Source organism: Xylocopa sonorina, unplaced genomic scaffold (genome assembly GCF_050948175.1).
Source record: "Xylocopa sonorina isolate GNS202 unplaced genomic scaffold, iyXylSono1_principal scaffold0014, whole genome shotgun sequence".
NCBI lineage: Eukaryota > Metazoa > Arthropoda > Insecta > Hymenoptera > Apidae > Xylocopa > Xylocopa sonorina.
In genome coordinates, this window is record NW_027490090.1 from 5,824,228 (window position 1) to 5,896,316 (window position 72,089).

At 41.5% G+C, this 72,089-nt stretch overlaps 1 protein-coding gene and 2 pseudogenes across 1 annotated transcript; 2 read left to right on the plus strand and 1 right to left on the minus strand.

The window, feature by feature from the left end:
• Positions 1-11,838: 11,838 nt before the first annotated feature.
• LOC143432029 (5S ribosomal RNA) lies at positions 11,839-11,959 on the minus strand (annotated as a pseudogene).
• Positions 11,960-30,985: 19,026 nt separating this feature from the next.
• LOC143431800 (uncharacterized) lies at positions 30,986-31,813 on the plus strand. The gene has a single exon (XM_076908739.1). The coding sequence runs from the start codon at positions 30,986-30,988 to the stop codon at positions 31,811-31,813; it is 828 nt and encodes a 275-aa protein (XP_076764854.1).
• A 5,297-nt stretch (positions 31,814-37,110) lies between these two features.
• On the plus strand, positions 37,111-38,246 carry LOC143431801 (uncharacterized; annotated as a pseudogene).
• The last annotated feature ends 33,843 nt before the right edge of the window (positions 38,247-72,089 follow it).

The following is a 72,089-nucleotide window of genomic DNA, read 5'->3' on the forward strand; positions in this document are numbered from 1 at the left end:
CCATGTGTTAGGTGGGGGTTCAGTACTGCCATGGTCGTCTTATCCTCTGGCTCGCGCTAATCTTCTTCCCTAGGAGTAGTCGACTATCCAACTCACTCTGTCAATATATGTGTTGTGGGGGTGACTCTTGTAGCGAAGTCTCCAGTTGTGATCCTCGTATACCGTCACATCTATTCGCATTACTGCCATATCGAGGGTGGAATCGTCCTCGCCCTGACCAAATTGTGCGTAGTAGCGGTTCGTCCAACTGGCCTGTATTGTATCACATACATGAGGCTCTGCCCCCGGTCTCCCACTGCCCTGGATGCAGACGGACCTCCATTTGGTATTTATGGACGTCTTCCAGAATGAACTAGGTATTCTTATTCCGGTAAGGGTGTCGCCGCTGCCCCCTGCGTGGGTGTTGATCGACCACGACCAGGTGACCTGTTTCGTAATAAACATTCCTGCGAACCACGTCGTCGATGTACCCTCACCGACCATACTGTCTACTATAAGACGGGCCCAGTATTTCAGGGCAACGGGATCTTCTTCTGGAAACGCTATGCGGTCCTGTTGCTTGGCCGGCCGTATCCAATCCTCGAAACCACGTCTTAAGTGGCGCCTACGCTCCAATCTGTTCAATCCGCTCGCTCGACATTGAGCCATTACTTGAGTGGGGTTTTCTACGTTGAAGGTGTCAAAATAGGCAAACCCTGTAGCCACGGCTAGCGACGCCAGATACTCCATTCTCCCACGCGTATTATGGTGTACCTGTGCGCCTTACTACGTTTTGCCACGCGTTGGTCAAGGCCGTTTACGGCTACGATGCCCCCATATGATGGGTAGCTGTTATCATTGATGCCAAGTCCTAGGGTAAGATTCATTTCTTCCAGAACGGACGCGGGAGCACCATAATACTCGATTGGACCCCCTCCTTCCGCCCACTTGCAAGTCTGCCCCCCCCCCCCCCAACCCTTCTCAATCCGTATTCCAATACGTCAGCTGTCACAAAAATGCCCGTATAGTGCCAGTCACCCGACATTCTTCTGGAGACTACACGTCTGCCTGGAAACTCCGGCTCCGTCTACGCGTAAGCAACGCCAGCAGGCTGAGTAATGGCTCAGCGTAGATCATCATACATGTCCACTTTCATCGCCATTCTCCTATAGTCGGCGCCACCGTCTGTTACTGCTCGCTCAATTACAGGCGCTAACAGTGTCCTTCCCTGTGTCTGTCACGCCGGAGCTTGTTCCCGCCGTTCAGTGAGTCACTGGGCCGGGATTGTTGATCCTGGCTCAAGCCCGCCCCGTTACTTAGCTTTTGGTGCAAGGTCCCAGCGTTTATATACGTTTGGTCGGACCTGTCAGGGCTCCGAGCCCAATACACGACGGAGTTGTGCAGCAAAGCGTGATGTGCTGCCCCCCGACGTATAGACACGACGTATGCAAACGCGTACGCTGCACGTTCTTCATCTTCAACCGACAATTCGGTCATCTTTACAGTGACTTTTTTTGTGCTAACAGGAACGGATCTTGGCTGCCATCCCGATTGTCTCCCTGCTCTATTCGCTCCTCAAAATCGTTTAATTCCTCTTCAGCCAAAGTGAAGGATTATTGTTGGCCTATAGATCGATGCAATTGCGGACTATGGGCGCTTCCTCTTTTGTGCTCAACCTATCTATCCCGTATGATTTGGTCTCCCAACCCCTCATGGTTTTCTCCCCTATCCTCAGCTTTTTGAGGGCTTGGGCCACAGCGGCCGCCCACTTCCTGTTAGACCTCCCATCTCTAGAACGTCCATCATCCCATCAGGGTCATCCTTGATTTGGGTTACGATTTGCGCAGCCCTGATACTCAAGCGCTTACCTTTCCTGAGGCTTTGTTTCTTCCCTCCTGCTTTTCCCTTCTCGTCAGTAAAGAATCCATTCACATGGAGGCCGTTGCCTTTGACCCCTTCCCGAACGTGTCCGAAAATGTCTCGTCTTCTTGCGTTGCCGCAAGCCGTACAGCCCGGTCCACCCAGATGGTAGACTGTCTTCGATTGCTGATTCTTGAGCGTACGGGGACAGCCGCGTTTATAGCCACCCAACTAACCAGTTTACCAAATTCTGTAGTTTGCTAATTAGTTTCTTCACAAGCATGCGTCAATAAGTTGTCCGCATAGGACGCTATATCTCCTGTGACGTATGACCCTTCCAGCTTTGGCTCCGGGCTGCTCTCTGTCCCTGTTGCAAGACGGCTCTGAGGAATTTGCTTTCCTCGTGCTCCCAGCTTCCCATTCTTCACGGCTGCTCGCCCCAGCTCGCAGGCTTTACCGTATTGTTCATCGGCTGTGGGTTTGGTGAGACCTGACGGCATGTGTCTAGGAAAAAGTTTCGGGTGACTGCCCCTACCCTCGGATGACATTCCTCCTCATCACTACTTGCTTCACTGCCGCCCCAGTTGGCATCAGCACGGAGTTATTCAAGCTGACGTTTAAGTACCGAGTCCATCAGAAACGATTCCTCAGGATCGCCGGGTACGAAAAAATCATTTAATCCTCACGGCTTCCTCTATTACGTTTTCAGTAAGATACTCGCAATAGATTAAAGAATGCTAGTTAATCTCACTCCTTAACTGAACGCCTGCTCTTCGGAGCGCTCTTCGACGCTAATACCTAGCTACTCAACAGTACTGTCCTTCTACTAGGCTCGCAGAAGTGAAGTACCAATGAAGGTGTCTAAATATGCGATGGACGCTAAACACCCGCTTGGAAAAATCCTTTGACGCTTTCTTCACAGAGTGGTGGAGTCTGATTACAGATCTCCACTGCCCCAACCTAACTTAACCTTTTTTTATCTATTTGAAAGGATTAAATCCTAATAACATCCAATCTAACTTAAAGGAGCGCTCGCGTAGTTTCCCTGGGGATGAGAAACCAGGGTGGGAGTGCTGACGTTATGGTAATTGCTGATTTCAGCCCCCCGTTGCGAGGACAGTGGAGGGTGAAAAAAAAGAATCTTATGCTTAGCGTCACTGCATACCACTTCTTCTTTTATGATTGCTTCAATTTATATATTTCTACATATATACATATTCTTTTTTTCGCTTTTAATATGTGTTTTGACTTTAAACACTTCCTAATTATGCTTTGCTTTAATTTAAACTTTGTGTGTATCTTATTATCTACATTATTTTGTATTTGCTTAATTATTTACATTATTTAATTATTTATATGCTCATCTATAGCCTTGTCCCCTATTTCTTGACAGGTACTTTTATGCGCTTCCAAATAACTAACTCTATATTTAGAAATAAAAAGAAAACAAAAGAACACTAATAAGAATGGAGAAAATTTTTATTTTTTGTTCCTATTTTAAGTTTATTAACAAATATTCCTAATTTAATTGATTTTACGTGATAATTTCCTGCATGTACCAAAGTATTAATTGGTGAACCGTCTATATTTTATATAGTTTATGTCTTGTGTTCTTATATCTGTTGTTTGCTATATATCTAGTCATAATTCATGTCTGACAAGATGGCGGCTACTGGTGGCACATGGTTGTACTATTACAAATTTTATCATAATATCACCGGAGTAAGAGCAATTTTCTCTCTTTTAGGTGTCTAAACAAAACAGGCGCGAAATGTGCGTTTTCACTAATCTCACGTTGCTCCGGCGTGTCTTCATCGTCCCGGTCATCAGAAACATGCGTCCTCAGGATTAAGCTGGCGGTTTCGCGGCAATCATACATGTCTTCGCTACCACGCCGGAGAGTACTAAGGTTTCTCTTAGAGTTTATTCGCCTGGAATTCATACGCCTGGAGGATAAACGAGACACCACGGCCCCGAGTTCCCGTCCGACGTTACAAACCGTTGCCAGCTTTCGAGTTTTGTACTCTTTACCTTTTTGTGATATTCCCGCAAAGAGGAGCGGTACTTTAACCATTTTTCTAGGCGAGCGGTTTCATCTCTTTTCATCTAAGCGGTACGTCGTTGATAGTGCACGGCCCTCTTTATCTTTGAAAGTTCTTTTGTCCACCACGGATTGGACATTCTAAGTTTCCTTGTATACGGCATCGACGGGGCACATGAATCAGTGTTGACTCCCGTGAACGTCTCTGCCATCCTATCTACATCCTCCACGGACTCCAACCTTGCGGCCTCGAGTCTCGATCTAGATTGATCGGCAAGAGTTTCAGTGAAAAGATCCCAATCGGCTCGATTGGTGTTGACCTGAGTGCTCGATCCTCCCTGCTCCGCCGTTTTGGTTTTCGGGACCCTCAGCCAGATGTCTATGGTTTTATGATCACTGATCACCCAGTCAGTCCTTACTCTACAGTTCCCGATGAATGGGAGCATGTTTGACGATGCCAGAGTAACGTCTATGTAATGATCAGCCTTTGGTTGATCAGTAGGTAGACGGCTGACCAATATCATTCACAACCGCCATTAATAACGCCCATATGAGCTCCTTGAATTGAGCTGCTTTATCGTCTATGCTCTGTGATCCCCAGAGCGAGGACCGATCGTTGGCATCCAACGAAACTAAAAGCTTCTTTATCCTTAGGGAACGAAACACCATTTCGAGGTGCCAGAGGTGTCCCTCGATATCGTCGCTGTAATGGAAGTAGCATGACACGACATATACCGAGAAGCCGGGCGTTAGTACCTCCGCACAAACACAGTGCATATTGCATATTCAGCTGTAAAATCCTAATTCCCGTGGATGTAATTACGGACGCGGACGTCGGTGTCGACATCGATACGGTTGCAATGGGGTTGGGTTGGATCTAGGCCACGTTTCGCGAAGCTAATATTTAACCTTTTACCCTCGAGGCCTTTTTCGCTCGGGCGAACCAGCAACTCGAAACGATTTCGGCTATATTATAGAAGCGTCTTACAGGCACTTTGAAATCATTTTATACTCAAACAAACGTATACAAATAATAAAATTTTGTCAATTTATTTATTTGGCATTGAATTCAACAAAATCTGATAAATATTACACTCTGTAATTAGTTTTTGGTAAATATGTGATATTTGGTAAAACAATCCCCAATATGCATCCTCGGTTTGTCAGGACACGTACCCCATTAATACGAGGTTTTTCGTCTACCGCCAGGCTTGTTATGGTCCGAGCAAACCTTGCAGTCCCTTTTTACTCCTTTTAAAACGGTATGGAGCTTTCCGTTTAGTCGGAGTTCATCGGTCGACGCCGACGTCGACGCTTGCTCACGGTGCTGGCGATAGGGTCCCACCTAAGCTCAATTGCCCTACAAGCGTTTCTAGGAAGGGCAAATGATTTTCTTTTTTCTAACTTATACACTATGCAGGAATTAATTAGGCAAATTTTCATGCCACAGAAAAAAAGTTTTCGCTACCATTTTACCGATTTTCCGAGTAAATATGGCGATGCATATTGGTCTGCCCGATCAACACCATCCATATATTTTATATAGTTCGATATAATGTTTGGTTTCTTGATCACCATTTCCACACCAACTCGTGTAATCCTTTTGACGGTCTCCATTCCTGTATCACCTCTAGTAGTTAAACAAATGACGGGCCTTTTATCCTTTCACGCTAAAAGTAAGGTGTTGTTTCGTCGGTAAGATACCGTGGATTTTTTTGCAAACTGGCTTTATTATTCCATTGGGCAATTATTTTCTGTTTGTTAAAATCGTTCCGGTAATATGGAATTTCAGTCTGGCTAGTTCTTGAGCCAAGACATAACTAATGTTGTAGTAGTCGGTGTACATATGGTGCCCCTGAGCACCAGGAATTTTGTCCAATAACATTTTAAATAGATGTATCGGAATTCTGGAGGAAACAGGTAAATCAGGTCTGACCAACACCTCGGTTGTGAGTGATCCACAATATGGTAGAATGCAACAAACATAGCCAGTATTTGAATCAGCTAGAGTATAAATTCTGATACCCCACTTTATCGGTTTTTTGAGATTATAAGTAATAAATGAAATTCGGCCCTTGTATTTCACAGTAGACTCGTCCACACATATTTGTTCGCCCGGTATAAAATAATCCAAGAATTTTGAATTTATATAGTCTAAAAAGCAACATAGTCGTTGCAGGCGTGTTCTCGGATTTGTATTGTTTGTTGGAATGGTCGTCAGATGAAGCATCCAGAATACTTGATTGATCGGCCATCATGATATTTTTCAAAAAAAGGGGTGTTAATGCTTTGTACTGGGAGAAAAGGTGGTGTCATCGATTTCAATCGGCGCGCATCGGACACCGCTCTGTCTCTTGGTACTTTCTTACGTTTCTGGGGGGTGGGGTCGCCGTTTCCCATCAGCGCGCACCGGCGCTGCCCTGCCCGTGCCGTGATCTCCAGTTACTAAAGCAAAGGGACGCACGCTAGAGCCGCTACTACTTTTGTTTTTCTATTTGTGTGCATGATGTATATCTTTTCTGCAGAGGGCGCTGCAGAGGATATAGGTGTGCAATATATTAGTGTATAGTAAGGTTCGCACGCCGACAATTTTCCAGTTCCAACGTCGAACTAAGGTATTCGTGGTCTACCTTCGGCGCCTTTTATGGCCTTCGGTAGGTAGCTGGAGCCCATGCTATGATTAGCTTTGGCCATTCACCTGAGTGTTTTCGTTTTACTTTAAATCTTTGGGACTCGTATATTTCTATTTTTGAAACTGTGTTTCTGTTTAGCAGAACTCACGCGAGAGCGTCGTCTGTGACTGCGATCCTTTGTGATCCTGCGGACGTTTTGTTTGGACATTCGCAGGAACTTCCTTTGAAAGCCGTAGACCAACACATAACAGGACTCACGCCAGGGCCTTTCCGAAGGAATCGCGATCCCTTTCCTGCCATGAGTCGAAGACTCGTGCAGAAGTTACCTCCAAAACGTCACGGTATGGTCATGCATAAGTCCGCGCCTCCGCGGAAAGCCGCGGTTTAGCCCATGTCAAGACGCTTGCAGAAGTCACCGATGGAGGCCGCGGTCCTGTATGAGGACACACGCACGAGCCTCTTTACATATATGTTTGCGTTCGTGTGCAAATGAGTGTTTCGTGTTCCTCGTTCCTACTGTGAACACAGCAGAGGGTACACGTGGTTGATTCCTCCTTCCGATAGTATTTCGGAACGAGTTATCGAAAGTTTTAAAAGCTGGTCGTCCATGGATGGAATTCGTATTGGAACACTCGGGTGTCCACTGGTCGTCCGTTAGAATATTGAAAATATTTATTGAAAATATTTAAAAATATTTGATCGGTCTTTTATAGCCCTTGCGGCGGTCAACTGCGAGGTTAACCGCTTGGAAGATTTATTTCACGGCCGTTTGGCTCGTTCGAAACCCCTTTATCGAAAACCTTAGAGAAGTACAAACCAGGTAATAAATGCGCATATACCTTGAAAAGCGAAAAGGCCGGCCGGCAACAGACCGCCGCTAGTTCCCCGACATCTAAGTCCGAGTCGGAATCTCGCGTGGCAGGTGTTAATGCCAGTAGCGTTTAGACCGTGGAAAATATTTCGGGAGCGGCCCCTAATAGTCCCATTACTTAAACAGGTCATAAAAATAACCGCTGATTCCTGGGTTTTTGCCCAGTACCAGCGGCATGCTGCCTTCGAGAAAGTCTTAGAAATAAGAATAGGAAAACAATCTCGACTTTCGACCTTTCAATTTTCGATTTTCGATCTTTGATCGATCGATTTTTCGATGTTCTATCCATATCGCTCGTAGGCTATCTAGTCGCCCGGGCCTCAGATGCCAGAGTTTTTTGTTTTTTTTTTTGTAATTCGCTGATGAATAGGTTGATGCCAGTTGAGGTTTCATTGAGAATGATTGGCGGGGTTTTTCCCTTGGACGCGAGCTCCGGCAGCGATGCCAGGGCGTCCGATAGCAGCGCAAAGGAGTTCGAAGTCCATGCCCATTTCAGATTCGGTTTCAGCTCTTGGCCGTTTTTTACGGCGTGCTTTGCGGGTTAGGGATGCTTGTATTACTTGTTTCATGATTTCTTGTGCTTAGTTCGGTGAAATGATGTGTATCTTGTTTTTGGTTGCGACAGTCGATTTCCTCATAGTTAGCAGCTCGCGGATCTGGGGTTCCAGATCTTGCGTTTGCGTTGCCTGTTTTGCCAGGTTTATGCGGCACTATCACTGGGAACACTTGTTTTATAGCTGATTTGACGCGAGTATTGTGGGTTCACGGGTTTCGCGGGCATTTATGGCGAGATTTCCCGTGCGGTCTTGCGGTGCTTAGTCGCAGATAATTTTCCGGTCGGTGACTAGGGATGTGTCTGTACCCTACGAGGGTTGGGACCGGCCTCGCGTGGTATGATCGTTGACAAAAGCGAAGCAACAAACTCTGTCTTCCTTATCTATGCGATCACATTCTGTTATTTTGTTTTGTCTATTTTGAGTGCAATAATTATGTGTTGTTGGTATTTGCATTGTTGGTGTCGTCAATGTAGTTTTAGTTTGTTGTGTTTTTTCTAGTTCTGAAAAATGTGCATGACTATTTACATCAAGTTTGTAAACATCCTCTTTCGTGGGTTTACTTTTACTAACTTGCATCGGCGGTTTGGATATGTCCAGTTATGTTATTCTATTTTGATATGCAGTACAAACTGTGACATTGGCCCGACGATCCTTATCGCAGTTTACACAGTTTGCTGATGTTGTTGGTGGTATTTTACACTCGCTTATATGGTGCTTTGTGGCACACTTTATGTATGCCGGTTCCGCATAACAGTTAGCAGCTAAATATCCCCATTCTTCACATGTGTGACACTGTGTGATTTTTCTTTTCACAATATAGTTATTCCATGTAACTTTTGTGTTGTAAATGTGAGGTATACTTGCTTGCAGTTATTTGATATGTATATTGGCTATAATGCTCATGTAGTATCCTTCATCTTGTTAATATTCTCCACGCCAATACCTTTTCCTTGTAATTTTATTTTAATTTCATTTATGTCTATGTTCTCATGTAGTCCATTCATGACATAGGCTTTCTTTTTCTCATCATTCTTCGTGTACGTATGGAAGTTTAGATTCCTTTTTCCCAAGTTATTTTTAGTTTTTCATAATCTTTGTTATCATGTAGATACACGCTAACTGTATCCTTCTAATATTTTATAAGGAATTTGTTATTCACCACATTCTCTATTAGTTCTATGAACTTTTTATGATTCTTTACTATGCCATGCATCACAAAGGGTGATAGTTTCCTTGCATTGTTTTTATAATTACCTTTTTTTCGTTTTGTTTGCTGTTTGTTGCATCATCTGTTTCCATATCCTCGCTTTCTGTCAGCACTGTGAACCTATTTGCTGTCTCTATTTTATATGTTAGTGGCCTTAACATTCTTGCTGCATCATTTCAGGTTCTCTTGATTACTTTCTTTTTAGAGAGTTTTCTAACACCTGTTTATACTCGTTTCTTATTACACTTGGCAACTGATCTTCTGCGGGATGACTGCTTGTTTGTGCAGCATCGTTATCGATTATCCTGAATAGGTTAGTCGACCGCGTGGCCCGCTCATTTTGTTATGCGAAAAGGTTATGTCTGGTTTAGTAAATCAGCTAAAGAGAATTCGACCGTTTTGTTTATGCTTTTGTTTGTTTTATTACGTAAAACAAAAACTGTATAGCAATTTCGCGTTCTCTCCTTATTTATTTAAGGCTGCGTTATATTTGTATACTTAGTTTTTCACACTTACTACTAATACGAACCGCACTCTTCCCACAACGCTATGAAACACCGCACAAGAACCGGTGAGTTACTCGTGGTATTATCGTTGACGAAAATCAAGCAGCAGATGTCACCTTTGCTGCTTAACCACTTGTGGTGCAAATAAATTCTCGGTTGCGTGTGTCAAAACAGTTGAATGCAAATCACTTCGGGCGTCCTCAAGCAGCGGTCGGGGTGTTCCACAAGAGAATATATAGACACATCCGACGCACCTCCGTTGTGGATTTTTTTGGGCGTTTGTAGGTGGTATATGTCTTGTGAAATGTTCCCATGCTTCGCTTGTATGCAATCCGGAGCGTTTCCAGCAGATATCCTTCCACATCTTTGGTAATCAGGAAGACATACTGTTTCTAAAATTTGTTCGGCTACATCGATTCGAAACTTCGAAAGAGAATACTCTTTACATTTTGGTGTTTCCATTTTTTTGCAATATAAAATATATGAATTGAGCAGTGCTATATCTACTATGTAAAAAAATATCTTTTTATAGCTTTTAACATATTTCTTCGTTAATTTAAAAGACGATAAATAACTGTCCTGCAGATCCACTCCACCTATACTCTCATTGAATTTCAAAACGATGTTGGGCTTTGTCATAGGGTTATTATTATCTTTCCACCCCTTTTTTTCCACTTCGACCATCTCAATTTTTATATGTTTCAAGGACATTACACATATGTCTTTCTTGTCTTTACATCTCGCAACCAAAATTCCATTACAGGAGCACGATATCACATCAGAACGTTTTAGTTTTGCAGCTTCTGGTTATTTAGGCATATTCTTCCTATTGCGTCTCACTGTTCCTATAACGTTAGTTTTTATAGACTGTAGCATTGTAACATTTTCAGAAACACTTACATTCGCATTTCTGTCTAAATCTTGATCAATGTAGATTACGAATTTAATAGCACATAACTTATAAAATTTATAAAATTTCACTGCAAAGCACGCTCTTTTGGACGGATTATACTATTTGTACGACATCTGACCCGTGTACTTCATTAGCGATTTATCTAAAGAAATGTATTCCGTGGGAGTGTAAATATTTTGAAATTTCTCATCGAAATAATCGATTATACTTCGCACTTTACATAAACGATCGTCGTTATCTTTTGCAACTTCGTTATCAGTAAAGTGTAAAATGCGTGAAGTTTGGGCAAATCTCCAATAGGGCATTGTTTTTCGAAATATTGGTGTTTCGATTATGCTTCTTTTTTACCAATATGACAGCATAATCGGTTTTTTGACTTGGGACATCAAAATGTACAATGCAAAATAGGCATGTACTTTCATCTATATTGGTGTGTGACCAAATGTCTTTAAACTTTAGTAATTTGCGCTTCTCATTTTGGAATATTTGATTGGCGTAACGATTGGTTTCTGTCACAATAATTTTCCAAACATCTTCCGCTAATACTACACTTTGCATTTGCAAATCTGTGACATTGGGTCCAACTAGAATAATTATTAACATTCCTTTCCCTATACCCATTCTAAACTTCTTCCTTGTCGTCAGATATAATTTAACGCCGATTCCGACGTAGAAAAACAATTTCTTCTAAATCACTGTCAGATTCTACATTGTCTTGCCTTCTGCTTTTGTTTATAGAAATAATATCACTGGCTTGACTATCCCTTTCCATTTTACAGTCTGAGGTCAATACTGATAACTTTACACGATGAAGTGCAAGCAGAAACTGTGCCTCGGTATAATAGAATTTCATTAGCAGTAGACGGACCACGCACGCCATTTTCCTTTCTACAATAATCGCTTGACGACGTGTGTAACACATTGCTGGCGTTCAGGTAACAAAAGCATCTCGATATGCGTGGCACGTCTTTCCACCGCAAGTGGTTAATGCTGCCAACGAGTTGTTTGTCGTGCATTGCCTCTTTTTCGCGCACTCTTGTAAGGTTCTCCTGGATTCGAGTAGGTCATAGCAGGATTACTTCCTTGTTCGTCGGGTACATGACGACGCAAAGAAATAAAATTGCTGAGCCCTCGTTGGCGTCCCGTTTTTTTGTGGACGCTGCTAAAGTTTCTAATCGCTTTCTGCCCTTCGATGGCGAAATCAGAGAGAAGCGGACGGAAAATGAAACGCAGAAGTAGCAAGAAGGATAGAAACGGCAAAAAAAGATGTAAGCCAACAACACACGACGTTCCCAAGCGGTCACCCATCTAAGTACTATCCACGCTCATCGCATCTTAACTTCGGTGATCGGACGAGAACCGGTGAGTTAGGCGTGGTATGATTTTGATGAAAATGAAGAAGCAGACTGTAGCGGCTAGCAGTACGGCACAATAGAAGGCCTTCCGCTAAAAACAACTATCATGGTTTACGGTATGCGTAGCAATCAAGCTATTTTTGCGGAACCGTTTTAAGCTTTTATCATTTTCCGGGTATGCGATAATTAACTTTCTTCAACTGCCTCGATGGCACATGCAGAAGTCATGAACCGGGCATTTCCGAAGGGAACACTGCCAGTGGCGAAGCTACCCTTGGTCACCGATGCAGGTATCAGGCCCAGCGGAAATCTAGCTACATGACCAAATATGGTAATGATAAAGTCAGCTCCCACCAGAGACAGCACCATCCTTCTCTGAGAAGGCAGTGGCCTAAGGGTAGAAAATGTTAGCGACTGGCACTTAGTAACCAATTGGACGGCGCGCGAAATATATCGCGCCGACAAGACAGCCTACTTCGAGAATCCCTCGATAAAGCATTAAATAAAAAAGCTCTAAAAACGACTTCGTATCTTTGCACCATGTCTCGATCATCCAGAATACGCAAAATAAACTCTTAGTCGACAGTACCTTTCATAGGCATTTGAAAATAGGCAAGTGAACTTGGAAAACGGCCCATATCAAAACGGGAGAAACTTTCCCAAGAGGACACGTTCGCTTTTCGCCGTGTCTTCTTAGGCAGTCAACCTTTAGTCTTGGAAGAAGTCACATTGGCGCATTTAAAAGAAATAAGCATTTAATACATCACCCTGAATATATATGCATATATTTAGACACTATACATTCCCCGTATTTACTGTTATGTATAAGTAGGAATAATTTAAATGTTATATTAAATATTTTATAAAAAGATAAACTATGTATTTATTGTAGGTTGAAAATACAAAACAAATTCATTTCCAAAAGTAACATTTTATGATATAATACTAAACACAAAAGGTTGTATCATTTTGATGTAATACTAAGATTCTGACACTTCTGTATATTCTACTACGTAGCAAATTAAAAAAATTAGTAAAAGAGTAAAATAGTTTTGTTTTTTATACAAGCTGCTGAAATATAAATTTACCTTAATTAAAATGGCCGTACCTGAAAGCAAAAAGGAGAAACGGGCAGAAAAAGCGAATAAAAAATCGCTAACGTCGACAAATAAGAAGGAAGCAGTGCGCCAGGAGAATAAAGCGCCCCAAAAGAGTTCCTTCATCCAAGAAAGGATGGAAAGAATTCAGGAAGAGCAGGTCGCCAAGGAAGCGATCAAAAGCGATAAAAAAATCCGCAACTACCGACATAGTTGCGGAAAAAACTGTGCAAGACGTGCCGTGAACGAATGTCCCAGCAGAAAGGCCAAGAAGTCCAATAACAACGAGAAGGAAGCGTCTAAAAAAGTGGAGGCGCCATCAAAAGGCGCCAAAACCACAGATAAGATGACAAACAAGGAGTTCAAGAAGAAGGAAGCGCCGAAAATCACAAGGAAGTGCCGCAATGTACGCGGACGTAATGGCGACAGCCAAAAAAAGGATCAAATTGTCCGAAATTGGCATCTCGGAAGAGAGGGCGAAGAAAGCCCTCACTGGAGCCCTTCTCCTTGAACTAACAGGAGAAGGACGAGATAAAAAAGCAGACGCACTGGCTGCAAAACTCAGGTCGATTTTCACCACAGAAGAGGTGAAAATCGCGAGACCACTGAAGAAGGTCAATATGAGAGTATATCGAATAGAAGACTCGCTATCCGCAAGTGACGTTACGGAAGCGATAGCGGCAGCCGGAGGCTGCCAAAAGGAAGACATCCGTGCTGGGCTGAAAAAAATCGGCTTCAATGGAATGGGGCACATGATTATTCAGTGCCACGTCGCCGCAGTAAAGAAGATCGTGACCGACAGAGAAGTTAAAATTGAATGGACGTCGGTCAAAGTAGAGGCGCTCGAAAAGCGCCAATTTATTTGTTACAAGTATTGGGAAATCGGGCACGTGCTCGCCAAGTGTAGGAAGCTCGACGATAGATGCAACGTATCGTTGCGGAGAAGTGGGACAGAAGGTAAGGCGGAGACAGCTATCTGCCCCGTGTGCAAGGCCGCGGGGCGCCAGGCCGACTACAAAGCGGCGTGCCAAGGAGAAAGGCGTGCCAACCGGCACCGCCCGCCAACAGGAAGAAGAAGTTGAGAATTCTCCCTGTAAGACCCGTCGTAGTGAAAAACAAAGCGACGACGAAGAAAGAAGAAAGAAAACCCGCCACGAATAAACCCGCGGAAGAAAAAAGAAACGAAGAAGCCACGCGTGAGGCTTCCGTGGCGAAAGAGAAAATCCGCGAGGAGACCATGGAAATTGCGTAACAATTCAACGCTACGCAAATTCTCCAAATTAATTTGAACCACGCCGCAAGAGCTCAAGATTTAATGATCGAGAACTTGCAAAGCGGCGTGGTCGAATTAGTGGTGGCATCAGAACCGACGCTTCGGATTCAATGCTTTGGAACTCCTCAAGAATGAATCAACGCGGCCACTCCACGGTGGACTGGACAGCTTCCATAAATTTGAAATTATTAAATCACGGTAACGCCAGTACGTGCGTGCGTCAACAGAGCGAAAGTAAGGTCGACCTCTCGTTCGCGAATGGCGCCGCCGCTCGTAGAGTTACAAAGTGAAAAGTGGAAACGGCTGAAACATTATCAGACCATCTATGTAAAGAAAGTAGACTTTCTTCATTTGAATTCGCCGCGCTTCACACACTACGCCCCCCCCCCTTTTAATTAACTCCCGCTAGATGGAACAATAGAGAGTATGACTAGCAGACTTTGAAGAATTGAAAATAATAAGAAATTACGTTAAGAGAATATACAGCGAGTCAGATAGACAGAATTTTTAAGAGTGTTAATAGTGCTAATTGTATGAATCAAAGAAGTCATAATAATAAACTATAATTGTTGTTTCCTTGTTTTACAGGGAAATTAAACTGTTTATTATTATTATTATTATTATTATTATTATTATAAAGGATTAACGCACCTATTATTTATATTATATATTTTATATTATATACATATAATTATATTGTGACGTGGTGATGTCACAAGGCTCGACTCCCCCTTTTTGTTAGCCTTAGCTCGCTGATCACCACCCGTGCGAAGAGCGCGACACGGACCCTTACGATAGCAGTATTTGCGAAAGGCGTAAAAAACGCGTTGTGAGGACCTTACTCCCCCCCCCAATTTTCTCTCTCTATTTCATAGGTTCGTCTGGCAAGCTCGAAGAAGGAACGACCATGAAAAATTTCATGAAAAACCGCGGGTTCATGAAAGAGCTGTGCGTTGAGGTAGCGTAAAGGGCTCGACGTGCGGGAGTCGAAAACTTGGTCAATTAAGGAGACACCCCAACCCGAGGAACATCAGAGTAGGCCCTGCAATGGTGTGACCGCTGCGTGTCGTCTTAACGATAGAGAAGGTGTCCTATAGAGAGTGAAAGGGATCTCAACCTCTCTTAGCCGCTACAGCGAAGTTAACAAGTCCAGCGGCCCTGCAGGTGAGCTATGGCAGCACGGTGCGCGAGGCGCACCGCAATTCAAATGATCAAGGGAATCCCTCTCAGAGACACCCGAGGGGGTGAGAAGCAGTGATCGCCGATATTCACCGATACCCCAAACAATACCGAAGCGTACAGACTCCTACCCCACTAAGGAGCCCCGGAGGAGGACCCAGGAAGCCCGAGGACCGAAGGCGAATCAATTAGTGAGCGACCGCTAGTTGACCGAGTGTAAAGATTAGTATCAAATCAGTAGCATTGCACGGAGATAGCGAAAGTGATTTTGCGGAAAGAAGCAGTACGAGAGATAGAGAGAGAGAGAGAGAGAGAGAGGGAGAGGGAGAGAGATGATTGTAATTCCGGACAGCCTGGAGAAGAAAGCGTAAGTTCATTTCTTTGGCTGCACATGATATATTGTATTTTGTATCGCGAAGCGGGTGGTGATCCCCAGCCATTCGTGTCTCCTTGTGTAATTTGCGCGGATCTTCGTCGTCCCGCCCGTGTCGAGGCAATACGAAAAGAAGCCGTGACTTCAGTATCCCGCGACACGAGTTTACACCATTTTTGACTAGCGATCGAAGGAGGAAGTATTCCGAAGTTTCGAGTGTTTCCAAGCCCCGTATTCTCCCCAGGTTGTATAATTTTTGTTAGTGCTACCGTTCGGGTAGCTGGCGCCTAAAGTATTCTTTGCGACTCTCAGCTTCGAGAAACCCTCACAGTAACAATTATTGTACTTACATGATTAATGAGATTGTACCATTCCGATACATTATTGCAAACACTGCATTGTCACGGGTCGGTGTCCTAGACCAAATGGCTCTTATGTGGCAAGCGTCCGATGGACGTCATAACCATTCCAGTTCCAAACTGAATAGTGGCCTGCCCTGTAGCCAGAAGGCAGTAAGTACAAAAGTACAAAAGTACAAAAACGGTAAGTAAGTGGTGATATTAAGATCTCCAAAAACAGAGATCCCAAGGAATTTAGGTCGAAAGAGACCTCAAAGGCTACATACATTAAGGCCGCTGGCGCTTGGTGCAAAGTGAACAATCAGCGGCCTTTTTCTATTAAATCCGAAAAGCAATCCGGTCAAATCGATTGGAGGACCATCTCTAATGCACCAACGGTCGACTGGAGGATCCTACAACTCAAAGTTTAACCCTACTCCGTCCATGGATGGCTTGAGAAACAAAGAGGAGACTCCCTAAGAGGTACAAGTGTAGCGAGCTCGATTTACGTGTACCCTTGACAGCGTTCGCTATCGGAAAGAGGTACACAACACACACGCAGCAGACACGAACACAAACACGAGTGCGAAAAGCTCTGGCGAGTGTCCTGTTCTGAACTGGACCGCAGTTTCAACCGGCAACTCTAGCGAGAGTCTTAAACTCATCAGGACCGCAGTCGCCAACGAGGCTCCTTCGCGAGTCCCGAATTAGGAGACCGCAGCCTCGACGAAACAATTAAAGTGTCTCATCCGAGCCTAGGTTCAACGATAAATCTAAAAGGCGTATAGCTTAAGGCTAGACGTCGTACGAGTCCTGACTACGATCAGGCACATTAAGCGTCCGAAGCCAGATCAGGAACATAATCCGAAGTAGAAATATGCAAATCGTGGAAGACTGATAATTAGCGGCGATCTAAATACAAAAAAGGCCTCGCTCTGTAATATCAGCAGAATGAGACCCTGACATGTATATCTCTACAGTGCTCACTGCAGAAATAGGATATATAACACCCACACAAACAAAACATTTCATAAACGGAAAAGGCTCTAGCGAGTGTATCCCTGCGTCTAGCAGCTGGAGACAGCGGCCCCGGCAGGGCAGCGTTCGATGCCCGCCGATGGGGAGTGACGATCCCACCTTTACTCCATGTATGAAGCATCACCCCCCCCCCCCCCCCCCCCTCCCAGAAACGCAATTTATTATGATAGCCACACCCGACTTTAAAGATTCCGAAGCGAGGCGATTTTGGCGTGCGATGGGTCGAGACGGGCGAAGAATGGAATTAGGCCCATAATCGAGAGGGGGAGCCGTCCGGTACTGCGGTCGATGACTGCTGTCCTCAAGCTGCGTCGATAACCCGAGGCCGGGCGAGCTACTGCCAGCGAAACTTTGGAAAGGTCTCTAGATTTCAGCCTTCGTGCTGTTGTAATCCGGTTAAGTAAATGCGACGAAAGACTCAGGCCAGATCCGGAATCTTTGGCTGAGTCAAATACAAATAGGGACAGAAATCAAATTAGAAATGTTAGCTACGCGAACCCCTCCGCGATCGCGATCCCACCATACCCCAGCGCGTCCACGTCCGTTACCGATGTAGCTCAGGCGTCGACGTCGACGTCCGCGATCGGTGCAGCGGTCACGGGAATTAGGATACTGCAACTGAATATGCAACGCTCAGCTGCAGTCACAGGACAGGTACTTTAGCTCACTGCACATAAGTGCCTACACGTTCTTCTATTGCAGGAACCATACGCCAGGACACTGGGCGTGAAGCATACTATTTGTGGATTAGGGATCGGTATGACAGTGGCGGCTGTTAGCTCGCAATATCCGTGCGCGGCAGTCGCCGTCAGCAACCTCCTTATCGAAATGATATTTGTCTCGCAACTTAGTACGGCGCACTGTGTTTGTGCGAAAGTGGCGGCATACGTTGCATCCTGTTACTTCCAGCTCTGCGACGATATCGAGATGCACCTCAGGTACCTCAAAATGGTGTTTCATACTCTGAGGGTGAAGAGACTCCTAGTGTCGGTAGATGCAAACGCCCGATCGTCACTCTGGAGGCCACAGAGTACAGACGAGGGAGGAGCTAAGTTCGAGGAGCTCATTCGGGAGTCTAGCATGGAAATTATTAATGACCATAACCAGCCGCCTACCTACTGATCGACCAGAGGATCATCGTATATCGAGGATACTCTGGCTTCGCCAACCATGCTCCCATTCATCGGAGGCTGGAAAGTAGTAAGGCTGGAGTATATGGAGGATATGAATAGGATGGCGGAGACGCTCACGGGAGCCATCACTGACTTTTGTACCGCGTCAATGCCACTAAAAAGGAAATTTAGAAAGTTGAACCCGTGGTGGACAACAGAGTTAACGAGAATGAAGAAAGCCATGTATCATCAACGTCTTGGTATCCAGTTCGGGTAGACAGTTCGCGTTCACACCTGGAAAGTAGACGAAAGATGCAATCGTGGAGCTGCGCCGCATGGTCGATGTCTCAGAACATCGATATGTTGTGGCGTTGCTCTTCGATATCTCTGGGCCCTTCGATAATATCTGGTGGCTCTTTGTCTTAAAATCGTTAAAAGAGCGAGGCTGCCCGCGGAACGTTTTCGAAGTGATGTTAAATTACTTCGACGGTCGACGGGTAAAATTCTCAATAGGTTCCGAACAGGTTTCGATGCAAACGACCAGAGGATGCCCACAAGGCTCCAAATACTTGGCCCTGCTTGCTGGAACCTCATGCTTGACAATCTCCTGCGGTCACTCCAGACCACAGTCGAGAATAGATGTGTCGCTTACGCCGACGATTTTATAGTTCCCGTAAGTGGAAGCAATAGAGGAGAACTAGAGAATAATGGCCAGCAGGTAGTTAACCAAATTCTCCATTAGTGTAGGCTGGCTAAAGTCGAGGTATCGGTCATAAAGACGGAGCGACCCCCTTTGGATCGTTGTTCGGGAGACTTAATAAGCTGGCGACGTGTACGTGGGGACTTCGCTTCGACTCCCTCGCCGGAATATACAGGGGTGTGGTCGTCGCCTCAGGGGCCACGACTCGGCATTTGTCGGGTCGTGGTATCGGGTTTGACGCACCCGGGGCACCCAGTCACACCGGGCCAAGCCTGGCCCGAGGCGTCGACGACGCCCGTGCGGGGTGGACCGTTTGGTCGTGCCCCACGTATTTGCACGGGCGTCGTCCGGGGGGCGCGGTCGGCACATTTGGGGGAATGTGCCGACCATTGCACGCGTTCCCCGGGACGGGAGCAGTGGCTGAGTGACCCAGCCATCGCTCATTCCTCGGATGAGGGAGTGTGTATCGTCGACCACACTCCCCTCCGGAAAGGGGGTCCTCCCAGTCACCATGGAGGGCCCCGGCGCGGGAGGGGACCGGACGCGTTCGTCCAGAGTTCCCGGTCCCCTCCCCGCAGCGCCGAGGACGGTCACCGTGGGGTCTTAGCCGGTAAGAGTCCGGCATACCCCCGGAGTTCCACAGCTCCGGGGGATCCATGAGGATTTCCCCACGTTAAAAAAAAAAGAAAAAAAGGGGTGTGGTCGTCTCATTGATGGACGGAGTAACTGAAGGACTCACCCGCGGGAAAGACGCCGCGGCATATCTGGATTTTCCATCGCCCGTTTTAGTGGCACGGTGTAACTAGGAGGTAGAAGACAAACGAATTGGCATATACCTATATGGGCGAGGTAGCATATCGAACACCGTCCTGGTGGGAGAATAACAATGAACCTTGAAGGGCTATGGTCCTCCGCCCTTTTTGACCTGATGAGGGAGGAAAGTAAGGATGAGATGAGGAAAGAATTCGCTGAGGAACTCAATTGTGGATGTGGTCAGCCGGGCTGGCATCTCGAATACGACAATTTCCTGTTGGAACTACGGAAACCCACAGTAGTACATCCCACATGTGCCGGGTGTTCTATGGGCATGTTTTAATTGAAGACCATGTCCACCTGATGTACTGTGCCGCCTTCGCTCGCGTTGGTGTGGCAATACTGAAAAGGATTAAGAAAATAAAGAACGAGGTGCCAACTGCTTGCCGCCAGGGCGTACAGGGATTGCTGAAGACGGAGACGGGATTATATAAGGGGGGAGGGGGGTAAACATTTGCCATTACTGGCGCGAATTCTGTTATTGAAAGCTCAGCTACGGTTCCTTCCATACGAAGAAATTGATGCGGCTACATGTCGTTACACGCCGAAGAGGTCCGTCGGTTATGTCCAACAAGTGGAAAATACCTAGGAAAATTAGGCACGAAGGAGATTCTTAGAGTAGAAATAGAGGAACGTAAGGCACAACGTGCCCGAGGGAAAGGGGTTGATGGATACTACACACAAGACGAACAGATAGAGCTAGAACTGAGAACACCCAGCCGTGAGGTCTTACATGTAATGCAAAAGAGTGAAGGAGGTAAGATAAGACCTGTAGTTAAAATCGGTAACGAGATCAAACGGAAAATGAATTTGTTATCAAGCTATCTGGAAGTCAGTTTGTACAGATCACCCTTAAGCACCCTTTTTGCGGCTGAGGACGGGAACGAGAAGATCGATTACGACCTCATAGATGCGGTCAGGAACAAGTCCCTACGCAAAGTACCCCTGGATCAAGCATGATTTGATCAACATCAGAGTAAGGAGTCGATTCGCGTTGTCTTGGTGGAAATGAGACGGTATATAAGTAAAGCCGTACAAAACACAAAGTTCGATGAGGTCTTCGAAGCGTTGTGAGTATGTCTGCTGTCTGATATTGGGGACAGACGATTCATCTGGCGAAACGGGCTACCTTCCGGCTGGCGGTGGACAGCAGTATTTGACACGATCCTTAACATATGTAGCTTCAGGGCTATTAAACGAGTTCCGGAGGCAATCCTAGGGAATAAAGTTACCGTTGAGCACTTCTACGCACAGGGGAATGATGTGTTTTGCTACTCAAAATTTGGACTTCATTCAGACACTCATCAACTGCTACCAGGGGGTGGGGTACGAAGTGCATCCTCTGAAGATGTGCATATCTAGAGGGAGAGTAGAATTGCAAGGAGAGTTATGAGGAAGGTGAGGTAACCGGGTACCTTCCCCGCAGTTTTGAAAACATCAGGTTTAGGAACCCGGTACAGGCATTCCCCCTCACTCCGGGAGAGCGTTTATATTTCAACTTAAGTCACCTGTTATGGCTGCGCACTGCATCACCAGACGGATGTGAGGGTCCAGACAGGAAGAGGGTCACCGCATACGCTGCAACACCCACCGCCCTAGGTGGGTGTGGAGTAGACGCCAAGAGTAGGCTCGGTGCGTGGATAGCGGAGGCTTCTGACGGGAGGTTAAACACCATGGAAGTAAAGAAGGAGATGAGGTCGGCTAAAGAGACCTAGGGGGATGGATGGATCGGTTTGATCGATTGGGATGGAAATTAAGTGAATCGCAACGTGAAAGGATTATTATCCAATTAGCCTCTACATAGGGTCTAGGAAAATCTAGCTTGGTAAAGGACACTCACTCTGACTTCGTGGAAGTGGCTCCGGTGCTACCTGCGCTGCCAATAAGTCCAGTTACGATTCCAGACCCAGCTAGTCTGTAGGACTTGAAGCACCCTTCGGATGATCAGTAACTACAAGAAGAAATTAGTGAGCGAAGGTAGAGAGGAGGAAGGATGTAGAGCAGGATGTGGACCGATCCTAAGAATACTGCGCAAAAGAATGAGTCTCCGCGTGTATACCGGATGTATGTGCGGGGAATGGGAACACCGCACACCGACGGAAAGAGTGGAGCCCAGGTATGGGAGGGGGAGATATTAAGAAATGGGCAACACGCATGGTTTGTAGAGCTCTTAGATCCCGACGTATAAGGCTGAGTCGTTTAAGTAAGCACCTGTTATGGATAGAGGGTAGGATGAAGAATATGCTAAGAGAGCTAAGCGGATGGGTCTTACTTGCACAATAAAGGGGCGAAAGAAGAAGGACTGGAAGCTAGGAGAGGAAGGATGAAAGCTTAGGCCGACCACCGTCAATTAGGGCGGTACCACGGGCAGTACGACTTTGTATTTGGTGAGTAATACCACCATCCATACAGCTGTCGCCAGACGGCACATCGGGAAACCCACTGACAGAAAACAAGAAAAAGCGGCAAGGCCTTACTGGGGGACTCTGCAGAGGCGCTGCAAAGAAGGTAAAGGGGAGTTTCATTTGGAATGCAGTGATTGTGCGACGTGGTTTTTTTGGGAATAGGGTTAAAACTCTGGTTTAAGAGATAAGTGCAGGAGTTCCTTAATCCAGGCACGAGGCGGAAGGCTGTAAGTGTTCGAAATAGTTCCCGGCTTTCTGCTGTCAAGTGCGAGGATGACCATAGCAGGGTTTTAGTCGGTAAGAGTCCGACATAACCAGTCGCGTATGCCCTTCTGATCCCTTCCGGCACCGAGTTCTGAATAGTCCGACATAACCACGAATTTCCAAAAAAATCCATGGTAGCCATGAGGATTTCCCAGCGTGAAAATAAAGGTTAGGTTGGGCTAGGTTAGGTTAGGTAACCCGCCCCCAGGACAAGGACGGTGTGCAGATAGATAAATAACGCTGCCCACCACTCCTGTGAGCGGAAAGTTGCCCCGCGTCCCTAGTAGGCGCTCGTGTGTGCGATGCCACGAACACGGGGCAACACAATACTCAAGGATGAGAAAGGAAGAAAAAGGAAAGCAAATCTAAAAATAGGATAGAATAACCTTTGCGCAATGCTATACAAAAAACATTTTGAATTTTACCATAGCAATAGCTAGGCTGTTTAATTACGGATAAACAATTTTTTATCTAACTAACCGTTTGAAATCATATAGAATAACCTTAGTCGTACACAACACAAATAACATTTTAGAACATATTCCAACAGTCTTAACACGTTGAACGCCCAGCGCAAATCGGTGGAGTTTCTCCTGGGGCCCAAATCCGAGAGTGTAAACAGCGCGATAAGGAAGAGCGATACAATGCAATTCGTCGTATAAATATAACCACAGTTTATTTTTTTGAAAGAGTATTAGAAGATAACTTTGTGGAAAGTGCTTACAAAGTATAAAGGGCCTCGAAGTGGGGAATGAGATCAGCGTTCCGGACAAAATTCACTATGACAGATCTCATGGCATTTACACTAGAACTTTCAGTCTCCTCAGAACCTTTAGTTGTCTCAGAACTTTCAGTTTCTTCAAATCAGTCAGTCAAACAGTATTTTTTGCATATTTTTGACATTTTTATTTACTTCTTGATCCCTAAAATGTTCGTTAGACAGCGCAAAAGTGTAGATGAAAGTGAGCCGAATAGTGAAGAATAAGTATTCAGGTTTCCAAGAAAAGTTAGAAATATTGTTGTGTCAAGTTCAAGCTCGGAAAATGAGGATTTGTATGAGAGTGAAGATTTTGAAGAACTATTAGCAAACCTGGCTGTAGAAGAAGAGGATGAACAGATTGATACTGTCGGTTCATCTGACAATATCCAGTGGAAGGAGTTCACCGGAAAACAAAAATCATTCGAATTCACCGGGAAAAGTGGACTTCTTGTGGAACTACCTTTCAATATTACAGCGGGTGAAGCCCTTTCTCTCTTCCTGAATGAACAAGTGATAGACCCACAACGGGGGAGTACATCGGCCTAGCCGAGGCCAAAAGAGCCGTTAGGCTTGAAATCGAGAAAGAGGCAGAGATAGCTCTGGAGAGAGAGTTTCTCTATGGCGAGTGCGTCCCGCCGCCCTTTGGAAGATCGACAAACCCTATTCCTCCACAGGAGGAATACGATGAAGAGGCGAGAAGAATGCCCACCCCGGATTTAGCGGCTGGCGCGTTAAAAGCCGCGAACCAGGTGGAGACGGCGGCCGCGAAATCGTCCCAGTACTACGACGCATACTACGCATATACGTCGTATACTACGCGCAGCGACGACTGAAGTGGTGCAACGTGCAAAGCGTCCATCACGAAGCGATGACACGGAGTCGAATGTATATCGGATTCGTCTCCAGGAAATAGAGGAGGAGAATACGCGGCTGAGAGAGCGCCTCGCCGCGTTGGAAGAACGGTTGGCGAGAAGATCCTCCTCGCCGATCGCAGCAAGGAAGTCACCGCGAAAGGACGCAGACTTGAGCGTCCTTATGGAGAAAATCGGTGAGCTGGTGAGCGACCGGCTGAACGATTTCTGGGCGCGAGCGGAAGCTCGATTCGCGCCCAAAGAGACGACTCTCCCGCCAACGGAGTCAACGGACATCTCCAGCGGGGAAAGCTCCGCATCTCAAGGGGCCGCACGGGAGAAGAAAGCTGGAAAAACGGCGGAAAAGTCGAAGAAAACGTCCGCGCCAGCAAACAAGAGCGACGAGGCGGCGGCAAGAAAACAAACCGCGCGCCAAGAAACTTCCTCCATCCAGAAGAGGATGGAGAAGATTCAAGAAGACCAGGTCGCCAGGGAGGGGGCCCAAAGCGCTGAAAAATCCGCAACTAGTATCAATGTTGCGGATAAAACCGCTAAAGAAACGCCGTGGAATCAAGTCCTCGGCAGAAAGGCCAAAAAGGCCGATAATACGAAGAAAGACGCGCCGAAGAAAGTGGAGGCGCCTGTACAAGGCGCCAAAAACACGCAAAAGGCACAGGAAGTCAAACATCAAAAGAAGGAAGTAAAAATGCCGAAGAATCCTTCGACGGCCGCCGTGACGCTTGCCCTTCCGCAAGGGAGCGCCGGCACATACGCGGACGTTATGGCGACGGCCAAAAGGCTGATTAGCCTGAAGGACATCGGAATCGACGAAGTAAGGGCGAGGAAAGCCCTCACAGGAGCCCTCATTCTGGAAGTGACGGGAAAGGGCCGAGACGGAAAAGTGGACGCGCTGGCCGCCAAATTACGCTCGATTTTCACCCCCGAGGAGGTGAAAATCACACGACCGCTGAAGCGAGTCGGCATGCGAGTGTATCGCATCGAAGACTCGCTGACGACAAACGAAGTCGTGGAGGCAATTGCCGCAGCAGGAGGCTGCCAAAAAGAAGACATCCGCGCCGGGCCGAAGAAAATCGGCTACATAGGTCTGGGACACCTTATAATGGAATGTCCCATGGCCGCGGCAAAGAAAATTACCGACGAAAAGCTCAAGATTGGCTGGACGTCGGTGAAAGTGGAGGCGTTGGAAAAACGCCAATTAATTTGTTTTAAATGCTGGGAGGTAGGGCACGTACTTGCTAATTGTTTATCTCGCCTCAGGACGGGGTCCGATGTGCCACCTCACCCATACGGGTATATGCTCAGTAGACAGCCCTCTACCAACTAGGTTGTCACCACACCACGAAAGGGGCGATGGAAAAATCCAGATGTGCCGGGGCGCCTTTCCCACCGGACGAGTCCTTCAGCTACTCCGTCGGAGAGGACGAATCCTAACCGCCGGAGTACCCACGGGGAACCTCGGGGAGGCGGACTCGCTACGTGTACGCGAACACGCTCACTGACCCTTTTTGAATTATTGTGCATCAGTTTGGCCAAATTTATAGATGCACCAGACTGCCTGCTCAGTCTATTCAATTTTACTGTACGAATGGATTCGGACTATTTTGGGCAGTCGATAATGCACCAAACCTCCGAGTCCGGGTATAATTCGATAGCCCCAGAGCCCCGTTAGCCGCCGGGAAGGTCCCCGACGCCCAGGTTCCACCACGAGGAGGTGGGGATGGGTACTTCCTGGACACCCAGGTTCTGGAACCCACACGTACTTGCTAAATGTACGAAAGCCGAAGACAGGTGTGACGCCTGCTACAGGTGCGGAGAGAAGGGACACCGCTCCGCGGAGTGCAAGGCGAAGACCGCCACCTGCCCCGTGTGCAAAGCCGCGGGGCGTCAGGCCGATCATCGCGCGGGAGGCAAGGCTTGCCAACGGGCACCGCCCGCGAAGAAGAGGGAGAATCTGAGGATTCTCCCTGCAAGACCCGTCGTCGCCGACAACAAAGCGACGACGAAGAAACAAACGAAGAAAACCGCGACGAAAAATCCCGCGGTGGAAAATAAGAAGAAGAGGCCACGCGCGAGGCTTCCACGGCGACGGAGAAGAGCCGCGAGGAGGCCATGGAGATCGCGTAAAATTCATAATTACGCAAATTCTCCAAATTAACTTGAATCACGCCGCAAGAGCTCAAGATTTAATGATCGAGAGCTTACAAAGCGGCGTGGTCGAGTTAGTGGTGGCATCCGAACCGTATTTTATCCACGACAAGCCGTCGTGGATAAGCGATACGGAAGGAAAGGTCGCGATCATCCAGGCGACGCCGACACGCATCCGGCCGATCACGCTCATCGCGCAAGGGCGAGGATTTGCCGCCGTCTCGTGGTCGGATTGTGTCGTAATCGGATTATACGCGCTGCTGAGCTGGTCGCTGCAAAATTTCAACCAGCTTTTGGATGAAGTGGGAGGGGTGGTAAGACGCCACGCCCACCTACCATCATTCGTCTTGGGAGATTTCAACGCACATTCAACGCTATGGAACTCCTCGAGAACGAATCAACGTGGCCACTCCACGATGGACTGGGAAGCTTCTGCAAATTTACAGTTATTAAATCACAGAAACGCCAGTACATGCGTGCGTCAGCAGGGCGAGAGTAAGGTCGACCTCTCGTTCGCGAATGGCGCCGCAGCTCGTAGAGTCACGAAGTGGATCGTAGATACGACTGAGACCTTATCGGATCACCTTTACATAAGGATCAGCGTATCGAAGATTCAAGAAAGAAGATCAGCGACCAAAAATCAAAATAAATGGTCGCTGAAACGCATGGACGACGATGCTTTTATGGCAGTGACCCTCGCGACTACCTGGCCGGATGAAACGACCGAAGAGGCCACAGTCGAGAGCGAGGCGGAATGGTTTACGAGGACGTTGACCTCGGCATGCAACGCAAGCATGCCGAAATTAAAATCAAATCCTCCTCGTAATCCCGTCTATTGGTGGAGCGACGAAATCTCGAGACTCCGTGCGGACACGACGATCGCACGGAGAAATTACACGAGATACCGGAGACGGCGAAATACCATTCCGGAAAGAAGACAGCAGCTCTATGACATCTACAAAGGAAAGAAAATAAAGCTGCAAGCTGCGATTAAAACATCGAAAGCACGAGCCTGGGACGGGCTTCTTCAAACGCTGCGCGAGGACCCGTGGGGGCGCCCTTACAAGATCGTAATGAATAAATTACGGCCTTGGACGCCCCCGATGACGGAAACTATGGAAACTTCGTTACTGGAAAGGGTCGTCGACACGCTCTTCCCGTCGGAAGATCCAACGTCGGCGGCCAGAACGCATAATTCTACGATAAATACATCGATGGAAGACCCGAACATCTGGTCACAGGAATACGAAGTTTCGGAAGAGGAAATGTTCCGCGCAATAAAGCGTATGACAAAGAAGAACACCGCGCCCGGTCCAGACGGAATTCCAGGCCGTGCGTGGTCCGCGGTGTGCAGTATCCTCGGTACAAGACTTCGGAAACTCTTCTCGACGTGCTTGAAGACCGGGATGCTACCCACAAGTTGGAAAACCGGCAGATTGGTCTTTCTCAGGAAGCCGGGAAAACCAGAAGACTCTCCGTCCGCGTACAGGCCGATAGTTCTGCTCGACGAGGTCGGGAAACTATTCGAAGGAATAATCCACGATCGACTCGTGGAGCACCTGTCGCGCGTCGGAGCGGATCTGGAAGATAATCAGTATGGTTTTCGAGAAGGAAGATCGACGATCGACGCGATTAAAAGGGTGAAAACTCTTGCAAAGAACGCGATCAAAGAGAGAGGCGTCGCGGTCGCGATTTCTTTAGACATAAAGAACGCGTTCAGCTCCCTGGAGTGGAAAGCGATCCGAAGAGCGCTCGAGCAACACGGTTTCCCACGATACCTGCGAAGGGTCGTGGAAAATTACTTGAGCGATCGAGCAATTATCTTCGAGAGTCGCGACGGCGTGAAGAAAGAAATCAACCGCGGAGTTCCACAGGGCTCGGTCCTCGGACCTCTCCTGTGGAATATCGGATACAACGCGGTATTAAAATTGCCAATGCCACTGGGAACTCATCTTACGTGTTACGCGGATGATACCCTGCTATTGGCGATCGAGACGAGCCGTCAACGCGCGATCTGCCGGGCGGAAATCGCTGTAGCCACCGTGGCCAGAAAGCTTGAAGAACTGGGGCTTCAAATGGCGCTGGAGAAGACGGAGATCCTTTGCTTCGAGGGAAGAAGAAGGGACCCGCGAGGAGGAAACGAAGTGGTTTCCATCGGTCCAGCAAAAGTCAAGGTCGGGAGTGAACTGAGTTATCTCGGCGTACTCCTCGACGACAAGTGGACCTTTGATCGCTACTTCGCTCGCCAGGCCGTTCGTCTGGATTCTGTGACGAATTATTTAAGCCGCATCATGCCAAATATAAACGGACCCGACGAGAATGTTAGAAGACTTTACGCCGGCGTCGTTAAAAGCATCGCTCTTTACGGAGCCCCGGTGTGGAGCGATGCACTTTGCAGGGGGAGAAGAAGTCTGCAACTCCTGCGAAGTGCGTGGAGAAGAATCGCGATCCGCGTCGTGAGAGGATATCGCACGATATCTTAAGACGCGGCAACGCTGTTGGCGGGCCTTGTGCTCCTCGAATACCTGGCGCAAGAAGATAAGACGGTTTATGAAAGCCTTCGTGCCGCGCGCCAGGTAGAAGAAGAAGGACGAACCGCTCCAACGAGAGAAGAATTGAGAAAGGAAGCGAGACGCTTCACTTTCTTAAAATGGAAAGAAAAACTCGTCCCAGCGTCCGCTCACAGGACCGTGGGGGCGATAATACCCATTTTAGAAAAGTGGGTTGAAGAAAGGAAAGGCCAGCTGACCTTTAGAGCGACGCAAGTATTGACGGGGCACGGATGTTTCGCTCAATACCTGCAGAAGATCGGAAAAGAAGCCACAGCTACGTGTTTCCATTGTGAGGAACGAGAAGACACGGTGCAACAAACATTGGAATTTTCTCCAGCGTGGGAAACGTTCCGCCATGTCCTTGTGGCTGAGATTGGTGCGGATCTCTTGCTGAATAGCATTCTTCGAAAAATGCTGGAAAGTGAGAGATGCTGGCGGGCCGTAATTCTGTTTTGCGACAGAGTTATGGCCGCGAAGGAAGCCGCCGAACGTGAAAGGAAGTGTGCGCTCCCTACTCGACGAGTCTTACGTGGCCGACGTCGTGGACGTTTGCTACGTTTCGCTTCAAGGTAGGGGACTTTCACTTCTTCGAGGTGAAAGTCGCTCCAAAGTACCCACCGGGAAGCGGAACTTCGCTGCCGCCTTGCCACAGGCGAGAAGATACAAACGGAGGACCGAAGTAAGAAAAGTAGAAAACGCACGAGAATTCAACACAATTACGAATAACTAAATTTCCTAATTGGAATTCGCCTGTGGAAGAATTTAAAAATACTTAAAGAAGAGGACAACCCTTGGCGACCCTCCGTCTAGACGTTTTACGACGGGGAGCTATAAACAAGGGACCGTCTTGCGACCGAGGCACGCACGAGATTTGGGTCAAGCACGTGCCACTTACCGCTTGCTTTAGACGAGGGCGTCGACCGTGGTGGTCGCGGCAGGTGCCTTTTAAAAGAACGAGCTCGAAAAAGAGCGAATTTAAGATTGAAGATCTATGATCTGGGCACAGGTGGATAGCTGGAAGTGTTCGTCCAGAGTTCCCGGTCCCCTCCCAGCAGCGCCGAGGACGGTCACCGTGGGATTTTAGCCAGTAAGAGTCCGGCATACCCCCGGAGTTCCCCAGCTCCGGGAGATCCATGAGGATTTCCCCACGTAACAACAAAAAAGGTTAGGTTGACCCGAGTCTCGTTCGAGCCGCCGTAGTAGACGGACGTGTTTCGGTGCGCTCCGTATACCGTGTTGGCGAAAACGCGACTTTTTGGCGAAAAAGGTTGAAACTTCGGTTTCAATCTCGTGTGGTGATCTCGTGAAAGCTCCTAGAGTTAAATCTGGGAGCAAGTAACGAGAATTAAGTGGAAAAAAGGGGAAATACGCGAAAGCGTCTCCCCTGCCAAGTGGCGCGGCGAGAGGCATCGCGAAAGTGAAGTTTGTGCCGGGAATAAGTGCCGGAAAGTGACCTCCATTGCTTCCTAGGACACTGAAAGGACGTTTAGACACGCAAGTGAGTGTGTTTAGTGCCGAAATAAGTGAAAATTCTATGAAAAAGAGCCGAGGGAAGCAAGGGCGTTGTCCGCCGCCATCTTGAATCGCGGGCGTGGCACGTACGCCACGTCGCCGCGTTTTCGCGTCGATAAGGCTTCCCTCGCCCCTTTTGGGCGGGTTCATCACTCTCGGGAGTGCCGTAGGACACTACTACTGACTAGAAGACGCTGATAAACATTCCTAAAGGATTACAACAACGCAAAAAGAGGAAAAAACGCTCGTACAACGTTGTGGCAACCAGCAAACAAAAGTCACATAGGGTGACATCTAGACTAAGTTAGAATAAGTAAACTAGAGTAGAATAGCTTAAGAGAAGTTTTTAAGATAGTATAGAATTAGAATAAGGAAAACTCTAGTCCTTAGCTAATAACTCTAGAATAAGATAGTTGGTAGCACTTAGTCTAAGAACTATGTAAGAAAAAATATGAAAAGCAACGGCTTATTCCCTTTGGGACCTCAGGGGTGTGCAGACGCAACATAAGACAAATAAAATGTAGTTCTCGTGAAATACACGTGGTTTCCTTGTTGTACAAGCTCTCCCACATTCAACGAACCGCCACATTTTTGGTGCCGAAACCCGTGTTGTAAAGAAAAAGAAGAAATATGGCCAAGAAAGTAGCAGAAACAACGCAAGAGATTCAGGCTAGTGAATTTAGAAACGTAAAGCTACCCACATTTTGGAAAGAAGAACCGCGACTATGGTTTACCATGTTAGAGCGGGAATTTGCCGCATACAATATAAAAGCGGACGCCGTAAAGAGTTCAGTGGTAGTGAGAAACCTAGATCAAGCTACAATGAAAATTATATTAGACGTGATAGAAGCACCCCCGGAAAAATCAACGTACGAGGACATCAAGCAGGCTCTGATAGAGCGGATGGCCAAGTCAGAAGAAGCTAATCTACGGAAACTAATCTCTGGCATAGAGCTAGGAAATAGGAAGCCATCGGAGCTGTTACGGGAAATGAAACAGCTAGCCGGGAAAAGCGTAACAGAGAGTGCAACGCGGACCATGTGGATCCAGCGATTACCCACAAGGACCCAAGAAATTCTAGCTTTGTTAGAAGAGACTCCGATGGAAAAGATAGCGAAAATCGCAAATAAATCGAGAGAATGGTCGGAGCCACCACAAATGGCAGCCATTTCCGACGCCACGCAACCCCGAAAGGAAGCTACCCCCAGCGCGCAAAATGGCGACCTCGCCGCCATTACAAAACGTTTGGCGCGGATCGAGACTCAATTAGCGAGACGACACCGCAGCCCACAGCGATACGAGCACGCACGGCGATGGTACAGGCAACGAAGCAACTCCAAGTCACAGGAGAGAAAGAATGGTTTCTGTTATTACCACAACAGATTCAAAGGGAATAGCAACAGATGCCGACCGCCCTGCACATGGACCGCGCCGGACAAAAGGACTCCGGAAAACTAAGAGCCGCGTCACGAGCAGAGGCAATCGAGGACGCGCCCCGGAAGCATCGCCTCAATATCATGGACATGCGAACAGGCATAGAATACTTAATAAATACGGGCGCAGATGTTTCCGTGGTGCCACGGTCTCTGGAAGGTAAAAACCTGGAGGTCGGCGCACCGAAATTATATACCGCGAACGGGCAACAAATTAATACTTACGGCACAAAATTAATCGGGCTTAATCTAGGCTTACGTCGCGAATTCTCCTGGCGGTTTATCATAGCGGACGTATCTAGACCGATAATAGGTGCAGATTTTCTCCACTTTTTCAATTTAATCGTAGATTTAAGACATAAAAGACTATTGGACGGAAATACGTTAATATATAAAAGCACGACAGTAAGTAAAGACATAGACATGCCGACAGTCACGACAGTAGACATAAACAGTGAATTCAAGGACTTACTAAGAGAGTTCAAAGACGTGACAAATGCAACCGCCAGATAGAACATCCAATATTCGATCGAACATCAAATCCAGACCACAGACCCTTCAATAGCAGAGAGGGCACGCCGCCTACCTCCAGAAAAGCTAAAGTTGGCTCGGGCAGAATTTGAACAGATGATAAGAGAAAACATTTGTCGCCCATCAAAGAGCCAATGGGCCAGTCCTCTCCACATGGTACCCAAGAAAAAGGGTGGTTGGAGACCATATGGAGATTATCGCAGGCTGAATGGTGTGACCAAACCGGATAAGTATCCAGTGCCACACATTCATGATGTGGCACATCAATTTGATGGATGTCGGGTATTCTCAGTTTTAGATCTGCACAGAGCTTATCATCAAATCCCTATGGCGGAGCCCGACATCCCTAAAACAGCTGTAATAACCCCATTTGGGTTATTCGAGTTTCTGGTTATGCCATTCGGTCTGCCTTACGCAGCCCAAACATTCCAGAGGCTCATGGATTCCATATCGAGGGGACTAGACTTTTGCTACTGCTACGTAGACGACATCATTATAGCATCCCCCGATATGGAGTCACACCAGAAGCACTTGCGCACCGTCCTAAAGAAACTATCAGAAAACGGAATAGAAATCAATACAGAAAAATGCGTTTTTGCGAAACAAAAAGTACAATATTTAGGTTATCTAGTTACAGAGACAGGTATTTCACCAATCAAAGAGAGGATAACCGCCTTACAAGAAACTCAAGGAACGCCGAAAACATACATTAATAAGAAGACAGTTAGATTCGCGAGCTTGTAAACAAGCTCACTCGGAGGGGACTGATGTGGCAACCAGCAGACGGAAGTCACATAGGCTGACATCTAGACAAAGTTAGAATAAGTAAACTAGAGTAGAATAGCTTAAGGGTAGTTTTTAAGATAGTATAGAATTAGAATAAGAAAAACTCTATTCCTTAGCTAATAACTCTAGAATAAGATAGTTGGTAGCACTTAGTCTAAGAACTATGTAAGAAAAAATATGAAAAGCAGCGGCCTATTCCTTTTGGGACCTCAGGGGTGTGCAGACGCAACATAAGACAAATAAAAAGTAGTTCTCGTGAAATACACGTGGTTTCCTTGTTGTACAAGCTCTCCCACATTCAACGAACCGCCACAACGTGGTCGACGGTGGCGCCATCTGTTGACGAGCGGAGGGACTGCTGCACGGTGAGAACATTTCGAACCACTAAAGAGTGAGAGAGAGAGAGTGCAAACCGTGCGAGAGAGAGAGAGAGAGAGAGAGTGAGCCGGTCCGGTACGTGACGGACAGAGACAGCGATACACGACCGACCGTGCGAAGTAAAGAACGTTAAATCGAACTGTTTTTAACGTGCGAGCGAATAAACAGTATCGAAATAGTGCGAAAAACTGTGGACAGTGCGGTTGTCCACACGGTAAAGAGTGAGAGTGCGCGAAGTGAATATTTTCTCCCGGGAGAAAATAATCGAGTGCGCGGCTGAATCGCAAAAAATTAAAACGCGCGACGCTTTGCTTGGCGTGCCAAGCATGGCCTCGCGCGATTACGCGACCGCGGCGAGTGGGGAAAGGGGGGGGGGGCAGGCCCCAGTGGCCTTGTTACAGGCAGAATTCGCGAGCCGTCGATGTCGGATGCTGACGACTTCGCGGACGCGAAATACGAGAGGACGTCGCTCCCGAGGAGGTCCAAAATGAAGAGGAGGATTATAGAGGACTCCGATAACGAGTCAGAAGACTCTACAACATCCATATTGACGATCTCGTCTGAAATATCGACGAGATCGTCATCGAGGAAAGGAAGGCCACCCACAACGGGCGAGTACGTCGGCTTGGCCGAAGCGAAGAGAGCTGTGAGGGAAGAGCTCGAAAAAGAAACCGAGCTCGCCCTCGAAAGGGAGCTAATTTATGGGGAATGTATTCCTCCACCGGCGGGAAAATCTACAAACCCGATCCCACCGCAAGAGGAAAGAAGATGAGGAGGCGCGGCGTATGCCGACGCCAGATTTAGCGGCCGGAGCATTGAAGGCCGCTAATCAAGTGGAAACGGCGGCCGCGAAATCGTCGCAGCTCAACGACACTATCAAGCGCCAAATGAGAATCGCGGCGCGTATCCTCCATGCGGCGACGATCGAGGCAATTCAAAGGGCCAAACGATCGCAGACACAAGAAGAGATGGAAGTATCCGTCGTAAGAAGCAGGCTCCAGGAAATGGAGCAGGAAAACGCGCGGTTGAGGCCGCGCTCGAGGTAAAAGCGAGGAATGGACCATCCTCGCCGAGTACTTCAAGGGGAAACGGCGGAAATTTCGGAAGATATCGCCGACTAGAAGACGAATCCACGGATACGCCAAAAAAGGACGCCGATTTCGGCGTCCTGATGAACAAATATAGGCGATCTTGTGAGAGATCGCCTCGATGAGTTCTGGTCGCGAGCGGAAGCTCGCTTCGCGACGAAAAACAGCGTATCAGCTGCAGAAACTACATACGAATCTGCAGCTGAAAATCATGATTTCCCACCGATCGAGGTGGGGAAAGAGAACAAGAAGAAAGGGGAGAAGGGAGGAAAGAAAACTCCCCCCCCCCCACCCCCCAGACGAAAAAACCGGCCAAAGAGGTGCCGGAAAAAAACGGTTAGATTCCGCGGAGCGGGTTCTAAAGTTGTTGCAGTTTGCGACAACATGTGCCATCCCCACCTCCTCGTGGTGGGTGGTCCCCCTCTGGTAACATTGGAATTTTCCAGTGGCTAACGGGGCTCTGGCTTTTCGGGGATCGAAGATACTCAGTAGCCTCGGTGATGCTCTGAGGTAATGCCGGTGGGATCTTCGGATCCTGGCAGGGCCTCCCTTGCCGGTAAAGCCCAAAGTTGAAGGAGTGAAATCGGTTGAAGCGGTCCCCCTCCCAGGGGCCACGGCCAGTTCTGGTCCGGGATCCCATAGTTCGACAGGGGTGGTGTTGCCCCCATCGTAATACTGTAAACCGGTGGTCATATTTCGCCGGAGCGAGGGGCTTGCCTTCATTGGCCAGCCCACGAGGGGATAAACCTCCATAAAAAGTCCCTAGCTTCAAGCTACGGCACGCGGCGATGGGGCACGCCTAGTCCTCGCGGTTGGGCGGGGCCCGTGGGTGCACTGGTCTCTAACGACCACTCCGGGGATACTGTTCCCCCCGGGGTATTAAGCCTTCCCCCGGTATGGCGACTGTACCGGGTGCGACATTTTTTCCGACCCCAATCGTGGAACGAATCATGGAACCTTTAATATAATCTAGGGGAGGGGGAAGAAAGAGAAGGGGAATGATGAGGACGGAGCCCCGCGGGCGCTTTCGGAAGTAGTGCGGAGAGAGGCGTTTCTATACCGCAGCTCCGGCTTGTCTCCGAGAGACGCAAGCGATTAGAGGCTCTGTTCCGGAGTGGAGCGTCTTGCTATTGTTAGTAGCATACGCCCCTCGTCTCGGGCAGAGGAAAATAGCGCCTTTGGACGCTGGAGAGGAGGACACTGACAAGCTCAGCCCATCTCGGGCCTCGTCAGTATCCGTTAGATGACCGTTAGATCAGTATTGTCGGGACAGTAGGGAAAAGATAGTGACTCCGCGGAGACCTATCTCCCCCCCCCCCCCCCCCCCCCCCCACCCTGCTGACACACTCTGCTATACTCCTCAAGCAATTGGGGGAGCATTGAGTGAGGAGGGGTCGCCCCCCTATTACGGGGAACTACATAGTCCTATGTCAAGCAAAGGAGCATCTCCTCCGGGTCGAAGAGGTGAGGCTCAGACTCAAGCAAGAGTCTGAGTTCTTCAGTCTCGACCCGGTGGAGCCTGGCCCCGCTCCGGGTAAGTCGGCCAACCCCATCCTCGAGGTGGCCAATTATGTCCGGAGGTTTAAGGAGGAGGATATGACAGCTCTTGGCCTAAGGGCCTATATAGTCGCCAATGACATTGAGTGGATCGCGGCGAAGTCCACTAATGTCAAAGGCAGCTTCATTCGACGGTAGATGGCTCGCCCTCCTTCAAGAGGTGCAGCAGCGGCGAGAATCCTCCCCGTTTATGGGAGAGGAAAAGACCGAAATGTAAGGCCTTTACGCGCGTATCTTCGCCTTAGAGGCGGAGAATAACGCGCTAAGAGCGCGCATCACGGAGTTGGAGCACATTCCAACTCCGCTACAGCGGATGCCCTCGCCATGACTCTCCAGCACCCGGGCCTCACTCCCGCCACATTCCCCGATTGGTGAGATGCGGGGGGACCCGGGAGCCCTAAAAATTGTTTTTTGGGGTCTCGAAATGTGTGCTGTAAATGCATGTATAATGTACAAATCTATACATACAAAAAACAATCGAGAGCCAATTTCACATCTGAAGATTGTACGACACTTCGTCGATCAACTCTTTAGCGATGTTTGTGATGGATCTCAAAGGAATACGGATCCGTCTACCATTAATGAGTCAAAAAGTCTAAATAATGGCTTATACATCATTCGTCATGACGATAATGGAAAAAGCAGGGACTGCATTGTGTGCTCAAATCGAAAATAAAAGGAGGAAGGAAACAAACACGTTTCTACTGTGACACATGTCCGAAAAAACCATTTATGTGTATAGGCAACTGTTTTCAGAAATATCATACTCTAGAAGATTTTAAAAAATAAAATTGAAATTATCAAAAAAAGTCTAACAGACATGTAAATCATTTAGCAACCATTTGTTTATATGGAATGAACTATATAATTGTTGCAAACGCAATTTCATTCGTATACTAGTGTCGCACGAAATACTCCCCTACCCGTCCAGGCGAACACTTGCACATCGGAGTGTCCTGTCCGCAATGTGTTAAAATCGCCAATGTCGCTTCCACATGGATTGACCTTAACGTACGCGCTATAGTCGATGCGATGCAAAAGCAAAACAAAAAACACAACTTATAAATGGCCGATATGAAAGGCAATTAGAACAGGTTAAGGGAGGAAACGAGAAAAGAACGACCAAAATCGCAGAATATAGCCAGTCTACGGACAGCTGTATCAACCATTGGTACGGAATATTACTCAATAATCACAGACGACATGTCAAGTCGACAAAGCATAAGGACAGCAGTCCAAAAGCAGCCGCTCGACCAACCGACAGCTGCAAGACAACAGCCTACTCCAGTATTCGAACTACCGCCACCCACGTCAGAGGACGAAGAGGACGAATTACCAGCATCAGTCACTATGCTAAGAGCAAAAGACGCAGTGCGATACATTCCAACTCTTAACGGAGAAGATGATGGTGGAGTTGAAGACTTTATCGAATAGGTTCGTGGCATAAGAAACAGATGCAACGAAAAAGATCCCTTACTGAAAGCAATCAAAGTAGAGAAGATAATAGGAAAAGCAGCACAAGGTATACGCAACATTCCAATTTCTATTTACGATGATTGTATATGACGCTCTACGGACAAACGTCGCCACTTACGTCACCTCGGATGAATACCAGGATCAGCTGCGCGATTCAAAACAAGGTAGGGACGAGAGTCTGCAGTCATTTAACATCAGATTCAGACGCATATACAACTGACATATGCGATCGGTAACGATATCCGCAACCATTAACAAGACGTATAATGCTTGAAACATTGAACCGCAAAGTTCCAAGAATCTACATCCGTAATTGGCAGAATAATACTGTCAACTAAGCCAACTACATTGTTGGAAGCCGAAAAAGAGGCGATAGACATAGAACGCTATCTTCGAGAAGAAGGGAATGACAACGCCTTTCCGACCGAGTACCTATACCGAGACAACCAGTGAAAACCAGTTTTCAAGGCAACGCTTCGCGACCAGTTACAACAAACAGTTACAACTAACAACCCACCGAAGCCGTTTCATCAAGCAGAAAAGGCACCATTAGCACAAAGAGCTCAATTAATAATATCAAACGTGCACAGTATCAGCCTGCAGTGCATATTGGGGTTTACTTCAAACGTTATCGTACTTTAGAAAATTCTAAAAAATAGACAAAATGGCGCTGAGTAGCTAGTATTCGGAGTGCAAAGGGTTAATCATAGTTCCTAAATTCCAATCCTTCTATCTTGTATCCGCTTACTAATCCTGTCCTCTGTCCCTTACTTGTTCGCTGATCTTTGTACCTTGACTCAGTCACCCTCAACCATATACTAGCTAGTTTTCGCCATAGCTCAGATATTCTGTAGTTATTACTTGTATCTAAATATACTTCTGAAGCCTCCCGATAACTGTTGTATTCTATTCCTCAGGAACTATCCAAACTAGAGTCCTTCAATTGGGTTCCTCCGACTAATTTCTCCTTATATTGTAATAATAAAGTAAAGTTCTTCAAACAAAAAGTAGTTAAAATAGCAGAAATTATGAGAAGTTGTTAAAGTAAACAGTTACCAATGGTAGATATAACCTTAATCGCTAGCATGCGCAGCTCATATTAAATATATCATCGCATGATAATAATGATTTAGTATTAAACTTTGATATACAGAGTATCCCATGATATTATTATAATTCTTCATGAGAATGCCTCTGTAAGAGAAAAATCTTTACGTTCAATATTTTAAGGTTATACTCATATTTCTTAAATGCAATATTTCCATTTTTGTATTAGCAAGTTTAATATACGTACTTGAAATGATAAAAAATCGCAAGAACGGAAAAAGCTTTAAAACAGATTACGATCGATTTGTTCATCAATCGTGTAATTTCAAACCATTCATTTTCAGTTCCGAAGTATCGTTCTAGATTATTGTAAAACGAACGGTTGAACGCAAGCGCAATTGTTTCTGTTCTTATATATATTGACCTGTGCATCAACTGCTTTTATTAATATATTTGTTCATGATACTTTAAACAAAAGGTTATGTCGCATTTCGAACTCGATAGGAAGATTACTACGCATGCGTGTTGCTTCTTCCCCTCTCACACCCTCAGCAATGCTTCTACTTGATAGGAAGGTAACTACGAATGCGCTTTTCTTCTTTCTTACTCCCATCTCGAGTAGTCCTTATCTCTGTCCTGCTCTCTCACCTCCAGCAGTCCTTTTACTCGATAGAAAGGTGACTATGCATGTATTCCCCTTCTTTTCTGTTCTCACCTTCAACAGTTCTTACAGTCGATAGACAGGCTACTACGCGTGCGCTCCTCTTCTTTCTCTCTTTCACCTCCAGCACTTCGTAGCTCTGTCCTCCTTCAATCGAAGTCGGACGAAGTTGGTCGAAGCCAAACGAAGCCAGTCGAATTACAAGCTGCCCACGAAATAATGACGCGAATTTTCAAAACTGTATTGCATTACAATTTCTTTTCTCCTTTTCATTCATAATAAAATTATAGCAATTCTGATTTACACAATTCTCTCTTTCATGTACTTTAGAGGGTATCATTGGTCCACGTCCAATCAATCGAACTGAAAATATTGTTTATATTAGGTTGTCCTGAAAGTTCTTTCCGTTTGTTTGATGGGCGGTAAGTATAAAATATATTTCCTTCTATGTACCTTTCTTATGTGATATATGATCCCTTCTGTTGTACCACCTTTTACCATCTCTCTGGGAGCATCATAATACCATTTTTCCAAAATTCTTTTGGTTTACTATTAAAATATTCTTCGAGGTTATTTTTCACTTCGTTTATTTAAATTTTTAGTTACAAAGAAAATTCTTTAGGAAAAGGAATAGATAGTAGTCTGGTGGTGCAATGGCTGGGGAGTATGGGGGATGTGGTAACACATCCCAATCAAACTCTAGAAGTTTAGTTCGCACCGCGAAAGGAACGTGCGGCCTTGTGTTGTCGTGATGGAACACAACGCCACGTCTGTTCACCAGTTCAGGCCGTTTCGTTCTAATGGCATCCTTAAGTTTTTCTAATTGTGTGCTATATTTTTCACTGTTAATTGTCTGTCCTTCCGGAAGTAACTCGTAATAGAAAATACCCTTCCAGTCCCACCAAATTGAAAACAGGACTTTCTTCGGGTGAAGTCCAGGTCTTGCTATGATTGGAGGACACTTATCTCGAGTCGACCAAGATCGTTTGCGCGCAGTGTTGTCGTAGAGAATCCAACTTTCATCACCAGTAATTAACTTTTTCAAAAATGGTTCTCTTTCATTGCGTTGGATTAGCAAATCGCATGTCGAGATCGGATTCAGAAGATTGCTCTCTGTTCGTTGATGTGGTACCCAGACTTCGTAGCGATTAACGTACCGAAGCTATCTTAAATGTTCATAAATTGTTGTTCGCCGAATATTTATAGCATCTGCTACCTCACGAACACTAGATCTTGGGTTTTCATCGACGTAGGCCTTGATGAGATCAGTATCGGTGGTGGATGGACGTCCACTAAAATTCGTGGAATAAAACGTCAGACTAGACTAAAATTTTCGGCTCTAAACTTCCTAAACCAATTCCGGACTGTTTGAACAGTTATAGAACGCTCACCATAAACGGCACAAAACTCCTTTCCAGTGTCTTTAGACGTATTGCTTATTTTAAAGCAGTGAAGCATAACCTGACGAAAATGCACCTTCTCGTCTTCCATATTTCACCATGCAAAAAACACTCCATACACTTTTTACTAACGTCGAGAACTATTCTCTTGGCTTACCAGAGGATAACTAAAGACCATACGATTGATGGTAGAGTGAATGTGTTAATAAAATAATGAGTATATTTACAATAGGATAAAACTGTGGCGGCTACGATTCGTAAATTCCGTAGAGTTGTAAATTTTCGGTTTAAATCACAATGCGTTCCCAAGACTCAGCGCAGATCTGGTCACTGTGCAAGCAATTGTTTTCCTCAAGAATTCATCGCGACTGAGCATTGCCCAGTCGTGTACAGCAGACCCTTGACTTTCGTTTATTTATGACCAATTTCCGTTCCTTGCATTTTCGTGGAAGCAGTCACTTTTCTCGTCCGCGCATCCATCCTTCTCGTTCTTGGTTTTTCCATTCTTTGCTATACGCGTTTTTAAGGGGTGACATTTTCACTCTCGCGGCAGTTCGTTTAGAACACTCAGTTCATTCAGAGCAGTTCGTTCATTCGTTTAGAATCGTGAATTCGTTCAGAGTTTGGAGTTCGTCGAGAGCTCTGTTTTCGTTTAGAGCTTCCAATACAGTCGCATAGTGACGCGAAAGAGTTGTAGCCACAGCACCACTCCTGCGATAAGAAATATTTTATCCTATTATCACTATTGCTATTGTTGAGTTATATATTAAAATTGAGAGCGAGAAGTCGAGCATTGTTCCTCCTTCCGTACGCCTCAAACCACCATTAAGTTCTAACCATTCATTCTAAAAATGGCTTAAATTAACGTTTTTCAAAATATGGCACCTTATTCTGCACAAAGACCTTGAATATAACTCGAAGAAATACGGATCAATAATTTGATCGTTAAGAATTCCAAATAGTAAGTATTAAGACTTCAAACTACTTTATTCATCCACTATTCTCATCCAATGAGAATTATTCTGTATTGTGTATGTGGATTATTCAGTAGCTCTTCGTTGGAGAACAAAAACTTTTTAAAAAACAACAGATCATTAATAACCTTCTCCTTTGTCCAAATATAATATCGTATTCCTGTTGTCTTTTTTCTTTTCCTCTTTACTTTACACTTCACTTTATTCTTCTTCTTTACTTTACTTCTTTACTTCAGACTTGACTTTCTTCTTCTTCTTCTTTCATCACTTTCTTCTTCTTTACTTCTTTATTTCCATAAACTATGCAATGATTTGCACGGTAGCAATGAAAATGTGATTGCAAGATTCTGTATTTTTCAGTGAACTCTTGCTGCTAATGCAGTTCATCTTATATCAATTTGGGGACTATTATTACTTCTAACACAGCTTCAATAATCCATAGAAGAGGAAGCATTTCTTCCTACCGGAAGTTCTAGTTTTACGTGCTCTTGACACAATTCCTTTAATTATTCTTGCTGAGGGTGCATGCTTCAGAGTACAGTTTCATTACTGCATTACATGTTCCAGAATTAGAATCGTATCGACGCCTTTCTTTATACTAATAGTCACCATTTAATAACAGCAATCGAGCAATTACGGACAAATAGAAAAATAACCATATTTCTAGGTTATTTTTGGGTAAAACGATTTTCCTTATTTGCAAACAATTGTTTTTCCGATCAAGCGTTCATTTTATAATCGTTAGATCAGAGTTTCTTAAACCGTGGGTCGCGAGCCCAATTAGAGTAGCTAAAAATGATTTTTATTGAAAATTTTCACCTAGTCTTACGGCTACAATTGCAAAAAATATTTGCCAGCAATGTTTATGAGGTCCCACAACAAATGTTCGTGAATATTATGGTCTCCTCATATTAAAAATTTTAAGAAATCCTGACCTTAGACAATCGCGATACTTAGCACACCAATATGTAACATGTGAAACACCAATTGTCGTTCCTGGAATTTTGTTAAGTTATTTCCATCGCAAGTCCATATTTGCGCGGAATTTTTTGAGGTATTTCTCTAAGTAAAGGCAAAAAGTTTCGATAAAAATGAAGAGTTTCGATTGTAAAGGTAATAGAGACGTAATTAGGTCAACAAGAACGTAGACGTATTATTGCGATATTAAATTTTGGCAATCTGAGTTAGTTTTCCACTTTTTTCAATAAAGCATCAGTTAAATAATATAAGTCAAGCATCAGTTAAAAATATAAGAATTTGTTTAAAAAAAAAAAACATGAGATAAACCTAATTTTTTGGAGCACTTGTCAGAGTTAACTCTTTGGAGCACAGTGGGATTTAAAATGTCCCAGCTTTTGATGTATGGTAGGACATTTTTAGAGCTCGAAATTTAATAACAAGTACATTTTTCAAGTCATGTGGCATAATGGGATTATTTCAGTCTCTACAAATCTTATAACAATTAAAATATTGCTATTTTATATATAATAGCAATAATTTAGCAGTAGTTTCTATAGTCTAATTTTAGCTACAGCTTCTATTTTCTAATTTTGTATTTTCTAATTTTCTATTATTTAAACATGCTAGTTGAGCCACAGTTTCTATTGCCAACGTCTCCCAGTAACGGAAAATTAGAAAATAGAAGCTAGTACTAAAATATTACTATTTTAACAATAGTTTATATTGTTAAGATCCGAATGGGAGCCGAGTGCAAAGCATTACTTTAATGATTGCATCTAATTGATGCACATATCATGGCACATCCTGTATATCTTAAAATCAATTTCAATTTCTAAAAAAACATCCAGTTCAAACAGAAAATGTACTACTACTTAAAGGATTACAGAAAACTTTCAAATATAATTCCCAAGATTGAATTCATATCACTCATGTTTATGTTCATATCAATTAGGAAAACTACAGCCTTGATCTAAATTAACCCTTTAGCACCGAGCGAATGGAGCGTACCTAGGCGAAGAATACCGGGCCAAATCGACGAATTTGTAGAGCGTGAAATTTACAAAATTCAAAAAGCAGCATACTGCGAAATGAATGGAGAATAAATCGATACCAATGGTGTTTCGATATTTGTTGAAAATCATAAGAATAACATAAATATAAGACATCATAAAAATCGTACAAAGTAATTTCTCATTTTCAAAACATAATTGCACATATAAAAAATCATCGTTTGGTCATCGCTTTATATATATCAGGTAGTATGGTGTATAGACATTGCATTTTGCAATCATTTGCAATAAAATAGCAGAAGTCGGATAACAAAACGAAAGGATAACGCTATGATGCACGGCAAGCGTCAGGCAGATCTTACTCCACAAATGGATCGTGCAGCTGGTAATACGTCAGTAAAAAAAAAGGGTTATTATAAATATTTATAGTTAGTTTCTGGCCACTAAAAATATGTAATATTTCCTTATTTTTACTTACACAAGCAATTTATTAGCATTGATGCTGACTAATGCATACACCATGCAACCTTTTATTGCACTTATTACAAATTGTGCGCGATCTTCGCACAGGCCCACCTTCCACCCTACTGCAAACTACGCAAACCTTTTTCCTCCTTTCAGGAAGTTTGCGGATACCTGGGACTGTTGAATCCCTCGATGTGTGACCCAATGAAATTTCTAGATTCATATTTTTTCCGCCATCCATTCTGTTGTGATTGACTGAATGATACTGGTTATAAATTCGAATCGAGTCATAACCTTTTCTTCTGTGTTGTTTTGGTATAATATGTATGCATTCAAGACCATGCGAGCAAAAATGGAAAATACCACTTTCTTCCAGTATTTCACTGTTCTCCTCTCATCCAAATATGAGTACATCATCATATCTGAGATATCAATGCCTCCCATATATTTGTTGTAGTGGTGGATGAGTGCTGGTTTTTGAACTTCCCTTTCCTGATTCCGTCTTCGAGTAACAGTCGTTTTATTTGCGGCTATTCCATGCGTTGATAACAGTAGTACATTTTTTTTCTGTGACTTCTTTTCTCTGTACGTTAATAGAAGTATTTCCCGATTTCTTTGGTACTTATATTCGCCCACTTCCAATTTTGTTTTGAGCTACGATGGAATGTTTTCCGTTACTGCGTATTGTTCCGGATAAATATGTATTCTTCTCAAACAGAGATCTTGCTAAGAGAATGCTGGTAAAAAAATTGTCAACAGTTATATGGTAACCTTTCACAAAGTAGTTACCCATACTGAGTAATTTATCTATCACTACTTGAGCGAGGCCTTTTTCTTTTATTTCTTTCCTGTGACGTTGGTCCTTGGCTCCCCGATAACAGAAGAATGACAGACAATAGTGGGAGACCGCATCGACTAGCATCCAAAATTTTATGCCCTATTTGTGGTACTTTTTATTTGGCAAATACTGGGTGAATGCTGATCTGCTTTTTGTCCTTACTAATGATTCGTCCATGCTCAAGTGCTGGTGTGGCGAATAATGAAATTTGAATTTTTGATTTGCATGAGCAACGACAGGTTCAAACTTTGCTGGTGGGTCGTATTCATTATTATCGCATACTGGTAATGTGCTATTGTCCACGGTATGAAAAAATTTATAAATTAACTGGAATCTATTCCGGCTAAACGTTTGGCCAAACCATGGGATGTATCGATGATTTCGTGACCAGTAACGAAAAAATGTTGGCCTACGGGTTATTCCCATTTCAAGTAAAACGGCTATAAATGCTCTCAACTCTTCGATTGTCGTTTTCTTCCAGGTCAGTGTTGCGGATGTATTTGCTGATCTAGCATTCTCGAAAAACTGTTGTGCGTACTGATTTGTTTCAGTTCTCAACATGTCCAGAAATTCCAGCGTAAAAAGTAAATTGAAATACTTTATTACGATATATCGTTGTTCGGTGCTAAAAGGGTTAAGGACGGACGCGACTATCGGACAGCACAACAGAAGAAGACAAAACTGAACACTTCAACGAGATTCACCTTGACCTAACTTTGATATCAGAGCTCTGCCTGACATTGCAGATCCAGGTCCTTATAGAGAAACACTGAAAGTTAAACACCATTCCACATGACAGTATTTAACTTAGATTCAGACAACTGAACATTGAAGGGAATTCGCCTCTTAATGCTAACATCTTTCCTAGCCCTAATTCTATACCAAAACGCGACAAGAAGTAAGATTCAAAACAAAGTACAAATGAGAACGACTTGAGATGATACTCTTGAAGAGGTCTGCAACGACCTGGATATGATCAAGGAAAAATCCTTGAAAAGAGAGGAAGCAAGCAGGACGCACCATTCTTTCTACAGGAAGACCTCCAGGAGATAAGCACGGTAGAAGCACTGCACAACGACAAGGAAGCTTTGAAAGAGAAACACCAGAAGCTCGGATGATTGATGACCCACAGAGACCAATCAACACAATCCCAATGACTTTAGCAACGTCAAGACTAGCCCACAGAATGCAGAAGGACAGTCCTTGACGAAGGCTGACCTAACGAAGAGATCCTTTAGGTGGCCAGTGAAAATGTGGCGTAGAAAGCAACAATCGTATCTTTCAGTAAGATTTAAGTGTCGTCAGTCCCCTCATGAGAGATTTAGCTACTGCCCAATATCGAAACGCACAGTCCAGCCAATTAAGAACACCCAGAAGATCTTGGAAAAAGAGGACCCGACATCCAAACACTTCCACAATACGAGTGCGAACAATAAGACGAATATTGAACCGAGCCAATAAACCAAAAAGAACTAGCATGAATGCTTAATCCCTAAAGCGTCCAATTTTTATTGTTCCATCTTTAGAGCAACAATATTGTAAATTGTATATTAAGATTTTGCGCAACGCACGGCAATTCTTGTCCGAAGAGATACAATTTTATTGCTGTTGTAGTCCTCTGTCCCATGAAATTGTTGAGTAACTTCCACGTGGAGGTCATAATTAATAACAAATTGTTTCGCGCTTTTGAATTAAAAATAAAAACGTTGCCACTTGCAAAGCATCACTGCTTATTATGTGCAGACGAAATGAGTTTCAAGGCTCATTTATTTTATAATGTATCACACGATGAAATAATTGGCTTCCGAAATTGTAGAGGTTACCAGATATCCAAAACTGCAAAGGGTGCTTTAGTTATAATGGCACGTAGTATTGCAAGTAATTGGAAAATGCCAATTTACTTTTGTTTCGTGGAATCTGCATGCCCTAATAACATATTAAAGAATCTTATATATGATATAATAATTGAATTGAACAGTTACGGTAATTATGGTGCACAATGGCGCTTCTAAGTGTCTACATGTCAAAGTAATTGGGTTCTAAAGTTGTATACAACGCGTTGGCGCTTCTCAGTTCAATGTTTCAAAGAAAATACATTGTAAATTTCAATACACCGAAATACTGCTCATCAGCTTTTATACTACACCAACATCGGTTTTATAAAGCTATTAATAATTCGTACGTTTATGCAAATAAATATAAGTACCAACCCATATGGTGATTATTGCATCATTTTCGTTAATATTATTTATATGGCGAGAAATTGCTGAAGTTTGCTTTTTAATTTTGTCTCGTGTAAAGAGATAAGTGTCGCATGAAAGACGCGATTAACTGTCAGGCAATAACAACTGTCAAAACTATATATAACAGTTAAAATGTCAATGACAACTACTCATACGACATATTTAAAACATTGAAAGAAAGAGGGAATGAAGAATAACATACAGAAAAAGAAGAATAGTCTAAGTAACATTAAAGTAAAATGTAGTGATTTCGGAATATACAGATCATTAAAAAGTATTTTCAAAAACAAATTCTTCCTAGTACTATAATAATTCCAGTCTCCGATGATGATAATTTTAGTAATAAGTCATAGTATGTTAAGAAAAGCATTTGTTTTGCTCGAATTTTGCATCCACTGCTTGCGCATCGCCACGCATATTATGTTATAACTTTTAAACAAAAAGTTTCAAACTGACAAACTGACAAAAAAAAGTTTCAAAGTGACAAACTGTTCATTATTTTTATCAACCATTTCCATTAGAAATCTTTAGAAATATAATTTCATTCTTTCTAATCACTCAACCGATTTATCATGGTAATATACACAAATTTTAATACTTCGTTTTAAGAAAATTATAGGTAACAATATATATTATAACAGAAAAAGACTCCATCTTATTCTAAATTATAAACAGTTTTAATAATTGTAACCATCACTTTAAAAGTGTAATTACTAGGACATTACTTTATTCCTTTTGTAGTTTATTTTCTTTAACGCATTCTTATTTTCAAATAACTTTTTGTTTCAGTTATTTCTTAACTTAAATAATAAAATAAGTATAAATAATATACCAAGTGCAAATATGGTTACCAAGTATAAATCTGGTTAATATATATATTCAAGCACTACACATTCCCTGTATTTAATGTTATGTATAAGTAGAAACAGTTTAATTACTATATTGTTTATTTTATAAGAATATAAACCATTTATTGTAGATTGAAAATACAAAATAAATTTATTTTTATTTCTAACAGTAACATTTTATGATACAATACCAAAAACAAAATTATTATCTTTCATTTTTATGTAATTTTAATGTAACACTAATATTCTAACACTTTTATACATTCTATGATTTATTCATTCTAAACGATTACTTTAAGAGCAAAATAACTTTGTCCTATCTATAAACTACTGAAGTATAAATTTACCTTAGTAGAAAGTTGTATTTCAGAGTCTTAACATCCAAAATTTAATACAAAAAAGAGAGAATTGTTTTGACAAAATACAATTTGCAATTTATCATAAAGGTAGTAATGAAAGAGATAACAATTATAAACAAAGATCAGAAATACATCATGAAAATGAGGAAAAAACAGGGCTTAAAACAGTGCACAGAGTAATAAGAAAAATGGATTTAATGAATTTAATGATGCAAGATCAAATGACAAAAAGAAAGTTATAAATAAACGAAATAAATAGAAGAAAAGGGTCGTTCTTTGCCAAAAAGTTTGTTAAAAAATTTCAATATTGATGGAAAGATATTATTTTGCTAACAAGAGAGAGATTTTTGGTTCATAAAGAAAAAGTATAATAGTATGGAAGCAAATAAATGAAGATCTATAGTTAACAAATGCAAAATCTACTTTAAGATACAAAGGAGGTTGTGCAATTGTATGGGTATCCGTTTAGCCTATCAAAATTGGGAAATTTGTATTTATCAAAGAGAGATTTGAGAACAAACTAGGTATCTCAGCCTTCTAGAAAACAATTGTTGGAAATGTTTAATTTATTATGCCATGGGGTTATATGTAGTCATGTCCTCTACTGAGTCATAATTCCATTCAAGAACTGTATATACATCTCTGCCAAGTATGTGTCTTTGTACTTCTCAAAATAAATTTTGTTCTGTTTCCAAGCACAAGTGAAGTAATTTCTTTATTTATCCTAATGTTAATTATCAGAAATTACAGTGAAAACACTCAAAATAACCAATAGTAATATGCCAAAAATTGCATAGAAATAAATGCGAATAACATAAGAATCCAAAATACATCCAAATTTTATCAACATAATGATCATAAACAAGAAACAAGAATTATGTAGAAATATTTGTACTACGATTGTTTGGAAGTCGTACATCCATTTCCAAACTTAAATCCTATAGAAAACACATAGGTCAAATTAGAAAAATGGAAATAAATTCCAAAATTGAATTGCAAATAAAGCTGAAAGAAGACTGCAGCTCTATTTCTTCAAAATATAAAAAAAAAATTATTCTTAAGGTGCTTAAATGACGTAATATTATTAATCCATTCACATTATATGACTACGTATAATTGCACATGTTCTATATAAATTATATGATGAGTTCAGCTTTACATTCAAATGAATGTGAAGTGGCTGCGCTGCTTCGGTTTGCTGTGCTGTAAAGATAGAGGAAGAAAATAGGAAGGAAAAGAGAGGGGAAGAACGTTTCGTCCTGGACCTGCCAGTGGACTCATCAGTAAGGCTACCTAGCAGGCCCTGCCTTAGACGCTGGGATATTAGGGACAGTTCAGAACTTCTATATATTGGAAACGATGGGTCATCGGGTACTTTCAGGAAAGTGTAAATGGTGCTGTCCCTCTAGTGGCAAGTGCCGCCACAAATGTAATTTCTTTCATAGCTCATAAATAACTCATAAATGTATTCTATATCAATGTACAGATGTAAAGCCTTCTCAAAACTATCTTTTCTCTGCATCTCACATGGTTTGCTTTATGGAAAAATGATTTCATTTTCTTCATATCTTAAAAAGCAGCCGCAAGGAAATCTTCCTTTTGTCATATAATACAATCATATTATAACATTTCTGGTAAAGAGCTGCTTCTAGTACTACACATTCAAAGTTTCAGACAAAAATATTTATTAGTTGCTTTATATGACATTTTAGATATAGCTATGCTACTAGCTTTCTTGCTAAGACATTTCTATCAAACTTCACAGGATACTACAAGGTATTTAAATGCATTACCATTGGGTTAAATTAAGGAAATTTGCAATAAAATTTTAAAATCATATATTTACCTTTAACCACAAAATATTTACCTTTCAAAAAAAGACTATATATTATCCTATTAGTGCCAGTTGTCCCAATATAAGTGTTTATATAAATTTTTTGTGAATCCTTCCTGTTATCGCTTAGTCTACATATACAAACGAAGTGGTATGTTACTTCAATTTGTATTAGTTGAAGTATTTTAGTGTTTTATACATGTATGTTAAATATGTATTTTGTGTTTAGTTACACAATTTTCATTTGTCAGCTTCTCTGTCTGCATTAGTGGGTTATTGAGACAACTTTTTGTCTAAAATGTATTTTACCCCTAAATGTTATTGTTAGAAATATTTTTTCTGAATTTCAAACTACTACTTTTTTATCAGATAAGTAACTTAGTAATTAAATTATTCTTACTTACATATAGCAATAAATACAGGCGATGTATAGTGTCTATAATTAGTGTGAGTGACTGTAGGTACATATGTATGTACAGAAAGATTTACCATTTTCTAAATCACTTTTCGTGCAACGTATAACACTACAATTCTTCATAAACTCTTTCACTAACCTTAAAACAATCGGCATATCTTCATGTGTGTCCCCAGCAGCAGTAATACAGCAATCAACTTACGTTAAACGTCTTGAAACGACTACGGCAGTTCCCAATTCAAATGCTTCGATGTAATAATCATAAACGCAACAGGTTTTGTACTAGATAGCTCTCAGCTCTAGATAGCTCTGTAACAGATACTTCGATATAGAAAAATACAAGAGGAAGAAGTACCTTGAAAAAAATGTTCTCATAAATCTTCGTTCTAATACCGACAAAAATTTTTCGCGGTAAATGTGAGAATCTTTTGTTCCTGCCGGTTTTATTAACACCACCTTAAATTACACTTAACCTAGAGTGTAACCTACTTTACAGGATTAGTTGTTTACTTTACAGGGATTTACCCTAGTGATTTTGGTGCTGTAGTTTGGTACTGTTGTATGGAAACACTATCGCTACAATACCGTCACGGTTCAACATGAGTTTTATGCTTATTAATTTCTACTGGTTTTCTGTCGTTCTGTTTTTCTCCTTGCATGCGTATTCACTACTTTTTTTTGCACACTCATTCATTACTTCCTTTTTACATTCTATTATACAATTTTTCTATGAAAACTCTATAATACTCCTTTTTTTAATGTTATGTTTTAATGTATATGCTATATGTGGTGTGAGTGTCAGTACAAATATTAGTATTGGATGTAAGTAGTACGTGTATTTTGTTTAGTGGTACGCACAGCTGTTCTTTATGTCGCAAACATGGATGCATCCTCTTCACCCGTGGAGTAAGGATAAATTTGAAGCAATTTACTTCGTAAGCATGCCATAGGCGATGTCAATAAAAATTTGAGTTTGAGTTTCAGTTTTTTATTTTCCTCTCATTATACACTATTTGAACCTTTTTTTTAAGTGGTATATGTCCATTTTATACTATATGGAGATATTTAAGGGCTTGTATTTGAATGGTTTGAAATATATTGGTATGTTTTTTAAACATTAAAATGATTTTAGTTTACAATGTAATCGTTTTTAAAGTATTAGTTAAAAGAAATTCACACTTTTTATGATCTCGAATAGACTTACGTCATTTTCAAAGTCAACAAAATATGAAAATCATACATTTATGAAATATTAAAAATGGGATTTCAGTTGAAGCGAACCAATCTTTTATTTATGAAATTGTTACTAAATATGTAAAAAAAAAAAAATGAAATAGAAAGCCCTTGTTTCAATATTTCTTCAGATAATGCCATCTAAATTGCTTTAAGTACAACTTTATATTAATATGTGCCACTTTTTATTTTTGTCATTATGAGAAAGTTTTTGGAAATAGTCATGATGTATTGGAAAATTGTTTATAAATCTATGTTCATACCCGATTGTATTCATTGTTACATTAACTAACTTTTATCAAAAATAGACTTACACCACATTCAAAGAACCCAGCACCTAAAGCACCCTCCCTGATCTGTAAAACTTAGGATCTAATAGGTTTAAAAAATTTGAAAGATCTTTAGAACAGGCAACATACACAAAAAAAAAAAAAAAAAAAAAAATAGAGAATCTAACATATTTTACATCTTTGTATCACAGTAAACATAAAACATATCAGCCTTGCTTTAGTATATAGTAGACAATCGCGTTATATGAGACGTACATTGTAGATGTACACTTTGTGTAGCTGGTGCCCAAGAGTCTGAGATTTCGCAGCTTCGAATTCCTCCATTTGAACGGGCAAAGTTTACATTCACGAGCACGCGAAAAGTTGTACGTAAACGTGTAGCTTGTAGCGAGAGAACGATTTGTATTAAAGTTCGTTCTACCCGTTAACATGTTCCCTTAATTGATCCGACGTCACAGTTTATATATGAAATGGATAATATACGATACATACAATATATATCATACATACAAAAAGATTGTGTGTTATAGACTAATTTCAACTTGTGTAACTGTACACTTTTATATGATTAAAATTGCCAAAGCAAGCGGTGCTTTCTACTATACTGTAGAAACTTTATTACATATGACTCCTTTCAAGTAATATGTAATCTTTGAGTTTTTTCATTTCCCAGTTTATATAATTAGAAAATTAATTACCAGTGTAAAACTTCAAGATTTTGTATACACTCATGTTCAAGATTAGTCTTGAACTTGACTCTCTTCAATGGTACGATTACAGAGAAAAGCATGTCCATGAATTAATAGTACACAGCACCAGTGCATAACTCCTCGATCTTGGTAAATGATGAATACAGGCAATCGTGCCGGCTCAGATTTTTAGTGGTCACATTTGTTGCATAGACTTGACAGACATTTTTGTAATCCCTCACCTTAACTAATAATATCTAAAACATAACAACTCGCAGATTAAAGAATACAGTTGCAAATGCATCATGCGTTAGCGAAACACAAATATCTTATTTAAGATATATATTATATGTAGAACACATTGTACTGATTAAAAATGGTCCATTATATCCAATCCATCTTTGACCGAACAACGTGTTTAAATACTCACTCTCACATTACGTATAATAAAATTAGGCTGACTCTTGATGAAATCTACCGTTGGCACTTAAATGTGGTACATTCAAAATACTGTTTATGAACACTGAAATAAACATCGCATACGATGAAAGCAAGTAAGTTGATTATAACGCTAAATAAAAAAACGTTTATATCTCAGAAAGTGTTAACCCTTTCAACTATGTTTGCTATGTTCTTTTTACCAGGTACAGTCTGTTCTATATACCATGTAAATGTTGAATGATTTTTTTCTAACACTCTGTACAGAAATGATGGGTTGAAAAGTTAATAGGCAACGTGATTCGATAATAATAAAAATTGATCGATTAATTGGAAAAGGATAATTAAAATCCGTGAAATACAATTTTAGTATTTAGAGAGATTTTAAAGGAATAACATTCCATTCACTTTTTTGGCTCGAAACATTGGCCGTCGACATATTCGGAGATCTTTCTCTGGCGTGCTAGGATGTTCAATGCACACATATTTTTGCAGTACTTCATACGACAAGATATAGAAACGAGTTTTATTAGACAATTGGAATTTTTTCTATCGTTAATCACGACAAGCCATCGTGGATAACAAATCAAGGGAAAACGATCGCGGTAATCCAGGTGACGCCAACAAGCATCCGACCGATCACGCTCATCGCGCGAGGCCGTAAGTCGCAGTATACAATTCTCGCAACTCTCCTGATTTTGTCTTACCAAAAATTTAATGCGTGTACTCATTAAGATTTCGATAGCAAAGCCATCTGAACTTTTGCCTCACTTGCTCTCTATTTTCTTTTCTCTTTATTTATTAGCAGTTTTTTTTGTGTAATATGTTATGTATTAACGTATGCTGTAACATAGATGCGCTTTGAATGCATGGGTGTGCGTTTATACGAAATATTTAATTTTGAATTATGTCCAACTGTATTTATTATTTATTTGTCTCCTTTTTAAAGCTTCTAGAGTAACAAATGCCTAAATGAAGTTGAAATGGAGCTTTCTTCTTTTACATTTCTTCATGTTCTATATTATTACATAAAATTGGTTTTTTACACTTTCATTGACTTCCTTTTCCGTCATTTGTATCGAGTTGGATCGAGTAGTTGAAATATGAAACAAGAAAGGAATTAGAAGAAGTGAAAAATAGGATGTAATATGTAATTGTATACGTACCTCTATTCTAATAAAAAGTATATTTTCATTAAAAATATGATATCTTCGGTTTTTTCATTAACGAAACCTTTACTTTTAAAATATTAATGTATTTCTATATATGCAACGTATATATTCAACATATATATATATATATATATATATCTTTGAAAGAATAGTTCACGATCGTGTGAGGACCAAAATTCTAGGGATAAATATGTTTATGCGACGAATAATGTGACAACCAAACATGCTTACTACACCGGACAATGTCTATACGACCCGGACGGTTTCGATCACTGACACCGCTTAGTCATAAAGGACATCAACTTGTATAAATAAAAACTCCTAAAGCCGCCTAAGTCAGTCTTTTTAAACTTATTCTGTGCTAAATAAAGGTATCTGAGCTTACGATCCTAGAACCCAAGCTTTTCCTTGCCTTCTCACCCAAAATTAGATGATAATCGACTCATCAAGCATCTATCGTAGACGGCACCGATTTTAGCAAAAAATCAACTCGGTTTCAGAGAAGTAAGATCAATGGTCGATGCGATGAGGAAATTCAAAAGCCTCGCAGAGAATCTGATCGCCAACGGGACCGTCGCAATTGCAATATCAATAAATATTAAGAACGCGTTCAACTCCCTCGTGTGGAGTACAATTCGTAAAGCGCTCGAAACGCACGAATACCTACGTAGGAAAGACTACCTGCACGATCATCTGATGATACTCTACGAAAGTCGTGACGGAACGAAGAAGAAGGAAATAGATCGCGGCGTCCCTGAGGAATTTAGGGTACGACGCGGTCTTAAAATCGTCAAAGCCAACAGAAGTGAATGTAACTTGCTATGCAGATGACACTCTAATATTGGCGATGGACACGGACTACCAAAGAGCAATCTGCCTGGCGGAAATCACAATCGTGGTCATGGCAAACGCCATCGAGAAGATGGGCCTCATGGCCATGGAGTGTGGTGAAACACACTCCCCCGTCCGAGAAACGAGCGATGGCTGGGTCACTCAGCCACCGCTCCCGTCCCGGGGGACGCGTGCAATGATCGGTACGATCCCCCAATCGTACCGACCGCGCCCCCCGGACGACGCCCGTGCAAAGACATGGGGCACGACCTAAGTGGTCCACCCCGCACGGGCGTCGTCGACGCCTCAGGCCTGACTGGGTGCCCCGGGTGCGTCAGACCCGATACAACGACTCGACAAATGCCGAGTCGTGGCCCCTGAGGCGTACAGTTAGAATACCTGTATTATAGAAGAAGTAAGCGCCCCTCCTCCATCCAACGAGAAGGAAAGCGAGGAGATTTACCTTTTGAAAACGGAAGGACAGGCTGCTTCTGTCAATACATGTACAAGATCAGAAAAGAAGCTACAGCTGAATATCATCATTGCAGTGATGGAGAAGGCTTTAGCACACGCTGGAATTCTGTCCAGCATGGGAAACGCTGTATCACGCTCTCTCTCAATAGCACTCTACCAAAGATGCTGAAAGTTCTTTTCAGAGCGAGAGTCGTTTCAAAGTACACACAGGGTAAGTATTCCCAAATCATCTGTCCATAGACATGTAGCAGCGTGCGTATCTTTGCTTGCACGCAATGATAAAGATCCGCTTTTAAAACATTTAGTGACTTCTAATGAAAAGTGGATTTTGTACGACGATCTCCAAAGAAAACGAACGTGAGTCAGAAGAGGAGACCCAGTACAATGAGTTGCGAAACCAATTCTGCACACTTGCAAAGTTCTCCTCTCTGTATGATAGAATTATCAAGGAATTTTGTACTTTGAGCGTCTTCCAGTCAACTAGACGCTTAACCCAGACACTTACTGTGCTTAGTTGGATAAATTGAAAGAAGCGATAAGAGTAAAACGACCAAAACCAGCAAATCGAAAAAGTATATTTTTTCATCACGATAATGCAATGTCACATGTCGCACAGAACGTACATAAAAAATACGTGAATTCAGTTGGCAAATTTTATTACACCCCCCCCCCCCCCATATTCTTTGGATATCGCTTCATCTGATTACCACCTATTTTGGCCAATGCAATATTTTTTAGCAGAAAAAAATTTGATAATGTCAAGTCCGTAGAAAGCAACGTAGAAGAGTATTTTAAAGAAAAATTACGGAAGTTTTATAGTGCAAGTACAATATCTTTGCCAAAAGAAGGGAAGAGGTTCTGGAACGAGAGGGTGATTACATTTCTTCATAAGCTTTGAGGAAATTTTTCAGAAGAAGTTTTGAAGGTATTTTTCGCATTAAGCAAGCATGATGTGTTTAAATTACTACCCATCAACCCTGAGAGCGGAAAGTTAGCCCACGTCCCCGGTTTAACACCCCATCTATCCGTGGTTATTCGGAAATTGCCGGATACGCGGACGATTTGGTGGATGATACCGGGAACGAGGGATAATACTCATGGAATAGCACCAGAACTGATCTGCATTTTCGTTTTATTTTTGTCTCCTTTTTAATTTTGAAGCGTACTATAAGAGTTATTTATTAAAATCATAGAAAACAATTAAATCTATATCTAGACGACTGGATTTAGATTCAGACATAGTAAAGACTGGAAATATAATTGAATTTATATTTAATAGTTGATTTTGAAGCGTATTATACACTATAAGAGTTACTTATCGAAATCATAGGAAATAATTCTATCTCTAAACATTCTTATCTTTTTGAAATCTTTAGATAAGAAGTAGAACTGCTAAATTTTTTTCTTTTTCTTTTGGAACGCTCGCAATTTTTATATCGTGGGGATGAGTGCCCAGAACGGGAGTGCTGACGTCATGACAATTTCTGGTTCCAGCACTCCTGATGCGAGGTTGGTGGCGGGTAAACCTTTGGAGAAGTGTCCAACGGCACACGCCAAACGAAATATTATGTCTGATGAAGCCAAATCAGCATTTTCGGTGATAATGTAGGATTTTTATTTAGTTTAAGAAATGGCAGGATTAGGCGATCCCTCACCCACAGAGTACGCGGCTCTCGGGTATCTATGGCGGACTTATCCGCTGTGCATCGGGGGCCCATTGTTGACGATTTTGGCGCGAATACTGACAACCAGTATGATCAGTACATGGACTCCTCTTGATTGGCAGATTATGTGAGGCCAAGGATCAAGATTTTAGATTTCAACATGGGTCCAAATGTAAGAAGCTCATAGGACAACAACCTCTCTGAGCGACAATAAAATGATGATGCGTCATGTGCCATAATGAGGTTGAAAGGCTCCGTGGGTGTCGGTGTCATCTGCCAAAGTGTAAAGGACGCTTAGGACATTAGAGCAGTTTGAGGGTAAAGTGCGACTCCTGTTGCGGAACTTCTGCCTGCAACGCGGGTTGTTTATATATGAACGTTTCACATATTCCGCAGTAAGAAGTGAAAAGAGAACAATGACTAGTAGCAGGCAAAATAGGATCAGGCAAGGCAATAGAGCCTAGTCCTTGTTTTAGAAAGAGGTGGACATCCTGATAGAATTAAGTGAACGATTTGAATCTATATAAGACAGTTCCTACCAAATAAGACGGCAAAACAAATACGATGAAAGGAAGCACCTGCCAGTCAGGAGAGAGGAAGTGGTAGCAGGACCAGAGATCTCCAGTGACAAGGAATCCTCTAATAGTTCGGTGTTTGAGGCGGTGACAGAAGAAGTTTATGACGACGTCCAAGTAGAGCATGAAAGTATACGTTGGAAAAGTCGTTATTCGTCACGAGCATACTAGTCAGCCAGCTCAACGAGAAGAATAGATTTAAAAATGTGATGAATAATGGAGCTGGTTGAAAACTCTGTCGCAGATGAAGCAAAAGTGAATGTCTTATGGCAGGAGTTTGTAGAAAAGTTAAAAGTAGGCGTTCCAGAAAGCGAGGGCAAAAAAAAAATGAAAAGGAAAATAACGAAAGTAAAGAAAAAAAGACCAGAAAAAGGATGATAGTTGTGAAGTGCCACACATATCAGGTGATCAGCAAAAAATGAAGTAACTGAGCACAATGAATCTTTGAAAAAACCTTCAATACGCCTCAATGAAAGAAATAATGATGCAATGAAACGTGTAAAACAGATAAGGCTTAAACCTCAGCAAAAAATGAATTTAATTAGAACATATCTCTTAGCCAGACATATACACAAACTAGTGGCTAACCAGCCACCTCTATACGTCCTAGACCAAACTGTCCATGGCGTTAAGCAGGTAATAAAAGAGACGTACCACTTTCATTCGTCGACGGCGGATAGAATAATTTCTACTAGCAAAAGTCAGGGCGATCTAAGTGTCCAAAGAGTGGCAAATATAGTCAAATTCACAAAACTGAGAAACGCTCTACAGATGAGCTGTTCCGACGAAGCAGTACGCTCAGCGTACATAGGGTAGAAGGTAACAGTAAAAAAATATGCTGAGTCTGTAGGGCTTCAATAGCCGCCGCGATTAGAAGACATCGAAGAGGCGAGGAAGGCCCTTCGGAAGTAGGATACGAAGAAATGGTGACAACTCGTCTCTCATGGTCAGCGAATACTAGAATTCTTTGGTAGTAAGATTGGCAATAAGTGGCTGTATAATCCTGAATTACTGAGGCCGTCCGGATAACTGAACACCATAAAATTAAAAACCCACACATTTTGCACGGGAATATCAATGCGAAGAGCCGATAATGAAAGAGATTATTTGTGCAAAATATGTGGCATCCGGGCCGAGACCCTGAGTCATATTGGGTAACTGCTTCCATACTAAACCAATGAGGATTAAAAGGCACAGCGATATATGCAAAATGGTCGCAAATAAGGTTTCAAGTAGATGTGCGGTGTTCGAAGAGCCTGAGGTAAACGTTGTTGGGGACCACAGGAGACCGGATCTGGTTATCAAAGACCTGGATAAGATCCTTGTGGTAGACGTAACGGTACGTTACGAAGATAAAGAAAATCTCCACAACGCATACCAGGAAAAACTAAGAAAATACAAAGACACCGCTGAATATATTAAACTAAAGTTAAACGGAATCATAGTTCAAGTAGTCCCAATAGTAATTAAACGGTGACGGGTATGAGATCCCTGGAGCTCAGGCCTAAAGACAGCTTGACAGCCTCACTGATAGCCCTCTGGTCGTCCATAAAAATGGCGAATCAATTCCTTGACTACGACTACACAAGGTAGTCGTTTTAAGTTATTTATTTATTTATGTATTTATTTATTTGGTTTTAAACGAATGAACGAACCATACGGGGAATCAAATTTAAAACTAATGACAAGTATCTATATATTCAAATTTATAAGTCTATATATCCAAATTTGATAACGGACCAGGCCAGTAACGCCAGACAAAATTTCTTACGATATTAACAGCATGCTTAAGACACGGCCGTAAAGCTATGTATATCATATGGACGAGGCAGCTGCCAGCTAAAAATTTTAATGTTAGCCGGTCTCGGCCCTTTACACCGAGCGGAGCGAGTCTTACCGTACTTTTGTGCGGTAACACGCGGGACGCGTTCTATGCATGAAGAATCCGGGGCGACACCTACGCGTGGTTTTCCCTATGCGTACACTTCGGTGTGCGGCTAAGTTTGCTTCACGAAAAGGTCCCCGTTTCCTAACTTTTCCAAGTTTGCGGGCAGATTCTTTAGCAGCGTCGTTAGAAGGTAGGCTCGCATAATAGTTTTGTTCTTACTTTTTGATTTGTTATACACCGTACGAGGGCCTTAAACCTCGAAAGTCTACTGGCTTTCCTTCTGAGAGTTAGTACAGAATATAGTCAAATGCCTCATCATCTAATTAGTGACGCGTATGAATGAATTAACGAGATTCCCAATCTATCCCTATCTACGAGGATCGTCATCTTGGATCGATCGAAGACAGTGGCGCGTCGCGTCGCTCGCAGCCGCACTGTGTTTGCACGAAGGTGCTGGCGCTCAGCTTCTCGGTATATATCGTGCCGTGCTACTTCCAGTACAGCGACGATATCGAGGGGCACCTCAGGCACCTCAAAGTGATGTTTCCTTCCCTTAGGGGGAATAGGTTTTTAGTTTCGTTAGGTGCCAACGTTTGGTCGTCACTCTGAAGGCTACAGAGCATACGATTGAGGAGCATCTTGTTGTTCCTTCTTTTCGGTACATTATTCCGACGCGATAGTGAATGAGTGGAAGCGAAGACTTGGCTATGTCAGCAACGATCGGGTCACCCGCATTCAGTATCCTAAACGCGTACGACACCGGACGCCACATCAGCCAGACTTTTCTTTTTTCTCTGTTTGAACTGAACTGCGTTTTGTGTTACTACGCGTGTGGTGATCGAAGGTCGCTCGTGCCGTTTTTTGCATAATCCCCGTGGCCCTTTTGGCCAAGTTCGCGTTGCGTTATCTCGTTCTATGCACAAGTTTTGTGACCCTTTTTGGCTGGTACGCATCGAGGCAATAGATAAAGAAGCCGTGATGTTAGTACCGCACGGCCCGTAATTGCGTACTCGGCTAGCTGTGGCCGAGATAAGGAGCTCGTCGAAGCTACAAGAGTCGTGCATTCCAGTACTTTTCGCGTAATCCCTTTTGACTGCTACACTCTGTGTAGCTGGCGCTCTAATGGTTTGAGTTACCTAGCAGCTTCGAAGTCCTCCCATTGAACCAGCTATTTTGCGTCCGCGAACACACCCAAACTTGTACGTAGACAAATATCTCGTAACGAGATATCGAGTTATATTAAAATCCATTTTAACCGATTCTGTGTTCGCGTAGTTTATTCCTCCCCAAGCTCCGCCGGTGAGGATACACCGGAACCTCGTCACAATACATATTTCTGTTAAGCTAAAAAGAATAGTACAAAACTCTTGATATACAGCTTTATACAGAATTTTGAGCATCGCAAGCAAAGGTATGTTGTATTCTGCATAAAGAAAATCTACATCATATCATTTAACAAGTATTTAGCGACTAGAAGAAGGCGATCAAAATTGTCACATGGAATTTTGCAATATTATTAATTTGAATAATGAATGTACATAATATGCACCATAATGCTACAAAAAATCCTCGTGCTATACGTCAACAGCATAGCCAAGGGAAGTTTAATGTAAACGTTTGGATAGGCATAATTAATACGTTGGAAAATGTAATACAAAAAATATATATAAAATATGTAATACAAAAATATTGTATTCACTGCGAAGGAGAATGTTAGGGAGTGCGACAGTCAATTTGCATAGCAAATTATACTTAGCTGTATAACAATTCTAGATGGTACGTGACTTCTTCACATTTCCTAATTAAATAGGTTTAGTCATTCCTCAAAATCTCAATATCAATTATCCTGTAATAAAAAAGATGTTCAGTGAATTTCTGGTCGCCAAATGTTAGGAACCAGCAAGCGGTCGCCTGCATAACGGTAACCGGACAGTTGTCAGTACCCTTAGAACCAAAAGCTTCATCATCCCTTCTCTACGAATGTACCAGCAGTACTGGAAGGGATGACAAAGTGGCTTCTAGAGAAGTATTAAAATTTGAAGGCAGAAAGCACAAAATCACTGTTGGAATCAGTCAACTAGTAGACAGGAAACAGACAGCTAGTTGAAATAAAGAGTGTTAGTTAACAGCAAATCCATCGAGTTATTCGGTCTCACTAATTGTGAAAGAGCAAAGCAAATAAATTGAATGTTTAACTAGAACTTGAGTGTTATTCCTCATCGCCCGTTGCAGCTGCATAATATTGCAGCGGAGGCAACGGTTGTATGTATCTTGTACATGTTTAAACACCATTATGTTTTGCATGGATGACACTCACATGATTTTTAATAAATAATTAAATACGAATAGCATCACTTTAGTCTTTCTTTTATGCTTTCTGAATTTTGTAAGTACCATTTGTAATTTGGTTTTTAAGAGCTTTATTTCAAACCTTAGCAAATTCGCCAAATTGGCCCAGTATAGGTACGATACATTTTTGTAACCAAACGTATTATTAGCTATTAATTTATTATCGAATATTAATTATAGAAGTAACTTGGCGCTCATCTTATAAAATTATATTTAGATTAAAAATCCATAGATAAGGGATTTCAAAGAGGATTCAAGAACTAGGAAAGTAATTCCAAAACATTAAATACTATTCTTCTATGCTCTTATGCATTGACAACAGAATTACAGAAAAAATAGAAATAATTTTTACTAACAACGATACTATCCAAACTTGTTGATTCATCGACTTTCGGTTTTTATTAACTTGACCATTCACGATTTCCGCCAATATCATTGATGATTCAAAAATGAATATACATGTACTGTGAATAGAAACTAATATAAATTGTAGTAAAAATTTTTTAATCCAATAATTATAAAATAAAATAAACTGACAAATTTACTTAATATTTCCTGTGGGACATGGTATAACAGATCACGATATATATTTTTCAAATTATAGTATTTTTTTAGGCACATATGTGTATGGTGTCTGTAAAACTCGATCAATACTGCTCGTCAATAAACAAAAGATCGACCGTCTAAAATCCATCAATGATAATAAATATGATTAGAATTAAACCAGTATTTTTCAATTTAAAATCAATAACTCTGTTTATGCTTCACAAATTCGCGACTCGTAATTACAGAGTACATTATTAACATATGTGCACTTTCCTGAAACAACACCAATCTATAGGCAATCTTTAAAAATAAATCGTAAGCCTCTGGAATCACAATATCGTTCCTTTTCATCAGAACGAAACACATTTGTTAAGGTAGAACGCTGTTACTGCAATTATCTAAAAACAGAACATGCTCATCGCAAAAAGATACACTCGTTGCCGCACTGAAAAGCTTTCGTTATCTAATAAAAACGTTATCTAATAAAAACGAAAGTAATAGTAGTAATAAAATTAATCGATTGCTCCACAGTTACGCGTAAACCAAATTCTAGTGTCAACAGCAGTGTTTACGAGTTCCAACGATTTCCTACAGAATTAAATCATCTAACCAGTTCCCCAGCTTGAACAATTTGCATTTAATAAACAGATTATTCTGACAGTGACCGAAATGACTTGATAAATTGTCTTATTTCATCAGTGATCATATTTAATTGGCTCTTGTCCAAGTGCTACGGCCAATATACTGCAGTCAGACAATTCCGGGATCGAAGAAAAATAGCTGCTTACGATATTTTCTTCCTTAGATTTTGCTCTTCAAAAATTTTTCATTACAGTCTTCATCTAGTGCGAGCAACCTCATCCGATCTTCCAATAACCTATTTTGCGTCTCCGATTTTCATATGCGACAACGATAAATCTTCCAAGCGTGTTCCAGTTAGTACGAAAATTGCTCTCTCGACTAACATAGTACGTGTAGATAGCATTGTATGTGACAATTTCTGCGTTATGGCTAAAATGTAACTGCTAGCCAGCTTCAGTATTAGTTGTTACACAATTAAAAGTCGCTCGTTTAATTTTCACAGCAGAAATAAGATTTGATGCGACTTTTTTTTCTTCCATTTTTATTACAATTTGTCATCAGCACTAAAGTATTATAATACTTGTCAAGCGTGTATTATTTTCGAAAGGATACCATTTGGTCACTATGCTAAGAGCTCCACTGACAATTAGCATATGACTGCAGGTACCTCATTGAACTTCCTCATTGGACATCATTAGATGTCATTAGTTAAACGGAGCAGTCAAGAAAGAGTGATTAATGTGGCCCAATGTGGAATCTATGGCTGCCATCATATCCTCTATGACGATATTAGCTTTTTACCAGAAAAAAGAGACTCAGTTACCCAGTTTTTGGGTCCGTTAACTACTTTCTTATGTTATCTGATGTCAGATAAACAGTACTCAGCAAAATGGCTTGTGACTGTTAAGAGGGCCTTTCCACTCTGTTATAAGACACAACTGATGTTTCTTATTGCCGATTTTGTGCTCGTAGTGACCACTAGGCAAGCTCAATGAATGTTCCCTCCTCCTCTGGCATTTTCCTATATTTTTATCCGTCGATTATAGAGTAAGGACTTATCGCACTTATCGTACAGCTGCTTTGGTCAACTCTTTTAACTTCAGCCACACTTCCAAAATCGTCCAGAATATTAAACGAACCAATAGCCTCGATAAAGCGACTGATTCTGTGACAAAACAAATTGCATTTCGTTCAATGTTTGGCACTTTTAAAGAAGATTTATCTTTATTGAAGTGAATAACATCCCATGTCGCATGGAACACGACAGAAGAGATGGGGGATGGTTTTCAGAAAACCAACAATCGCATGTCGGTAGTGTAGTGTTATCTGAGATCTACAGAATTTCAATTCGGTACTTGAGGCGTATCTTCTTCACCGCACTAGCCAAAAATGACTTTGGCATAACCACGTGTCTCGTCGTTAGTGGAGGTCGTTAATAGTAGTAAACCGACCTATTCTTCAATTTTCCTTCCTTACGTCTTAATTCTTGCAATGGTACCAATTATCAAGAAGTCGCGCTTACTTAGCTTACTTAGCTTCCTTCTACATCTAACAATTTAAAAGTATTCTGTAGGGTATCGTTGAATCTCGCACGTTGTGCATCACTTTTCTTAGTTTCATTTTGAAATTAGTAACCGATGGTAACGAACATATCTATTCGCATAGAAGTTTTAAAAATTTCAATAGCATAAAATACATCCAATTTTAAGTATTCTATGTTTCTTTGAAATTAAATAATTTATAAAATGACGACGTATAATCATCCTTATCATATAATTACATTTATACATTGAGCAATGATTCTTTATCTTTTAACACATTGCATGGGGATGTAATTTTCCGTGTTTTTGTATGTGAAATGATGCGAACGAACTATACTAGTGCTCCACTATTGTCTATCCCGTAACTAAGATTACAGGACTGGGATGTCAGTCTACCGTCTGCAATACCACGTAATGAAATTACAGTTTCCTTTTCTTGAATTGCGATCATCACAACATCTCCTACATACAACTATCAATGTGTGCACAACTATCAATGACTGCAATGTGTTAATTTAATGAATAAGCTAATTAACAAGAGAATCAACTAGCAACAGCGTACTAACTATACACAATAAAGGCTAAAGCCTATTTATGTGCTCTTTGCTGGTTATATTTCTCATCGATAAGTGGCACGATCTTTCGTTCTAAATTCGAGATTTAGTACGTAACGCAGTAATTCGAGTCTTACGCTTACATGTCGAGAAGAAAATCTCATTCTTATATTGACCTTTGGTTGATATTTCTGACGTGATTCATATGCTTTCCAAAATCAACTATAGTCACAAGGATTATTTTGTCTCAAAGTTTATCAAAAATTAGGAAGATCCTTGGTTTCGACTGACATACAAAGTGTCATATGAAACAAAAAATATGAGCTGCTAAAAATGGTAAACGTATTAGGGCATATGTTTATATGTTTAAATAGGGTATATGTTTATATACCTGGTAGTCGCGGTGAACACGTTCAAATAGAAGTATACCGGAATCCACTGGTTCCACAGTTAAATGACTAAACAAAAGGTTGTCAATGCATTCTAAAAACAGAATATATTAGAAAACAGTATAATTTGCAAGAAACAGTTGAGATAAAAAGAGGAAAGGCTAATATTGAACGAGCACGAAAAGAAAACGCAATTAATAAGAATAAGATTGGAATAACTGTTTCCTCTTCTGATTCCAATAATACCTCAGGGCAATCATTTCGTAAGCGTTCAGTATCTTCTTTGGTGGATAACAATTTAGTGCATAAACAAGGAAATAAAATATTCTCCCTGTTGCGTTGCCATTTAAGTTTTTCTGATTCGCCGAAAGACGTTAGAACGCATTTCAATAGGACACGCGATTGTTGCGTTGCGTCGGTGGTTCCACCAGGAGAATATATTCATTTCGGCTCAAAAGCAAATATTATTAAGTGACTTCTCCAACCCTAATCTGCAGGTAACGTTAGACAATTAAAAGCAGAAATTCATACCAATGGATGTACGTTAGACATTACATATATGCCATATTTGTAATAAATGTCGAGTATAAATATGTATTGTAAAAAGTAGAAACTGAATCTCAAAATTTCATAGAGATTGGGACTGAAAATAGTTAATTTTGTAACTGTTATAAGAAACACAAACAAAAATTTGTGTATCATCTACCGCTACTTACATCATTTCTAGTTTGTTAAATTTCGTTATCGATTGTTACAAAATATAAAACATTGTCTCAGTGCTAGCGCAAAACTTTTTAGGTAAATTATTTTCTTTTTATATGCAATATTTCGGATAATGTGTACAATATAATGCACATGTTGTAAAATAGAACTAAAAAAAACATGAGATAAACAATGTTTCCTTGTATATTAAGAAATTATGTCCCAAATCATAGAAAGATCAAAACGTTAGAACGTTCCTCAATGTGCCAAGCGATAAGTGAGTTGAGTCGGTATTTCCACCAGGAGAATATATTCATTTCTTAATCTGTAGGTAACATTAGACAATTAAAAGTAGACATTCATACCAATGGATGTACGTTAGACATTACATATATGCCATATTTGTAATAAATGTCGAGTATAATTATGTATTGTAAAAAGTAGAAACTGAATCTCAAAATTTCATAGAGATTGGGACTGAAAATAGTTAATTTTGTAACTGTTATAAGAAACACAAGCAAAAATTTGTGTATCGTATACCGCTACCTACTTCATTTTTAGTTTGTTAAATTTCGTTATCGATTGTTACAAAATATTAAACATTGTCTCAGTGCTAGCGCAAATCTTTTTAGGTAAATTATTTTCTTTTTATATGCAATATTTCGGATAATGTGTACAATATAATGTACATGTTGTAAAATAGAACTAAAAAAAACCTGAGATAAACAATGTTTCCTTGTATATTAAGAAATTATGTCCCAAATCATAGAAAGATCAAAACGTTAGAACGTTCCTCAATGTGCCAAGCGATAAGTGAGTTGAGTCGGTATTTCCACCACGAGAATATATTCATTTCTTAATCTGTAGGTAACATTAGACAATTAAAAGTAGACATTCATACCAATGGATGTACGTTAGACATTACATATATGCCATATTTGTAATAAATGTCGGGTATAATTATGTATTGTAAAGAGTAGAAACTGAATCTCAAAATTTCGCAGAGATTGGGACTGAAAATAGTTAATTTTGTAACTGTTATAAGAAACACATACAAAAATTTGTGTATCGTATACCGCTACTTACTTCGTTTCTAGTTTGTTAAATTTCGTTATCGATTGTTACAAAATATAAAACATTGTCTCAGTGCTAGCGCAAATCTTTTTAGGTAAATCATTTTCTTTTTATATGCAATATTTCGGATAATGTGTACAATATAATGTACGTGTTGTAAAATAGAACTAAAAAAAACCTGAGATGAACAATGTTTCCCTGTATATTAAGAAATTATGTCCCAAATCATAGAAAGATCAAAACGTTAGAACGTTCCTCAATGTGCCAAGCGATAAGTGAGTTGAGTCGGTATTTCCACCAGGAGAATATATTCATTTCTTAATCTGTAGGTAACATTAGACAATTACAAGTAGACATTCATACCAATGGATGTACGTTAGACATTACATATATGCCATATTTGTAATAAATGTCGAGTATAATTATGTATTGTAAAGAGTAGAAACTGAATCTCAAAATTTCGCAGAGATTGGGACTGAAAATAGTTAATTTTGTAACTGTTATAAGAAACGCAAACAAAAATTTGTGTATCGTATACCGCTACTTACTTCGTTTCTAGTTTGTTAAATTTCGTTGTCGATTGTTACAAAATATAAAACATTGTCTCAGTGCTAGCGCAAATCTTTTTAGGTAAATCATTTTCTTTTTATATGCAATATTTCGGATAATGTGTACAATATAATGTACACATTGTAAAATAGAACTAAAAAAAACCTGAGATAAACAATGTTTCCTTGTATATTAAGAAATTATGTCCCAAATCATAGAAAGATCAAAACGTTAGAACGTTCCTCAATGTGCCAAGCGATAAGTGAGTTGAGTCGGTATTTCCACCAGGAGAATATATTCATTTCTTAATCTGTAGGTAACATTAGACAATTAAAAGTAGACATTCATACCAATGGATGTACGTTAGACATTACATATATGCCATATTTGTAATAAATGTCGAGTATAATTATGTATTGTAAAGAGTAGAAACTGAATCTCAAAATTTCGCAGAGATTGGGACTGAAAATAGTTAATTTTGTAACTGTTATAAGAAACACAAGCAAAAATTTGTGTATCGTATACCGCTACTTACTTCGTTTCTAGTTTGTTAAATTTCGTTGTCGATTGTTACAAAATATAAAACATTGTCTCAGTGCTAGCACAAATCTTTTTAGGTAAATCATTTTCTTTTTATATGCAATATTTCGGATAATGTGTACAGTATAATGTACATGTTGTAAAATAGAACTAAAAAAAACCTGAGATAAACAATGTTTCCTTGTATATTAAGAAATTATGTCCCAAATCATAGAAAGATCAAAACGTTAGAACGTTCCTCAATGTGCCAAGCGATAAGTGAGTTGAGTCGGTATTTCCACCAGGAGAATATATTCATTTCTTAATCTGTAGGTAACATTAGACAATTAAAAGTAGACATTCATACCAATGGATGTACGTTAGACATTACATATATGCCATATTTGTAATAAATGTCGAGTATAATTATGTATTGTAAAGAGTAGAAACTGAATCTCAAAATTTCGCAGAGATTGGGACTGAAAATAGTTAATTTTGTAACTGTTACAAGAAACACAAGCAAAAATTTGTGTATCGTATACCGCTACTTACTTCGTTTCTAGTTTGTTAAATTTCGTTGTCGATTGTTACAAAATATAAAACATTGTCTCAGTGCTAGCGCAAATCTTTTTAGGTAAATCATTTTCTTTTTATATGCAATATTTCGGATAATGTGTACAATATAATGTACATGTTGTAAAATAGAACTAAAAAAAACCTGAGATAAACAATGTTTCCTTGTATATTAAGAAATTATGTCCCAAATCATAGAAAGATCAAAACGTTAGAACGTTCCTCAATGTGCCAAGCGATAAGTGAGTTGAGTCGGTATTTCCACCAGGAGAATATATTCATTTCTTAATCTGTAGGTAACATTAGACAATTAAAAGTAGACATTCATACCAATGGATGTACGTTAGACATTACATATATGCCATATTTGTAATAAATGTCGAGTATAATTATGTATTGTAAAGAGTAGAAACTGAATCTCAAAATTTCGCAGAGATTGGGACTGAAAATAGTTAATTTTGTAACTGTTATAAGAAACACAAGCAAAAATTTGTGTATCGTATACCGCTACTTACTTCGTTTCTAGTTTGTTAAATTTCGTTGCCGATTGTTACAAAATATAAAACATTGTCTCAGTGCTAGCGCAAATCTTTTTAGGTAAATCATTTTCTTTTTATATGCAATATTTCGGATAATGTGTACAGTATAATGTACATGTTGTAAAATAGAACTAAAAAAAACCTGAGATAAACAATGTTTCCTTGTATATTAAGAAATTATGTCCCAAATCATAGAAAGATCAAAACGTTAGAACGTTCCTCAATGTGCCAAGCGATAAGTGAGTTGAGTCGGTATTTCCACCAGGAGAATATATTCATTTCTTAATCTGTAGGTAACATTAGACAATTAAAAGTAGACATTCATACCAATGGATGTACGTTAGACATTACATATATGCCATATTTGTAATAAATGTCGAGTATAATTATGTATTGTAAAGAGTAGAAACTGAATCTCAAAATTTCGCAGAGATTGGGACTGAAAATAGTTAATTTTGTAACTGTTATAAGAAACACAAGCAAAAATTTGTGTATCGTATACCGCTACTTACTTCGTTTCTAGTTTGTTAAATTTCGTTGTCGATTGTTACAAAATATAAAACATTGTCTCAGTGCTAGCGCAAATCTTTTTAGGTAAATCATTTTCTTTTTATATGCAATATTTCGGATAATGTGTACAATATAATGTACATGTTGTAAAATAGAACTAAAAAAAACCTGAGATAAACAATGTTTCCTTGTATATTAAGAAATTATGTCCCAAATCATAGAAAGATCAAAACGTTAGAACGTTCCTCAATGTGCCAAGCGATATGTGAGTTGAGTCGGTATTTCCACCAGGAGAATATATTCATTTCTTAATCTGTAGGTAACATTAGACAATTAAAAGTAGACATTCATACCAATGGATGTACGTTAGACATTACATATATGCCATATTTGTAATAAATGTCGAGTATAATTATGTATTGTAAACAGTAGAAACTGAATCTCAAAATTTCGCAGAGATTGGGACTGAAAATAGTTAATTTTGTAACTGTTATAAGAAACACAAGCAAAAATTTGTGTATCGTATACCGCTACTTACTTCGTTTCTAGTTTGTTAAATTTCGTTGTCGATTGTTACAAAATATAAAACATTGTCTCAGTGCTAGCGCAAATCTTTTTAGGTAAATCATTTTCTTTTTATATGCAATATTTCGGATAATGTGTACAGTATAATGTACATGTTGTAAAATAGAACTAAAAAAAACCTGAGATAAACAATGTTTCCTTGTATATTAAGAAATTATGTCCCAAATCATAGAAAGATCAAAACGTTAGAACGTTCCTCAATGTGCCAAGCGATAAGTGAGTTGAGTCGGTATTTCCACCAGGAGAATATATTCATTTCTTAATCTGTAGGTAACATTAGACAATTAAAAGTAGACATTCATACCAATGGATGTACGTTAGACATTACATATATGCCATATTTGTAATAAATGTCGAGTATAATTATGTATTGTAAAGAGTAGAAACTGAATCTCAAAATTTCGCAGAGATTGGGACTGAAAATAGTTAATTTTGTAACTGTTATAAGAAACACAAGCAAAAATTTGTGTATCGTATACCGCTACTTACTTCGTTTCTAGTTTGTTAAATTTCGTTGTCGATTGTTACAAAATATAAAACATTGTCTCAGTGCTAGCGCAAATCTTTTTAGGTAAATCATTTTCTTTTTATATGCAATATTTCGGATAATGTGTACAGTATAATGTACATGTTGTAAAATAGAACTAAAAAAAACCTGAGATAAACAATGTTTCCTTGTATATTAAGAAATTATGTCCCAAATCATAGAAAGATCAAAACGTTAGAACGTTCCTCAATGTGCCAAGCGATAAGTGAGTTGAGTCGGTATTTCCACCAGGAGAATATATTCATTTCTTAATCTGTAGGTAACATTAGACAATTAAAAGTAGACATTCATACCAATGGATGTACGTTAGACATTACATATATGCCATATTTGTAATAAATGTCGAGTATAATTATGTATTGTAAAGAGTAGAAACTGAATCTCAAAATTTCGCAGAGATTGGGACTGAAAATAGTTAATTTTGTAACTGTTATAAGAAACACAAGCAAAAATTTGTGTATCGTATACCGCTACTTACTTCGTTTCTAGTTTGTTAAATTTCGTTGTCGATTGTTACAAAATATAAAACATTGTCTCAGTGCTAGTGCAAATCTTTTTAGGTAAATCATTTTCTTTTTATATGCAATATTTCGGATAATGTGTACAATATAATGTACA

Coding starts and splice junctions, on each gene's coding strand:
- LOC143431800 (XM_076908739.1), top strand. CDS start 30,986: ATGGCCAAGAAAGTAGCAGAAACAACGCAAGAGATTCAGGCTAGTGAA.